At 48.5% G+C, this 71350-nt stretch overlaps 1 protein-coding gene across 3 annotated transcripts; it reads right to left on the bottom strand.

The window, feature by feature from the left end:
- Nucleotides 1-12484: 12484 nt before the first annotated feature.
- On the bottom strand, nucleotides 12485-64576 carry Gan (gigaxonin). Of its 3 annotated transcripts, XR_005283347.1 has the most exons (12): nucleotides 64395-64576; nucleotides 40419-40533; nucleotides 36648-36998; nucleotides 31315-31532; nucleotides 31000-31121; nucleotides 28605-28717; nucleotides 27730-27879; nucleotides 26454-26590; nucleotides 25676-25804; nucleotides 18891-19000; nucleotides 17677-18806; nucleotides 12485-16874 (listed from the first exon to the last, which is right to left on the bottom strand). XR_005283347.1 is itself a non-coding variant. In XM_038312980.1 (11 exons), the coding sequence occupies exons 1-11, from the start codon at nucleotides 64559-64561 to the stop codon at nucleotides 18625-18627; spliced, it is 1794 nt and encodes a 597-aa protein (XP_038168908.1). In that variant the 5' UTR covers nucleotides 64562-64576; the 3' UTR covers nucleotides 17128-18624. The 3 variants fall into 3 exon arrangements, 2 of the variants coding, with proteins under 2 accessions (XP_038168908.1, XP_038168909.1); XM_038312980.1 differs by lacking the exon at nucleotides 12485-16874 and having other exon boundaries at nucleotides 17128-18806; XM_038312981.1 differs by lacking the exons at nucleotides 12485-16874; nucleotides 40419-40533 and having other exon boundaries at nucleotides 17128-18806; nucleotides 64395-64478.
- Nucleotides 64577-71350: the final 6774 nt, after the last annotated feature.

Here is a 71350-nt window from a genome sequence, read left to right as displayed (position 1 = left end):
GGGGTTTGGGGTGCAGCTCAATGGTAGAGCACCATGAGAGGTTAGTTCTTGACTGAGAGACACAGCCTCTCTGCAGCATCCTTCAGAGAAGATGGCCCAGGGTAAAGCATTGATGACCCGAGTTCTATCTTTGGGACAACTCTAGCAAACACATGCCCTTTCCTTTAGAATAATATTTGTTTTGTGGTCCACTCTGGCTTCCAGATCTTTTTCTTTGTCCATGCTTGCACAAGCCTACTCAGACGCAAGGACTCAACCCCCAGCTGCTATCTCTTAGCACGGGACAATTGGCTTTGTGACCTTCTGGCTGGGTCTTCTCAACTATAAAACCTAGATCACGGTGACGGCACTAACTGTCGAAGGAGCGCGTGAAAAGTCAAGGAACTAATATTTGTATGTATGACATTTGCAGAGCCTGGCACAGATAAATCTCCAAAAACCTGAGGGTGCTCAGTAGCTGTGGGTGTAGGATATCCATCCCAGGACTCTTTAGAGAACGCCGACACGTGGGAGACAGCCCGGAGGTCTGATTTAATTGGTCGCAGGTGGAGCCCAAGCACGGGTACTTCCCAGGTGATTCCAAGGTAAGAGAAGTCCAGGTCACAACCTGACTGGCGTCCTGTTCTCTTAGCGGGGAGGGAACAGTGGGTAGCGCCCAGCAGGTGCCAGAAAGCCTGAGCTCTTGACTGACTCAGCAGTGAGTGCCTGCCTCTCCTCACCTGGGTGGGGTGGGGGGGAGGCAGAGTAGGCATCACCCACTCAGAGCAAGGCCAGCAGGCTGGTATAAAGCCACGTTTTGTCCACGGAGAGTCCCTAGTTCTAGTGAAGTTACCGCAGCTCTCCCTCTCTTCGCCTGGGGCTGTGGAAGTTCTGCTCTGGAAGGGATCCACCCAGATTCTTCCTAGTCACACCTCAGCTGCTGGCTTCCCAGTGGGGGCTAGAGAACCTCAGGTCTCACGCAGAAGGGTGTGGCGGCAAGGGGAGGCTTCTGGGCTCCAGCTGGAAGCTTGGGTCCACGCCTGCCCTCGGTCCCTTAAGTCTCTTTCCCAGGAAGGATGCTAAGTGGCCGCTTTGGCCTTTCACTGGCCTTGTTCACAGAGACCTTGCCGGTTTGGGGTCTAATGAGTAGATGGCTGCTTTGAGTGTGAACAGCGACCATCCAGCACAGTGTCAGTGGCTGTGATGGTGACTGCCCTGGAGAGATGGCATTGACTGGCCTAGGTCCTTCCTGAGTCAGACTTCTTTGCTAAAACTCTCACGGCTGGACCACAGACAGAGCAGGCGCCTGGTGAATAATCCCACCTCCTTTAGAAGGGTCCCACTTGGATTCTGTCTGTAGATCCAGGGCTGAACATCTTCATATCAACCTCTTCAGGCCCCAGGGCTGAGGACCCCAGCATGGGAACCATGCCAGACAAGCCTGCGCAAGGATTCACGTTTCTTGGGTCCCTGTATACAAGAGGAGCAGAAGGAAGCACACACAGGAAGTGCACGAAGGTGATCTCACAGGATCACCAGAATCCCCCGTGCGACATCCTCTTTTGCTGCTTGCATGCTAAAAAGGAATGTAGCTAGGGAGAGGATGACACATACCGAAACTGCCTCCCTAGGTAACATGATAGCGGACGAGACCACGGCTAGGAAGCCAGTGTTCCCTCCCTGAGGGCCTGGCTCACACACAGCCTCTACTTTGGTGTCCCGCGACAGAGGGCCGGAACCGCAAACGCTGGTTGACTTTGTTTATTTGAGACAGGGTCTCACTAGGCAAAAGCCGCTGTCCTGGAACTCACTCTGTAGACCAGGCTGGCCTGGAACTCACAGAGGCGTCTACATGCCTCTGCCTCCTGAGTGCGAGTGCTGGGATTAAAGGCCTGCGCCACCGCCCTTGGCAGCTTGGACATTCTCTAGTCTTTTATCAAGTACCTACTGGGTGTCATTTGAAGTCCTGGCAACAGGACACGGCCCACAGCTGCTGGAGCTGATGTTCCGGGGAACGAGTGGGACTAGGCGGGTGGGGAAGAGAACACAAATGACCAAACAGAGATAACAAGGGATACGTGTTGCTGCACGGCCAGAATCTTCATTTGTTCCCTTCTAATCTTGCTTGGGGGCGCTGCTCAGCTGAGTGGTTCTTCTGTGGTTTCTCTTGTTTGCGGTCCCCCAAGGCCTCAGGGGTAGCCCGGTGGCTTCACTGAGGCTTGAGGGTCGTTGGTGACCTTGTTCACTGTGGTTGGTGTGGCTGTCAGCTGGACTCTCTATGTGCTGACTTGACTTGTGATCCAATGGTCTAACCTATAGAATCCTCATGGTCTAGCCTGTAGGTTTCCTCACAGGGTAGCCTGAGGGTTTCAGGAGGGTCAAGGAAAAGACGCAAGGCCATTTCAGGAACAGGAAACTAGCATGACGTCACTGCCACATCCTATGGAATGAGATAAAATGAGCAAGGGACCAACCCAGAATCAGGAAAATGAGCTCCCAGTAACCACATAATGGGAGCTGGCAGGGGTCAGAAACTGGACTTCCAGACTTTAGTTTCAATAGTGTTAGACTCTTCTTTATTAGTTATTATTATTTTTTTTTTTTTTTTTGGTTTTTCGAGACAGGGTTTCTCTGCAGCTTTTTTAGAGCCTGTCCTGGAACTAGCTCTTGTAGACCAGGCTGGCCTCGAACTCACAGAGATCCACCTGCCTCTGCCTCCCGAGTGCTGGGATTAAAGGCGTGCGCCACCACCGCCTGGCCTAGTTATTATTTTTTTAAAACAGTGTCTTACATAGCCAAGGCTGGTCTTGGATTTACTACCTGGTTAAAGATAACCTTGAACTCTGGATCTCCCTGCCTCTACTTCCCAAGTCATAAGTAAGTCTTTAAAAGCACTCTGAGCTACTTGAAACAGCAGGTGTAGCAGGGGGCAGAAGGTGTACCCCTTCCAGCAGCTTTGGGCAACCAAGAGCCATGGCCACGCTTTCTGGCCACTTCACTGTCCCCACTACCTCTCCTAGCCACAGCTGCTAAGAGCATCCCACGGGATATACACATATCCGCCCTTACTGTGAGAGCCCAGGCTGGGATTCTGGGCTCCTCTTCCCACACCTACTTCAGGAGTGGGTAGCAGGGAGAAGGTGGGACGTTCCCCACCTGCACTTCAGGCTGGGAATTGCTGGGAGAGAGCGGGCTGGTCTGACTAGGGCAACTAGGATTGGCTGTGGGGTGCGGGTGGGAGCGGAATGTTCACCAGCCAGCAGGCTTCTGGGGTGGTGGTGGTGGTGTGTGTGAGTGTGTGTGTTTGTGTATTAGGAGTTGACATCAGGTATCCTCCCCAATCACTTTTTACTTTTTGTTGTTTTTGTTTGTGTGTATGTGTTTATTTTGAGACAGGGTCTCACTATGCAGTTCTGGCTGGCCTGGAACTTGCTAGGTAGACCAAGATGGGCTCAAACTCATGGGAGATCTACTTGCCTCTGCCTCCAGAGTGCTGGGATCACCAGCCTGTGTCAACATGCCCAGCTACTTTGTTTTTTAGAGATAGGGTCTCTCACTGAACCTGGAGCTCTCGATCAGCAGGTTTTACTGGTTGGTCAGCAAGCCCCAGGAAACCTTTCATCTCTGCCTCCTCAATACTGAGAGTACAGGTTACTGCCTGGCTTTCTGATGCTGGCCATGTGGCATCAGAAAAGAGCCCACTTCCCCAGCTGCTGCTTGGTTAAGACAGTCTGACCAAGCAGCCCGGGAAAACTTCAAACTCAAGGCCCTTCCTCCTAAGTGCTGGAATGACAGACATATGCTGCCATACTCAGCTGCCCTGAGTGTGGGTGTTGGGGTTTGCCACTTGTAATCTCATCTGTCTGGTCACTTTAAGAGACAAGCCCCCCCCCCACTCCTCTCCCCACAGGTAGATCTTCCTTTCCTTTGCTGATTCTCTCCCAAAGAGGTAGCTGCTGCCCTGGCTCCCCCTCCTCTGTCTGCTCTTCCCCCTTCTCCTCTTCCCTTCCATAACCCACTAAATAAATATCCAACCTCACTCTGCATGGCATGCCTATCTGTCTTGGTCTCTCACTCACCATGCAGCTCCTTGCCTGGGACCTGGCTGCTTTTGTGGCCCGCCTTGGTCTCTGGACCTGCTGCCCGTTGCAGCCACTTGGGGTTTTACACCCATGACATAGTGGTTTCCTTTTTTGTTTGTTGTTTGTTTTGAGACAGGGTCTCTCTATTATGCACTGGCTGGAACTCACTCTGTAGACCAGACTGGTCTTGAACGCACAGAGATCGGCCTGCCTCTGCCTCCCCAGTGCTGGGAGTAAAGCCGTGTGCCACCACCGCCCAGCTATGTCATAGCGTTTCAGCATCTCTTTCAAGTGAAGGGTCAGCAATGAACATACCACAATTTGCCCTGATGATGCTTGCATATTTGCATTCCTCCCTCCTTCCTTTGACAGGCTCTCACTGTCAGGTCCAAAGGAAACTGGATAAACGGCTATCTCTGGTGCCTATCAGCATACCAAAGCATGCTGGCCCCCTAGGCTCCCTCAGTATCAGGACTGCCTGTGGCTCTGCTCAGCTCTTCTCCCCACACCCCTGCTCTAAACTTCTCCAGCTCACGGGCTTCTTATTCCCACAGAACCCTGTCATTTTGGATCCATTCTCTCTTTTGTCATCCTCTCTTGGCCCCTCTCACTTGGTCTCCGCTGTTCTTCTCTTTATCTTCCTCTCTCACCTCCAACCCCTTCTCTCATGGCCAAGTCCATTCTGCTGGCCCCATTCAACTTACTCCTTCCCCTGCTCTGGACTCTTCCAGACGCTGCTGGCTGTACCCTCCCTCATATCTACAATACAAACTCCCCCCCCCCCCCCTTCAACCATATCTCGGTGAGGTCATGTCTTCAGTTTATGCGCTCACTAAGTAGCCAAGGTTAGCCTTGAACTCTCAGTGGTGATCCAGCCTCTCAGTGCTGAGATTACATGGCAGTCTCCACACCCAGGTTCTTTTCCTTTCCCCCCTTTTCTTCCTTTCATAAGAATTTTCTTATATAGCTCAGGCCTGGCCTTAAACATCTGACCCTTCTGCCCCTGCCCCTCCGGTCCCCACTAGTGCAGGGATCACAGTGTGGCCACCACGATGCTGTTTTCTTTCTTTTACCTGCTTTTATTTCTCTTAGGTTCATACACATAGGCATGGAACTGCTGAGGGTCAATGTGATTAACTTAAAGATTTAAATTTTGTATATGTTAATGCATCCGCTTATATGTGTATGCAGGCATACGTGTGCCTGTATGTGTGTGTGCGCACGCGCCCATGTGTGCGTGCACGTGTCTTTGTAAGGCAGAAGGGCTGAAGCGGATCTCCTAGAGCTGGAGTTATGGGCAGTTGTGAGCTGTCTGATTCCAGTGCTGAGAGCTGGACTCTGGTCCTCGGCAAAAACAGCAAGTGCTCTTAACCGCTGAGCCCCACCTGCAGTTCCCACATGGCAACGGTTAAATTGAGCAATAACTACCCATTTCCCTGCTGTGGCTGTGCCATTTCACACCAGTCGGACAAAAGGTTCCTGTTTTGATACATTCTCATCAACTTGTTCCCTTTATTTAAGAAAAACAAAAAACAAAAAACAAAAAAAAAAAAAGAGAGAGAGAGAGAGCGAGCCAGGGCAGTGATGGGTCACGCCTTTAGTCCCAGCTCTCAGGAGTCAGAGGCAAGCAGACCTCAGAGTTTGAGGCCAGCCTGGTCTACAGAGTGAGTTCCAGGACAGCCAGGGCTACACAGAGAAATCCTGTCTCAAAAAACAACCCCCATTCAAAAAAAAAAAAAAATGAAAAGAAGAAAAAAATTAAGAAAATGTCTCTTGTATCCCCAGTCTGGCCTTGAAATCCCTACACATCTGGGGTTGAGCTTGAACCCACAAGTGTTGGGATTACTTATGTGTGGGCTGCCAGCCCAGTTTTCCGTTTTTTCTGGGGTTGGGGATTGAAGCCAGGACTTCGTGCATGCTTGACAAGCGCTCTACACACGCAGCCACATCCTCAACCCTCTTTTACTTAGAGTAAGAAGTTTGTTTGTTTTGTTTTGTTTGAGACAGGGTTTCTCTGTAGTCCTGGCTGTCCTGGAACTCTCTCTGCAGACCAGAGGCTGGCCTTGAGCTCACAGAGATTCGCCTGTCTCTGCCTTCCCAGTACTGGAGTAAAGGTGTGCGCCACCACTGCCTGGCTTCAGGCTTGGATATTTTTTATTGTTGTTGTTAAGAGCCTCTGCTATAGGGTAACTCTCTGTGGCCATGTTAGACAGCATGTAATGAATCCTTTGGGCTCCATGTCTACCACCCACGTGAGCCACGGCAAAAGGCAGGCCTCCTTTGAAGACTGGTCCATGCTGTGTCTACAATGCCAACTCATGGAATCCACTCCAAAAAATAAAATGAGGGGCTATGGAGTGGGCTTAGTTGGAAAAGGGCTTGTCTTGCAAGGATGAAGACCTGCATTTGAACCTCAGGACAGACATTAAAACAAATAAGCCCGAGTAGGACAGTGGTGGGGTACATCTTTGAGCCTAGCATTTGGGAGGCAGAGGCAGGCAGATCTCTATGATTTACAGTCCAGCTTGGTCTACAGAGCAAGTTCCAGATCAGCCAAGGCCACACAGAGAAAATGTTAGGATTCAGGCATTATGCTGGCCCCTGTTACCTGGCAGGATGCACTCAGGCAATACCTTAGCCAGCCCAGGGCCCTATGGATATTAGGTCACTACATAAGTCTCTACCCTGCCATTCCCATGCTCTTCTGTGAACATCTTACTTAAGCGCTTCACTAAAGCCACTAGTGCAGGGTTACCTCCACAGGCCTGGTTTGTAGGCTTTCACTTCAAGCTCTCTAAGAGTGTTACCGATATATTCAAACACAGTATTTTTTTTAATTATTTATTTATCATTACACAGTGTTCAGTCTGCATGCCAGAATAGGGAACCAGATCAAATTACAAATGGTTGTGAGCCACCATATGGTTGCTGGGAATTGAACTCAGGACCTCTGGAAAAGCAGCCAGTGCTCTTAACCTCTGAGCCATCTCTCCAGCCCCCCCAAACACAGTATTTTTAAATATCTATATTTTCTGTTCTTTGGAGCAGGATGTTCTATATCTGGGTGCTTTCTGGCCTTGACCAAATGGCGTGAATTGTGGGGACTCTGAGTCATGACACCAATGTAATGGTTCTGTACAAAGAGGGACTTTGGCACGGGTGAGAGCCCATGGTGGGTGAGGGATTGACAAACAGGCCATATAGAGCTTGGGTGAGGAGCTTATTGAGAGAAGGGGAAAGGGGAGAGGAGAAGAGAAAGAGGAGAGAGGGAGGGAGGAAGAGAGAAAGGAGGGGACAAACAGTGGAAAGAGTGGGAACGGGTGGGGTTTGTCTCTTAAAGGGACCTTTTGCATCTGTGCATAGACTACTTCGCGACTAGTGACTAGCAGACGTAGGACCCTGGGCTGGCCAGGGTATTGCCTGAGTGCATCCTGCCAGGTGACAGGGGCCAGTATAATGCCTGAATCCTAACAGAAACCCTGTCTCAAAAAACAACAAAATAAAACAAACAAGAACCCCAAACCAATCAACCAAAACTGAAGGGTATGGTGGTATGCACTTGTAGGGACTCTGGACACACTGGCTAGCCGGCCTAGCCGACTTGCTGAATTCCAGACCAATAAAACTTAGTCTCTTAAAATTAAATAAAAAAAAGGCAGAAAGTGTTTAAAAACAAAAGACACCTAAGTTTGACCTCTGGCCTCTGCATACATGTACAAACACACACATATGCACGCACACACAAAAACAAAGTGATTCAAATGTCTTCCCCATCAAATTATTTTATTAGGTTAATGAAACAGCTTGAAGACAATTCATTTTGTTCAGCACTCTTCTAGAAAATAGTTCAAGTTGTACACGAACTTCCAATACATAAAACATAACTACTTGACCATACACAAATTTCAAGCTCAAAATACAACGTTCTGTTTTCTTACCATTATAAAACCCAGTCAATACAAACTACGTAAAAAAGATAAAACACTTTCACTGATCCTTGGTACAAGAGAACAGCACAATGGCAATATTTCCCCAGGCCACAAGTCTAGTCCTGGGGATGAGGGACCCAACCCCACAGTTACCGACAATATCTAAACCCCGTAAACAAAGTGCTGCTACTTAATTTAAGAAAGTTACCACATCCTTCTGCATCAGTGTTGCTTGTAAACCATAAAGTAACTTTGTAAGAAAGGTTACAAATTAAAAAAAAAAAAAAAGACTCTGACTTTGCTATAGACACCAGCAAAACAATAGAAAATCAGTCACTCCACCAAACAGATACATTTGGCCCACAAGGCAGCAGACAGGGACATTGCAAGGAAGTTCAAAAGTTTTCTACTCTCCTACTAAATCTGGACAGTTCTGTAAGGTGCAACTTTCTGGCCCCTCAAATATTTTACACTTTTTCAGAGAGTGACTCGCATTGTGTTTGTGTGTGCCCATTGCAAATGCCCCGTTCTCAGTGGGAGCACTGTGTGGTGAGCACTCAGCTTTACCACACTCAGTTCAGCCTGACCTGAGCGTGGTCTTCCTGGGAACTTCACCGGATAGTTAAAGCTGCAGGATTTAAATGAAAAGCCGTTCTATAGGTACCATGCCAAGAAACCCAGCGATGTTAATGAGACAGGCTTGCTTTGGCAGGATGGATTTGGGGATGGGGTTTTTGAGACCTGGCAGTCTATGGTCTTTATGGGGTTGTTCTTATGGAGAAGTGTCAGAGAACAAACCAGCTGGGAACCCGCTCTTGGCAAGGGTGACTACAAGGGTGACCACTGCACAACAGTGTTCCACACAACACTGACAGAGCAAGGGAGTACACGGCAGGCCACTCTGCTGAAGCCGGGCCCCAGGAAGGCTGGTCCCGAGCCTGGAGACAGAATGTCTTATCTAAGTCAATTACACTCTTTTCAACGGGGTTTCCTTGATAGTTTTCTGCCCTAGCAGAAGACAGACACTCAGTGATGGAACACCTACAAACTGCCATGTTCATCGTGTGTTGTGGGCAGGCCTTATTCACATATAAAAACAAATGCCCCATCACTGCGGAATGAGGTCTGCCTGGGCTGTGTCTGCAGTCTGGGTACTGACAAGGAGTGAATGCCTGGCGATCTCCACGGCGGCAGTTCTCAACCTGGGTCTCGACCCGTCTGGGGGTCACACATCAGACATTCACATTCCAATTCATAACGGTAGAGAAATCACAGTCATGAAGTAGCAATGAAGTCAGTGAAGTAATTTTACAGTTGGGGGTCACAACATGAGGAACTGGATTAAGGGGTCGCAGCGTTAGGAAGGTTGAGACCCACTGCTCTTTGGGCTTGAGGAGGGAGGGCCTGGGCCTGTGGGCAAGAACTATGGGACCCACTGTGAAGTATGCTCAGCACTTCCTCCAAAGCCACCATCTTTGTTTACGGCTCTCACAATTTAAAGATGGGACAACGTGGTCAAAGCAAGTACCACTGTGTATCGCCATGCCACTGTTAACATGAGGTTTAGGGGAGAGGGAAGACAGACAGCAGCTGGGTTCTGAGTGGGTTCAAAATGGAAAGACCCCACAGACAGAAAAAGCCACTGACTACTGAACTAAGCAAGCTTTGCTAAACAGTTTGTGCTTTCTTTTCTATTTATTTATTTAGCTAGTTGTTACTTTTTTTTTTGTTGTTTTTTTTTTGAGCAGGTTTTCTCTGTGTAGTCCTGGCTGGCCTGGAACTCATTCTGTAGACCAGGCTGGCCTCAAACTCACAGAGATCCACCTGCCTCCACCTCCTGAGTGCTGGGATTATAGGCGTGTGCCACTCCTGGCTTCTTTTCAATTCTTTTCCACGGAAGGCCACTCGGTACAGTTCCCAACATAAAGTTCTTCAGCCCATGGATTTAGATGCCCTCTACATGATGAAGCTGGACCCTAAGGCGTCATCTAGAAGCAGGTGCTACATGATAGACAGGGTGCTTAGGCTTAGGTGCTTTAAAATCTGACGGTACTTCTCCCTGGGTACCAGTTTCCACTGTTTATTATTGTGCCTTTTAAATTTTTTTTCATATTTTATTTATTTATTTATTTTTCAAGACAGGGTTTCTCTGTGTAACAGTCCTAGCTGTCCTGGGACTCGCTCTGTAGACCAGGCTGGCCTCAAACTCACAGAGATCCACCTGCCTCTTCCTCCCAAGTGCTAGGATTAAAGGCATGCTCCATCACCACCTGGCTTATTGGCTTTTTTTTTTTTTTTTTTTTTACAAAGCCTAACAGTCAAGTACAGTAGGCTCTTCTAAGTTACAATTCATGACCACCATAATCCTCATCACCCTGGCCATCAACATTACATACACATTTTCTTGAGTTTCTTTTGAAGCAAATACTCTTGTGATGAGAACATGAAAAAGCGGTCCCTTTCTCAGTGCAAACAAGCTATTCCCACTTTGGACTCTAGTCACCGCTTGGGATATTCAAGTCAGAGTTAAACAAGACGGGAGGAGATAGAAGCCTGGCCTGCTCTTGGGAGCATGCCACGGGATGCAGGAAGGAATCCCATAGCCGTTTTCAGGGCCAAGTAAGGAGGGAGGTGTCAGACAGCCTCTGAGAGGCCATCCAGGCTCTGAGTACATCTCGATGGACAATCTGGGACCACACGATGCTGTGACTGAGGCTAGATGCTGAGGTAGTGTGTGTGGCCCGGTGCTGGCCCCTGACTCAGAGAGAGTCCTTGGTGGCCTCAGGGCAGGTGTGGAAGGCTCCTGTTCATCTCCAGGTGCTTGAGGCTGGAGATGGGTTGGGGCTATGCTGGGTGCTGGCCCAGGAAGCTGCTGGGACTGGCTGGCAGGAGGAAAGTGCCAGCACAAAGGTATGGTCAGGGACCAAGAAGGCACGCCTTCTGGCTAGGCTGCTGACCCCATGCTCCGTGGTCCAGGGAGCAGCAAGAGTTACAGCTCTATTTCCTTTTTCTAACTGTTCCTATACATTTCCTTATTAATATGTATATTGAGTGAGTGTGTGTGTGTGTGTGTGTGTGTGTGTGTGTGCCAGAAGACAACTTGCAGGAATCAGTTCTCTCTACCACATGGGTCCCGGGAATGAAACTCAGGTCATCAGGCTTTCCCTGTGGAGCCACCTTGCTAGCCCCCTTTTCTTTTCTTCTTGTGTCACAATTCGAGCGACTAGAAAGCCCCAGGAGAGTGTGATGACAGTGCTCTGGTAAAGAGAACCAGCGTCCTCCTAGACAGAAGTCCTCAGACTGCTAGAGGTCACTGCGCAGGCTGTGGGAAGGACCCTGTTCTCAGACTCCTTCGGGCATCTAGATGGCCATCAGGGGCCAATAAAACAGCCCAGCACACCGACGATGGGGAGGGGAGCTGGGGGCTGCTCCCTTGTGACCACAGGGTTCCCATTTCTAGGTGAATGGCTGAGGGTCCTATGGCAGGCTTCCACCAGAGAGGAGACAGAATAGGAACATAAGAATGGGGTCCCTAGCAATGCTTTACAAGAGGTAATGAAGAACCATGCCAGCTCCCAGGGAAAGTTGGCTGAGTTCACCAAGCACCTCCCCGGGCAGCCAGCCCAACTTGGGAGGCAATGGCTGTCATTTACCAGCTTAAGACAGAGTAGGCAGCAAAGAGCTGAAAACAAAATGTGTGTCAACCAAAAATCATGGTTCTGGTGGACATTATGGCTTAGAGAAATCCCTGGAAATAAAAGACTATTATAGAAAGTTGGACCATGAGCACCCTGGTGAAGGGACTGCCATGGTGTGGTGGCCAATGGCCACAGTCAAGGGACCAAAGTGCTGATGAATGGAATAGAGGGGAAGGACATGAGGCAAGCGTAGAAGGGACACAAGGCTGTTTCACACAACCCTCTGACAGACTCTCTTTTTACTAAATAAACAGCCCCCAGAAGCCCTGGCTTGCAGGAGCTCTGGATGCCAGGCAGAGCATCACACCGACTCCTGCCCTCAGCGGGCCCTGGCAGAGTACACAGAAGCCATCAGTTGGTACTGCAGAAGGCACCCTGCTACTGCAAAGCTGTTCTATCTCATGAGTCTAAGGATGACAGAAGAGCAATCCTAGCATTGGGAGACGGAGGCAGGAGGCTTAAGACCTTGTCTCAAAACACTCAAGAAAAAATAAATTAAATAAATAAGCAAGGTGATGAGATTCTGTAATTCTGCCTACTGGCCTGAAATGTTCTGGAAGGTGCACACCTCCTCTCTAAGCCTAGCATCAGGCAGAGCCTAAGGGCCTTTACAAAGCCTGGTCACTGCTAAGTGGCTCGGTGGTCCCAGGCTGCTGTACCCCACTCTGCATGCTTGCCTACATCCTCCAGGCTGAAGGCTTCACCACAGACACAGGGGAGCATTTTTTTTTTTTTTTTTTTTTTTGGTTTTTCGAGACAGGGTTTCCCTGTAGTTTCTAGAGTCTGTCCCGGAACTAGCTCTTGTAGACCAGGCTGGCCTTGAACTCAGAGATCCGCCTGCCTCTGCCTCCAGAGTGCTGGAATTAAAGGTGTGCGCAACCACCGCCTGGCTGAAGCTTAGGTTTGAGACTGCAATCAGAGATGTAGAAAATACCCAGTTTATTTGGTCAATCTAGATGATAAATTTGATATTCTGGTGAAAAGTAAATTCCACCTTAGTAAAGGATTTTAAGGAATCTTAGAGGACTCGATTAGGCAAGCTCTCAAGAGGGTGACTGACCATATATATATATATATATTTTTTTTTTGAGACAGGATTTTTCTATGTAGTCCTAACTGTTCTGGCGCTTGTTATGTAGAGCAGGCTGTTCTCAAATTCTCAGAGATCTACCTGCCTCTGCCTCCCAAGTGCTGGGATTAAAGGCTTAGGGCACTACACTTGCATGAGGTTTAAAAATGTACCGGGCTCTGAAGGGAGGGTTGGAGGCCAGGGAGAGAGCTCTGAGGGGAGCACTCAGGAGAACAGAGAGCTGAGGAGAGGGCTGGGCTCTGTTGACTACCCAGGTCTTCTATTTAGTAGGCCAGGTCCAACTGTGGCCTGAGAAGTGGCCATTCCTATAAGAATGAATCCTGGAAGACTGTCTCCAATTGCTGAGCTCCCCCAGTGACGTCATTCTGACCTGGGGACCAGGAGAGAACAGAGGCTGGGACAAGTGAGAGCCTGTTACTGGGTGTGGAGAAGGGACGTGCAGGGTGAAGTGCAGGAGAGTCCCCTACGAGTGTGACAGATGAGTCATAGTTTTAAGGAAAACATGATTCAAGGTAGTTGGGTCAACCCTGACCGTGAACCTGGAAAACATCTGTTTCATTCTGACATCTGGTGCTCCCAGGACTGAAGGAAGAAGAGAATGTAGTGAGGAGCCAGCAAAAGGCGGAATCGGCAGCACCCTGCAAGAAACATCACAGCAGCCTCAAGCATCTAAGCTCCAAACACCGTGTCAAATCGCAGACGCGCGCTCTCCTCTGATCCTAACAAGGACAGAAACGCCACAGCGCCGCTGTGCGACCATGCCGCTTCTCTGCTACAAGAAAACATCGCCTTTAAATGACTCAAGTTCAAGTTGAGTTTCAAGTCGTCCCCTCGCAGAAGCCCCAGAAGAATTCCCACTCCTCCAGGTTTAAAGTGCCTATTTAAAAAGTACGAAAATGGAAACTACGCCTGAGAGGACTGACCTCCTCAAGGCTGCTCACTGCTTGCTTCCAGGCGCTTGTTACAGGACAGAACAAATCCAATGCCACACCATGAGGTAGCAGACAAGAGGTTTGTTTTTCCCCAGAAACACAAAGAATGGGAATGATTGCAAGTATTCCCATCCAATTCAACAGGAAATGCCATAAAGTAAGCTATGGAGACTTCCCTGGTGCAGCTTGAAGAAATTCAGCACCAGGGTCTAAGGGAGTGAGTTCACCAGGCAGGAGGCAGAGCCGCTCATAGCTGCAGAATACGTGGAAGAGCCTACACTCTTCAACTCCACCCAGACTTCACTGGCAGCGAGAGGGAGACACCCACCGTCTGAGTCAATGGACTCACTCTCGTCCCTACCCCAGAACTGTATGTGCACATCAAAATGAGCTAGAAGGAGCCTTTGGGGATTACTCAGAAGGCAGAAAGACCCCTCCGCTTGCCAAAGCAGTCCCTCCCTCCCTGACTGAGTGGGGACAATCAATGAAATGTTAGCTTTAGTCTTTATGAATAAACTGGGCCTTGTTTCCAGAAGACACTCAGGAACGAGCGAGTCTTTCAACAGCCAACTGACAGGGAGAGGAAAAGGTTTTCCAGTTTCTCCAGCCAGAATGTTGGTCTGGGGGCTGAGCCCATACTACAAATGATGTTCATCTTAGGAGTAGAAACACCTGCATGCCAAGGAAGCTCAAGCTCTTGCTGAGTTGGCTGGATTACCCTTGGTAACCCCAGGGCCTGGCTTCTGCGCACACTTGAATGTTCACCCCTACCCACCTCAGACATGGAGAAGATTTTAAACCCATGTCAGATGCAGCCAATCAACCTGACATTCACATGATGAGCATTATGAGGCGTGCTGGGCACAGGTGCACCGTCCTGCGGAAGCACTTGGGGACGCAGGCACGTGCGAGCAGTGCACGAGGCACTTGGAGTTTCCACAGGAGGCCAGCCCACCTGTGTACACAGCTTCTCACTTAAAGCCCAGCAGAACTGAAGAGCGCTTTCTCTGCTTAGGGAAAAGCATCCCATTGAAGGCCAGGGTGCTGTGACTCAATGCCTACTTGCAAACCCCGGACCAATTCACACAGGTAGGGTTCTTGCTCAAGCTCCAGCGAATTTGCAAGACAGAGAGGGAGGGCTGTGTCCCCTCTGCCTCCTTTGTAAGGTTCCCAGAAACGCAAGCACAATTCTTGGGAGGCTCAGGGCAGGCGCCATCACGCCTCTCCAATCCCTGGCTTTCTAGATGCTCTTTTGGCTAAGGGGAAGTGATGGCAAGAAGGAAGCCTTGCTCTACTCTTATCAGTGGCATTTCTCAGGTAGTTCTCAAGCCTCTAAGCGCACATGGTAAAAGTCACCTCACCGCTTTCCAGAGCATCCGACCACAGGAGGACTGTGTAACCAGGAAAGCCTCCCCACTATAAGAGCACTGTGGTGCCAGTCATATTCCTTGGAGGACTTCTGGGATCCCTGGCGTCCTGTAAGAATCTGAGGCACCATGGCAAGGACAGCCCTTCCTTCACCACTTCCATGAAGAGACCGTGTTTCCGAGACACCTCTGAGGGGTGGCTTCTCCCCACTTATAAAGGGTATGGTGACACTGCCAAGCCACCGCAGAACAGAGTAGCCTCAGCAGCCGTGAGATGTAACAGAACACTCGCTTCAGCACAAACAAGACTCAGACACAGCCCCCACAGGCTTTTGGTTGGAAAGCCCAACCAGAGCCATGACTCCTCAGAGCAACCACATAGCACACTCGGCCCCTTAGACCAGCCCTTCCTAGGACCAACTGCTAGCTGGTAAATCCACGTTTTCGCTCCTGCTAAGGAAAAGATTCAAAGCTAATAAAATTGACTGTCCACAAACAGGTTCTGCATTTACACACGGCACGTGTTTGACACAGCCGCGTAACTGAAGGTCGACAGACTCAAGGTTTATCTGAAGCACCAGGAGACGGTAGCATAGATAGCTCGTGACTACGATTCAAAAGTAAACATATACAGACAGACGCATCAAGTCATGTGGCACAGCACGCACGCACATTCGCTCATCTCACGCTTTCTCATCGCACAGAACATAAACACTCTTCACATAAAAAACACTTCATTTTAAATTAAGCACTTAAATCTTTGAAAAATCTATGTTTAGATATGTTAGAGAAATAAACAAACATACTTTAGACTCTAGCCTAGGAGGGTGTCTGGATTACACGACTGTAGCCCAAGACCGTCCAGTGAAAAGAAACTTCCCCCAAGATGTTTGTGTTTCAGATTTTAAGATCTAGCCTCCGTTGCCAAATGCAACATCTACCCGGTCAAAGTGCCTCACCAAGACGGGAAGGACCACTCATGCAGACCTGACCAAGACACAGGTGCAGTAGTGAGACACAACTTGCACGACAGGGGCTACAAGCTACTGCTCGACACTAAAGGAGAGTGGTTACCAAGAGGTACGGTTGACTTTGAAACATCATAGTAAAATTAAATACAGCCCTGCTTTTCAACAGGATAGTCTCTCTCTCTCTCTCTCTCTCTCTCTCTCTCTCTCTCTCTCTCTCTGTCTCTCTCTCTCACACACACACACACACACACACACACACCTAAAAATAACAGTTTGGCACTTAGCAGCTTTTGTTATTGCATCCCATATTAAGTTGCAAATTTATTTTATAAAACAGTAATTTCTGCAGCCATAGTGTCAATGAACTGAATTGAAAAACCTGTTTGTTTGTTTGCTTGTTTTTTTAAGTGAACTGACCAAGTCAACAGGCACTAGTGACATCACCATTGGACCCATGACTCTAAACAAGGAACTGTCTCCTTGGAGAGGCCTGAAGCACACTGAGAATTTTAAACTTCAGGAGTTTAAACAAACAAACAACACAACACAACAAAAACCAAAACAGAGCAGTTACCACAGCTGTCGTGCACCGCTTTCTCTCTGCTCTGGCAGGCCATGGCTCTGTCCTGTGCAGGTATTTCACCAAAGTCAACTCGCCCTTCTGGCAATTTCTCTCCTCTGAAGCCTCCATCTCAGGAAGAGTAGAAAGTGCTCTTTCTGCCATGGCTTCCTCGATGGAAAGCAGCATGGCTGATATGCGGCACAATCCACTGACTGACAGTAAATCTGACTGGATGGGATGGCGTGGATGTGTGGCACATCTGGCCTAGAGCGAAGGATAAAAACTTAGGCCTTCTCTTGCCAAGTTGCTTCTGGCCACAGCTGAGTCAAGAAGCCACTCCCAGCCCTTTTTACGCCCACCCTCTGGGTTCTTCTCCCCAGCTTTTTATAATGCCAATCACTCAAGACAGGTATAGGAAAATCCCTGCAGAGAGGCCATGCCTTTTCAGGTCCACAGGCGGGGGCGGGGGTGGGGGTGGGGGTGGGGGTGGGGGGGGGAGAGGGGACACGACAGAGGATTAATGTTTCATATGCATTTTAATTGCATATAAACATCTCACGTAGAAAGTTTCTAGAAGAAATTCCTGTTCTCCAATTTATAACCAAAGGATGTACTTATACATTTAGCAATCACTAAGATACAATGTTGCCTCTTCTAGCCAAGAAAGAAAGTTGTAGAAAACAATTAGAAATGAGGAACTCTGTATCAAGATGACTAGAAGTCTGATATTGCATACAACTCACACTATCAAGTAATGGAGTGCACTCCAGTCCCTGATTTCACACCAAGGTGGCATAATCTGAATGGAAAACAGTATCTTATGAGATAAATTCCACCAACTAGAGATTGTTTTTTTTAACTAATGGGAAATGGGAAGGAGGGTGGAAGTGGCAATGAGTGATGGGAAAGGAGGGAAAAAGGAAGAGGGCACTAATGGGAACAGAATGAAATTAAGTTGAGGTAGTTTATTCTACCAGCCAAACATTACTGGGAGTGAAAGTCTTCTAAAACTACCAGAGAACGGCTTTGGGGGCAGCCTGTTACAAAGATGAGATTGCAAACACACCTGCATTCGAAGATAAGTTTGTAACGTCTAAGCAGCAGTAAACAGGACTTCGTGTGCTTTCCGACAGGGTAGAAGGTTTGATTCCTATGGACATCACCTGGACAGCTTTGTGTTTTTAGTATTTCATTTATTTTTAGTTGCAGCGACCTCTGTCATTTGCTCGACTCTGAAGTCTCCTCTGCATTACCAGCCTGGAGTTTGCTTTTCCAGGTAGAAAGAAAGAATGGTACACGCTCCCTCCCAAGCTCACAGCGGCCCCAGAACTCTCTCAGAATGCGGGGTCTTTTATAGCGAGAGATTCCTTTAAGCTCATTCGGGGCTGCGGACTTGAGCTCTTTGGGCAACTGAATCTTCACTAAGAAAGATTGTTGTCCGAGAGGAGTTTTATCTTAGTCTCAGTTAATCAGAATATAGTTCTTAAAGAATCTTAAGACAGAGCACTAGTAATAAATGGGAACTACCTGGCACAAACCTCAGTTTACTGAGTGTGGCTAGGCATTCTACCCCTCCACACCATACAAGGACAGCCTGTGTGCTGGGTATGTTGGCTTGCATATATGGGTTCTGCTGTTTGTCTACCACAGCCACACGCACTGGGACACAGTCAGTTAGGTAAGAGTTCCCTTTCGGAAATACGCACCTTAGGGCTTTAACTCTGATATTTCACATGACACCAACCCCCCACTCCCTCCTTTTGACATTCACTAGCCTCCACGGTTTACAGACGCATCGGGCTGGAGGAACTGATTCCTCCCGGGTAGTTTTTCAACAGTTACATGGTCTCCAAACAAGAGCAAAAGCCCAAGTTTCTAAGCATTAAAAAACCACCAAAGAGTAACCATACTGATGCCCAGCACACAGCAAGATGGAGCTGCTTCTCTGCGCTTGCTGACGACCAGCCACATGATGCGCTTGGGGCAGGATCTCGCTTTTGGCTCCTCTTCCTCTTCAAGGGGAATGGACCCGGATGCGGAACAAGCCTTGCTGCAGCTGCAGACGGAAGAGCTTGCAGTTGGCGATGCGCAAAGCTGCGCAGCCTGTGCGCCGAAGGTCGGACGGCAGGAGTGGCTTCGTGTGGTGCCAGGTGCCCGTGCTTCTCTTAAACTCACGCACGTAGTCATAGTTGGTGCCTAGACCCAGAGAGGGAGCAGAGCTGAGCTGGTGCACCTGAGCCCCTGGAAGCAGCTCCCGAGAAACCCCCGCAGCTTTCTTACCTGTGTCAAGGTCTCCGATAACATAAATACTGGCTCCTATGGGGACAGCGCCGTACACAAAGGATGAACTGGCAGGAATGCATAGGTTCTGATCGTTAAGGTAGATCCACCTGGAAGCAAGGCCAACAGACACAACTCAGGAAATCAAAAGAACAAATGGGGACAGTGCAACTTGGCAAGACACCAGCACACTGTGCACTGCCACTCTTGACCCCCACTCCACTTGCAAGAACCGTGGCTGTGGTTATTGTTGAGACAGACAACAGAGGCTCCGACAGTGACTGCCACAGAGTAGGACTGCCTCTGCCCAGCACCACAGCTCCCGGACTCATTCATGTGTGGCTTACTCACATACTATTGCTTCCCCCCTTTTAAAATTTTAATTGTGTGTGTATGTCTGTGCGTAGGTATGTGCATATGAGTGCAGTGCCCATGGAGGGCAGAGGACAAAATCAAACCTCCGGAACTGCAGTTACAGGCAGCTGTGAGCCCCTCTGATGTGGGTGCTGGGAACTGAATCCCAGCCCTTTGCAAGAGCAGCAGGTGGCCTTCACCACTGAGCATCTCTCTCTCCAGCCCAGGGATATGCTTAGTGTTAAAGTTCCAGCATACTTGCTAGCACTCATCTGGATGCCTTCTGGTTTAGGCTGCTGTAACGACAACGTCAGGGACATTAGGTGAGCCTGAGCTTTGTTTGGTTCTGGTTTTTGGTGGACTTTCAGAACGGCTGGATTCTGAGGAAAGGGCATGTGGCATGTGGTGAGAAAATATCCCTCTTACTCAAGATACAATGCTGCTCTGTCTTCTAGTTAGCGAGGCCTGGGAATCCCAGCTGTTCATGCTCACTGGGTCTTGGTGCCCTCAGTCCTTTGAAGACTGAGCCACTATAACAACAAGAATTCCCTTAAGTCTAACTGTGCTGGGGATTTTGGCACACGTTTACTGGATACTTTTATGCACCTTCTTTTGCAAAACTTTGCTCATTTTAGAAAACACACACAAATAAAAATAAGATAAGCCCTTAAAAAAAGCTTTCTAGGAAAAAAAACCTGATTAACCTTCAAGTGTCAAAAGTCAGGAAAGACAGGGGCTATCACAGGCTAAGGGGCAGCAAGGAAACACAGCACCTGTTGGAAACTGCAATCCAGGTTGAAGTGAGGCAAGGGCCATGTTAGCAGAGAGCAGGTGACATTGCAGGCAGTCTGTACTTCAGGCTGGCCCTGCACATCTTTGACACTAGGATTCTGGTCAACGGGGACACTAGCATTAGAAGGCAAACGGATGGCTTATGGGAATACCCTGACTTTATGAGACTAGACCTAAAATGGCTGCAGGGGCTGGAGAGATAGCTCAGGGGTTGAGAGCATTTGTTGCTTTTACAGAGAATTCAATTCAGTTTCCAGCACCCACATGGTGGCTCACAGCCATCTGAAATTCCATTTCTAGGGAATCTGGTGCCCTCTGCTGACCTCCACAGGCACACAATGGTATATACAGGCAAAACACTCAAACAGAAATACATATAAAAATTACTGCAAACAGATATGGCTCAGTCTGTTGCCTTAGTTTGATCCTTGGGATCCACATTGTAGAATCAACTCCTGCAAAGGTTGCTCTCTGACCTTCATATGAGATAGATAAAATCTAGGCTTTGCCATGCAGTAACATTCACTCAGGAAACCGTGGCCCATTTCCCACTAATAGCTTAGAGGCATGCCAAATCATAGCCACCACCTAAGCAGCCCTGAGGCCTCACTGTCGAGGATGGCGCATGCACTTCAGTGGTCACTTTGGCCTCTCCGCTCTGGACAGCAGCGAAGAGCCTGTGTAGCAAGGGAGTGAACTCTGATGTCAAACCACCACAGGCACATCTCACTTCGACTTCAGTGAACTCTTCCCTGGCTCTTAGGAAACAGCTTCCTTATTTTGATTCCAAGAAACAAGGAAATAAGACTAGTTACCCAAGATTATAAAACAAAGCTAAGCCACCACCACATTGCCCTGCCCTTCCCATCTCACCTTCCCTCTTCCTTTCCCCTTCTCTGAGACAGGGCCCTGGCTGGTCTCCAACATCTAAGCTGCCAAGGATGACCTTAACATCTGATCCTTCCACCTCATGGGTTCTGGATAATAGGCTGAGTTATGGGGTACAAAGGATGGGCCCTAGAGCTCCATCATGCTCTCTTCTGAGCCACATCCCCAGTCTATGATCAGTTGGTTTGCTGGGGCTAAGAATACGGACTTTGGCCTCACACATGTTAAGCATCTACCTACTGATCCGTATCCTAGCCCAATGCCTGCTGTTCTCAGAGTCCTTCTCATCCCTTGTCGTTGCTGCCAATAATGTCAATAATTATAGACATTGTTGCATTTTCTCTGTTTAGATTACAATGTGGTTTCTGCCTCCAGGCTGGACCATGACTGAAAGTGTTGAGGTCAGGAGCAGGGTTCACGCCAGGCGGTGGTCTCAGCATTTGGGAGGCAGAGACAGGCAGATCTCTGTGAGTTTGAGGCCAGCCTGGTCTACAGAGTGAGTTCCAGAACTGGCTCCATAGCTACTGGGAAGCCCTATCTGGGAAAAACTAAAACAAAACAAAGAAACAAACAAAAGAACAGGGTTCACTCCCTACTTGCTACCCCACAAGTCTTACGAGGCAGCTGAAGAGCTCCCTTCTTCCCAACCATGAGGTGCTCAGCAAGGGCAGGCAGTGTGGTTTTCTGCACAATGTCAGGATGACCAATTTTCATACATGGCTGAGTCAGCCCTGAGACCACACTGCGCAGGTTAACTGCTGGCCCTGCCTTCTAAGACCAAGACAGAAAAACTTCTCTGTTGAGCCGTGCAAACAGGATGAAGAGGAAACATCAGCTAGCTCGCAGCTGCAGATCAAGGATGGGAAGGAAGACACACCACATCTGGACAGCAATGGCAACCAGCCCAGTCACCCAGCAGAGCTGGGGACACTGCACACATTTTCCTTCCCCACTCTCCCTCCTAAGTTTGCAGTATGTATCGATGTTAGCTTGAACTGAAACTTCTCCTGTTTCAGCCTTCTGGGTACTAAGACTACAGTGTATTCCACCATGCCCAGCCTTTTCTACCTTTTCTAAGTGAATTGATGGAGGATAGGTTTCACACGCCTATTTTTTTCTACCAGTTCCTCTTGGATACAGTGGGTTTCTTGTCTTTGGAGGGCAGAAGAAATCCAGGGATTGAGTTAGTCCTTCCTGCCACATGATCCCCTGTCCAAGGGTCACCAGCATCTGCCCAGGTGTCAAGCATTCCTTTTCTATTGTACACTCAAACAATAAAGGGTAGCACTGGCAACACAACTTCAAAGTTAACACAAGGACCATGTGTCAAGGCAGGAAACTCAGGCAGAGGTGAAAGGACAGGACTCGGGAAAGGAAGACACCACAAGAGAGGCCTCAGCCTCAGGACACAGAGGACACTCAGAGGACAGCAGTGTCTGCTTCCCCTCACAGAAGCCTGGGAAGGGGGAATGCGTGTACACACTGCTCTCAGGGGAGGAAGAGTCCATGGCGGGGGCAGCAGGGGAGAAGGTGGGTGCCCAAGAGACCCCCTGTCAAGGTGAAAGATGAAATGTGGCAGTGGTCTGAGAGTGGGAGAACTGGGGGTACCCCGTCAGAGTGTGGGCACAACTGGGAAGAGGGCACAGAGACAAATACCACAGGGCCACAGGACCGTCCAGATAGAGAAGTCCCTGCTCTCTAGGTGTCATGTGTCATTGCCATGACTCAGGAGTAACTTGCGGCCTTATTTATTTATTTATTTATTTATTTATTTAAATTCAGAAACCACAGAAAATAGTAAGATATGGCATTTTCCCAGAAAAGCTTTAACCTAAAAATAGGGAACAAAGACAGGAAAGACAAGAGGCTCCTTACAATTGGAATGGTCTCCATACTGACAGAGACCGCACATCTGGCAGGAGCTCCCACGGCTGCGAGGAGAGCATACCCGGGAATGCTCCCCACGGCTGGGTGCTATTTTTCTGCCAGGATTTACGGGAACAGAGTCAGGCCAATAGGGTGGGTGCATCGGAGAGCCCTGCAGCCAGAAGTCTGAGCTGCTCAGGTTCCAGGTCTGCTGCATGCTCACCTCCCTGTGCTCTGGTGTCGTCACATGTGACACGGGACAGGGCAGTGCCTGGGCCTCAGAGAGGAACAGAGGAGCCCGGCAGAGCCGTGCAGCATCTGGTGTTGCTCTTGCTCAGTGTTTCACAAATGTGCAAACGTCCTGCACGTCACTGACAAGGTCTAGCAGCTGCTTTCTGTTTATAAACTGACGCTGGGGAGCCTGGGAACACAGGCTGGAGATGTATGTGTTTTATTTGAAAATTTTTTCCCCCCACAAGACACAGTTTCTCTGTGTAACAACAGCCCTGGCTGTCCTGGAATTCACTCTGTAGACCAGGCTGGCCTTAAACTCACAGAGATCCGCCTGCCTCTGCCTCCCGAGTGCTGGGGTTAAAGGCGTGTGCCACCATGGCCTGGTGAAAAAAATATTTTAGGATGAAAGGTTGGTGGTTTGAAGGCAAATGGCCCCCCAAAGGGGGTGGCACTCTTAGGGGGTGTGGCTTTGTTGGAGTAGGTGTGGCCGTGTTGGAGGGAGTGTGTCACTCTGGAGGCGGGCTTTGAGGTCTCATATATATGCTCAAGCCACACCCAGTGTCTCAGACACTTCCCACTGCCTGCAAGATGTAGTACCATGTCCCACTATGATAATGGACTGAACCTCTGAACTATAAGTGAGCCCCCTCGATTAAATGTTTTCTTTCTAAGAGTTGCTGTGGTCATGGTGTCTCTTCACAGCAATAGAAACCCTAATTGAGACAAAGGGTTTTACTTATTTCTTGTGTGGATGTGGATGTATTCATATGTGACGGTGCACTTGCACATATGTGTAGGACTATGTCAGGCCTGGCTTTCATGTGGGTGCTGGGGATAGAATGAGATCCACATGTTTGAGCAGCGAGTGCTTTCCCAGCTGACCCATTTCTCCCCCACCCCCTTCTAAATACAGACACGGGGCTAGGGAGGCAGACAGTGGTCAGAAGTACTGACTGCTCTTTCAGAAGACCTGGGTTCAGTTCCCAGCACCCACATCTGGTGCTCATAACTCCAGCTCCTGGGGATCTCACACCCTCTTTTGACCTTCCTGAGTGTGTGCATATGCACACACACACACACACACACACAAATAATAAAAATAAATTTAAAGCCAGGTATGGAGGCAGAGGCAGACAGATCTCTGTGAGTTCAAGGCAAGCCTGGATTATACAGAGTTCAGGTTAGTCAGGGCTACAGAGTGAGACCTTCAAGAAAGAAGATAAAAAAGAAAAAGGAAAAAAAAAAGGAAGGAAGAGAAGACAAATAGAAACAAGGAGCACTGGTTCTACTCATAGGGCTGCAGTTTGGAACTAAGAGCAGGTAGTCAAGTTTACCAACAACAAAGATGCAGCGGGTAACTGGCAGGAATGTCAGGGTTCTAGAACGCAGCATGTCCCGGGACAGCCAGGAAGCTTTACAGTCAGATTTGAGTTCCACCCAAGGCAACAGACAAAATGAAGAACGAACGTCAGCAAACGACTGCAGACAAGTTGCAGCTCACAGTGACTACGCACTGAGTCAGCCGTCATGAAGAGAGGGTTGTGTCAGTGTTTATCCAAAGCCAAACATGCTGCTACTGCCTGCTAATCAAGCGGGACAGACTGTCTCACACTCATCTGGGGGAGAGATTAATACACTATTTCCTACTGAGGCAGCAGGCCCCCACAGTAGTGTGTATCAAAGAAGAAATGTAGCAAGCCACTGATATCCTCTGCCCACCCCCACAGAGCAAACACCGTCTAAACGGCTTAGTTTTCTGTCTAGTAAATTCCCCTGACAGTCTACCCCGAGGAGTGGGAAGCAAAAGCATCTCTGAAAATATCCTGGAGGGAAAGCGTGGCAGACCGGGCGACGTTTATATGCGTGTCTAACGCCTGGTATCTGCTCATTCTTCACCCAATCTCAAAGGCAGGAAATGAGATAACATTTATCTTATGGCTCCCCCCTCTGGTAACATGAACATGCCTGAAGCACGTAAGATCAGCCATGACCTTCTGTGGGGATCTGAACCGTCACGCAGTGAGAACACTACCTCGTGCTTATGAGGGGAAAGTGTGTGAGAGGAGGGGACAGCACCTACCACAGAAGCATACCATGGCCTGCCAGGCATTTTAAAAAATGTTTTTCTTAAGCTGGACATGGTGGCACACGCCTTTAATCCCAGCACTTGGGAGGCAGAGGCAGGCGGATCTCTGTGAGTTCGAGGCCAGCCTGGTCTACAGAGCTAGGGCCAGGACAAGCTTCAAAGCTACACAGAGAAACCCTGCCTCAAAAAAAAAAAAAAAAAAAAAAGACTGGCCATTTCCACTACTCTCTCTCTGCTTCCAATTTTCAGATCAAGATGTGAGCTCTCAGCTGTTGCTACTGCCACGCCCTTCTTCCCCACCATGAATGCTAGCCCTCTGGAGCTGTAAGCCCCAGTAAATGTACTCTTTTAGAAGCCGACTTGGCCATCATGTCTTATGACTGCAATAGAAAAGCAACGAAGGCACCCTCAACTTCTGAAGTCACTGAAAAAATATCCAGTACACACTGGACATACTCCCTAAACAGAGAAGTCAGAGAAGTCACATCCCTGAAAGCACCGAGGGCCTCGAGACTGCCCGATTCACAGAGGGAAAGGCCCAGGCGGAAGCCTCAACACTGCGTACCTCTTAAACTCGTCGTGATAGAACTCAGACTTGCAGGTGACCATCTCACTGCCCTGGATGTCCTCTCGACTTCTGACGCCTCCGAATACATACAGCTCCATGGCAACACCGCAGGCCACTGCTCCAAACCTGTCGGGCCACAGACACAGGTGCGGGCTTAGAGCTCAGGTCCTCAGCCCCAAGTCCTCTACTACTCGTTCTTCTGTCTGCCGGTCTCTTTGAGACAGGGTCCCATTAAGTACTCAGGATAGGCTGGAACTCATCATGTAGACCATACCAGCCTTGAACTCACAGCAATCCTCTTGCCTCAGCAGTCTCCCAAGTGCTGGGATGACAGGCAGGTACCACCATGCCCAAGCAACCCAACTGCTTTTGTCTTCACGTGTTTAGGCACATGTGTGTGTGCATGTGGAGGCCCTAAGGCCAACATCAGTAGTAATTTCTGGATTCCTTACTCATTAAGGCAAGATTTCTCAACTGAACCCAGAGTTTGCTAACTTGGGTTAGCTGGACTTGAGAAAGCCAGCTTTCTCAGGAACGCTTGTCTCTGCCTTTCCAATGCCAGGACTGCTTACCTGGCACTTACTCAGGTTCTGGGGATCTGAACCCTGGTCCCAACACCATGCAGCACACCACACACTCTAACACTGAGCTCCCTTCCCAGTCTCTATTGCTTGTTGTAATGGCACATGGGCCTTCTGTTTTAGGAGATGCCATACTCTGAGGCCTCAGCTACATCAACAGTGGCACACTGAGGGGCACACACACTCTGTCTCACCTCCTCTCTTTCAGTGGACATATGGCAGTCCACTGCTGGGTCCGTGGATCGTAACACTCCACAGACTCAAACAGTTTTCCATATGATCCTCCACCCATGGCATAGATTTTCTTTTTCATAGCTGCATAGCAGCCAATCTGAAAGAAAGAAGAAAACCAATGGCAGGGAGAGATATCATTTGTCATTGGAACTGGATGATCAGACAGCAACTGACGCAGAGAGCATGGTCACATACGTAGAACAAGTGCTGACTCCTAACAGCAAACAATGACACCTCCTCACATGACCCCACAGGGCTTGGGAGGTAGAGAGAGCTGGAGGCACGAACTGGAAATCCCCAGAGAAGGAGTCTTCATCCATCTTCAGCAAAGAAGCAGTAACTATACTTTACTTTTTGTGGGGCCATGCCAGGCCGGTTTCTGCCACAAAACTGGACCCCAGCCCCTGATCTTATAAAATATTTTTTCCCCTGGCTATCTTCTTCCACCGTGTGGAGCTTGGCAGCACGTGCCTTTACCCACTGAGCCATCCTGATGTCCCCATCATCTATCTGACTTTTCACAGGAGCTTTGAAAACCAGGATGTAGGCAGTGCACAGCACTGCTTGGTGTGCACAAGCCACAAGTTCCATCCATGCCACACTGGCTGAGATGGGAGTAGAAGGGGCTTTCCAGCATCCGTCTCCTTTCACCAGTATTCGAGTTCCCGAGAGTTAAGATTCTTGGAACAATAAGCTGCTCAGTCGCTGTCACAATGGTCTCACTGGACGGGTACACAGTAAGAGAAGACAGGGTATCCATGACCCGAACCAAAGTCGCAGCCAGACGGCTTGGTGGACAGCTCTGCCTGTGACCTGAGTCTAAGTGAGGGAGGCTCACGGGAGGAAGCCACTGTAGTTTTTTACGTGTAGAGAGCATGAGGAATGCAGGAGAGATCAGGCTATCCACAAAGTATTTTCTAGAGACCCTGCAAGCCAGCACTGCTGCTCGGAGGTAGACTAACACTCGCACGGGCTCTTTCCACTTGGGACGCGTGACTGTAACATGAAGGCAAGCTGCCAGCAGAGCTGTCTAGAGTTCTCAAGCCTTGACCCTCTCGGCATTGCTCAAAGGCATTCTTAAGAATGAAGACGTGTGCTGGGGACTGGCGTAGCACAAGAGCACTATGTGAGTCCCTGGGCATGAGCCTCCCCACTGCAGCAACCATCCCCAGGAAGAGACACTGACTTTGAAGTCAGCTTGCAAAGACGCCAGCTACCGCAGCCCGTTGCACTCACCTTTCTAACCATGGTCAAGTCAGGCTGCTTTGTCCAGGTTTTTGAATAAATATCGTAACACTCCATGGAAATCAACTCCCGGTCGCCGTCCTCCCCTCCGAGGATGTACAGCATCCCGTCTATCTCCACGATCCCAAAGTTGTGTCTTGCCTGGAAAGACATCACAAGCCTTTGTAGGAGAAAGTGGATGCTCAACGTTTGCTGAATGTCATAGGCACTGTCTTATTCCAGCATCCCAGCAGAGAAGAGCCTTTGATACTCTTTCTCCTCGGAACTATTATGTGTGGCTTCCTCAGCACAACAGACAGAGCCAGTTACTCCTCAGGACCAGGGACCAAAGATACAGGCTCAGAGGTTCTGTGCTTAACCTACAGAACTCAGAAGAATGCCTGCCTCCCAGGATAACTAAATTCGTGGCATTGATTCTGAGCACTTATGGGCAGGCAGGTTTCCGAGGAGACTGTGACAGATGACAAAAGCCAGGTACTGTGGACTATTGGTGGCCAGGACTGGCCCTAGTGGAGAACAGGGCATGCCAGAGTATCAGGAACTACAGAAGCCAGAAGTGCTTATCATTTGCCCGCAGCCCAAACAGAACATAACAACTTCCTGGCTTGTGGAGTCTCTGTAGGAACACGAAAAACCAGCGTGTGCAGAGGTGGGGAACAAGAGAGGAAGGAAGCTGGGACAAGCAATAGGGAGGTGGCAAGCAGGCCACAAGGAGGCGGGGAAGGAAAAGCCAGGAGAGGCAATGAGGGAAAGCAGGGATCCAGGCATCAGGAAACTAGGCTGGTTCTTCTTTCTGTACACTAGAACCCACACCAATAAAGGTGCCATGTAGAAAAGAAACACCTTGGAGACAAACCACACCGTACCTCATTCATGGGTGGGAGAGGAGTCCATGTGTTGGCATCTGGGTCGTACTTCTCTCCCGAGCTCAGTGTCTGCTTATTTTCATCTTGGCCCCCCAACACAAACAAAAATCCTTCTGAAGAAAGCACAGGGGACACACAGGACACCTTCAGCAAGTGCTATGGTGCATTTAGAACTCCCCTCCCCCGACAGTCTTCTTGTTCCCTGGTGACAGATCCAAACTTATTAGTCACTCTGGCCATCTACTTTACTCATACTGTCTTTGTTTGTTTGTGTTTTTCGACACAGGGTTTCTCTGTGTAGCTCTGGATGTCCTAGAACTCGCTCTGTAGGCCAGGCTGGCCTCAAACTCACAGAGATCCACCTGCCTCTGCCTCCCAAGTGCTGGGATTAAAGGCGTGCGCCACCACCGCCTGGCTCAACTTTCCTTTTTAAAATTACATTTGACATTTTTTCCCCGTCTCCCGAAAAGGTAGCTTCTCCTCTCGTCTCCTCCCCTTTCCTCTCTCTGTTTCTCTCTGTGTGTGTGTGTCTCTCTCTCTGTCTCTCTCTCTGCCTGTCTCTCCTCTTCCCCTTTCCCTCCATAACCCACTGAATAAACTATACCCAAACCCTCAGAAAAAATTACATTTGACACTGTACACACTCTCTCTCGTGAGTGTGGCTCTCAGCCTCATCAAAGAGGCTGCTGTCTGGAGGCTAGAGCAGTGAATACCACTGGCCAGACTGCAGGAAGTAAATGACCATAGGGTGCTTGACCTTAACTGGGACATCACAACACAAGCCCTGCATCTAAGGCTCAGGGGACATCATGGAAGAGAGGGTGGGGGACAGATGGGCCAGGACAGCTGCTGCGAGACAGTGTCTTCTAGACAGGAAGGGAAGCTGCACCAGTGAACTCTCAACAGCTGGGTTGCCTGCACAAGACCACAACCATCCACAGCCAACACAGAGGGGAAAATCTCATAAGGCTCCGCGTGCTTCTAGAGGCAGCTAGATAGGTTTCCCAATCCTAAGTGGTCAACCCTAGACACATGCACATACAGATAACACTGATTCAGGAGATCACACACACATAGGTATATGTGTGTGTGTATGTACATATATATATATATATATATATATATATATATATATATATTACAAAAGATCATTAATTTGAGATGGCATCATGGTAGAACACAGAAGAGCTGACGTGAGAAGAGGAAAGGATAGGAACAGTATAATGTACTCATGAATGGTATTCTCAAAAAACTGAAATTAAAACAGTTTTAAGTGCATGTGTGCATGTGTGTATGTACGTGCATGTGCACATGCCACAGATCACATATGAAGGTGAGAGAACAACTTGCAGGAGTTGTTTCTTTCCTTCCACTGTGTGAGCCCCAGGGATTGAACTCAGGTCATCAGTGGTGGCAAGTGCCTTTTCCCACCTTGTCCAGCCTGACTGATTTAAACGTCCTGATTGTCTAGAAAGCTTCAAGCTTGAACTCAATTTTGGAAACACAGTATTTTCCTGCGACTATCAGAAACAAATGTCAAACCTCTTCTGAAGAAAGAGGACACTTTCATCCAAGCCCAGACTACCTGACATGTTGCAAGGCATTAAGTATTCCTATGAATAAGAGCATCCAGCAAAGCTCTCAGGCACATAAGAAAACATGGTCCCATGGAGTGAGAGCAGAAGCAAGCACTGGCAACGGGGTCGCCAAGACTCGACTGGATAACTAGAGAAGGCAAAGCAGCAACCCTTGCCACAACCAGAAAACATAACTACTAAAATGAGTGTACACTGAACAAAGATTCACAGAGAACAGAAACAGAACAGCCCCATGGATGGACCAATAGATTCTCAAAGCTGAAAAGTCACAGAAGATAAATCAAAAGCCACCATCAACCCAGCAACAGAGAGATAGACGCCAGAAGCCGACGCGAGCAAGCAGAGGATGGAGGCAAGACTTCTAAGAGCAGAGGCAGCACAGGCAGGAGTTCGAATGGATGAAGACAAAAAGGGAAGATGAAATGGCTTAGCAGGAAAAAGAGCTTGCTGCAAAGGCTGATAACCTGCGTTTGATCCCTGGAACGCATGTCACCACACCAGGTGGTGATGTAGCCTAAAGCCCGGCCACACTACTATAGAGCCACACTCCCACTCCCTATCTTTTTTTTTTTTTTTTTTTTTTGGAGACAATATACAACTATATATCCCTACTAACCTAAATTTGTTAGGTAGACCTGGCTGGTCTCAGACTCAGAGATCCTCCCGCCTCTGTCTCCCAAGTTCTGTGATTAAAGGTGTGTGGCACCACACCAGGCAAAACTGCGTCTGCACATCTGCATAAGCCGGAAACGACACACTCCTTGGTCAGGGCTCTGCTAGAGCTAAGCGGAGCATACCTGCCGAGAGAACGCCATGGTTAATTCTGGGCATGCTCAGAGGGGCCAGTTCGATCCACAGCTGCCGATTAGGGTCGTAGAGAGGGCACATACATCGCATGGCGGCCGTGGGTTTCCGTGAACTAAGGAAATACACAATTGATGTTTTACACTTCTGTAAACCCCCACTGTCAATGTCAGAGGTCAACACACAGTTAACCATATCAGAAAGCCAATTACTGTCACATTTTGGCCCAGAATATTACCTTGCATTTCTTGTGTGTTGTAAACTCCCCTCCCCCCACACCCTTCTCCCAAGGCCCCGCCCACACTCACACTCTTTCCTCGCCGCCAATGGTCACTATGCACTCTGAGTAGCCCCTTGGCTTGAAGCTGGCCAGCATGGCCTCCCCCTGCTGCGGCTGGCTGAGCGGGATGTTGCTGCACTCCTTGACGATTTCTCGTACCAAGGGCTCATTCAGCATCTGCTCCCGCAGGTAGCCAGAGTCCAACCCTGAGACCCACAGCGCTGACATGACATCCTTCATGTGAACCTGCAGAGGGAGGAGGAGCAACAGGAGAGGGATGACGCGGGTACCCGAGACACACCTGACTCTCAGCAGATGGCACCCGCTAAGTCTACTGGCAGACACCGGCACCCCTTGTAGTGCCTGAATATGCACACCAGCCCGCTCCTTTCCTCTTCTTAAAAAAAAGATTTAATTTTTATTATTTTATGTGTATGCGTGTTTTGCCTGCATGTGTGTCTGTGCACCACATACAGGCTGGTGCTCACAGAGGTGGTGAGCCTCCATGGGGGACTGGGAATTAAACCTGGGAGCTTTGCAAACACAAGTGCTCTTAACCACGGAGCCAACTCTCCAGTCTTGAAGATTTTATTTTTATTCGTGCGTGTGTTCCTGTGGGCTAGAAGAGGACATCCAGCTCTCTGCAGTTAGTTACTGGCTGCTGTGAGTTGTTCAATGTGGCTGCTGGGAACTCAAGTTGGGTCCACCTCTGCAAAAGCAGCAAGTGTTCATAATTGCTGAGCCATTTCTCCAGCTCCCCCCTTTAAATAAAGCTTTATTATTTTATTTTTAATTACGTGTGTTGTATAGGTGTCTACAGAACACAAGAATCACTGGAGCTGGAGTTACAGGTGGTTGTGAGCCGCCTGATAGATGCGCGTCCTGAGGATCCAACGCTGGTCCTCCGCGAGAGCAGCATTCCTTCCTAACTGATCAGCCATCTCTCTGGCCACCCCCACCCCTTTTCTTTCTTTTGAGACAGTGTCTTGCTATGCAATCTAGGCTGGCCTCAAGCCCACCATCCCCCTCAAGACTCCAAGTCCTGGGGTTACGGGTGTGTGCCACTCTGCTCTTCTCTCCTTTTTAATTTTTCTTGCTGCCCACAGTCTCTGGTAATAAAGGTTTAATACAAAAAAAAAAATGTATTTGTATTGCAAAGTTCCAAAAAGTTTCCACATACTGAAGTGTCCCACGCCAGTGGGTTCCTGAGTGAGAGTGTCCACACTGCTTTATCTCACTGTCTGGACGGACGGTGACTAAGCCACTCACGGAAACACCAGAATGATCATAATGAGCACTGTATGGTAAACAGTAATATTGTAAGAAAATCAGCAAAGCCAAAGGTAAAAAAAAAATCCCCAGAATTGTATAATAACTCATGCAATGATCATGGTTCAAAACTACCTGACAGCTTTGGGTATTTTTAGGTCTCTGACACTTGGGTATGCTCTGGGTGATTTTGGCCAGACTTGATCCAGTACCTCCTCTGTGTTTAAGGGAACACTCTTGAGTAACTTAAAACATACTTTCCCATGCTGAGAGGTCAGATTAGTCAAAGCTCAGAGAACTGCCCTGCTCCCAGGTAACCTGTCAACCTGAGCACCGGGAGCAAGAGGACTACCCAGCACAAGTCAAGGAGGATTAGTGCCTCCTAGTGGCCTCTGTGAGTATCTCCCTTCATCAAGTACCTACCATGGAGCAGAACGCTAGGTGCCTACTTGCAGCTAAGACCTCAAGCGTGGTTGTACACCCTCACAGGCTTACAAAATTTAAGAACTACGAGATAATCACTCAGAACTGAGTCAGTCATTGCCAAGAACAATGAACGGTGTAATGATGCACCCCAAAGTCTACTCTCTGAAACCAGCCCGACACATTTCTTATTTTGACACAAGCAACTGGTGAGAAGAATTGACAAGCTCGATTCCCTGTTGGATCCCAGTGGGGACCCACAGGCTGATGCTCTCTAGGACCCTCCCCCAACTTCTCCATTCAATTTTTGTTGTTATTTGCTTGTTTATTACTTTTCAGACAGAATCTTACATAGCTCTGGTTGTCCTGAAGCTTGTTATGTTGATCAGGATGACCTACAATAGAGGTTCACCTGTTTCTGCCTCCTGAGTGCTGAGATTAAAGGTGTGTGGTGTTCGGCCTCCCTGATTAACTTTAATTACAATTTCTTTCTTTCTTTTTCTTTTTTTAAAATTAAATTTATTTTACATACCAACCAAAGCTTTCCCTCTTCCCTCTCTTCCCATTCTGGCCCCCTCTGCCCCCCCATCTACTCCTCCTGTTTCTGTTCAGAAAAGGGCAGGCCTCCCATGTGTATCAACCAAGCATGGCATATCAAGTTGTCATCAGACTAAGCACCTCCCCTTGTATTTAGGCTGGGCAAGGCAACCCAGTATGAGGAGTAGGTTCCCAGGAGCCAGCCAAAGCATTAGGGACAGTCCCTGCATCCATTTTCAGGGTCCCACAGTAGAACAAGGTACACAACTGTCACATATATGTAGAGGACTACAATTTAAATTTAGTTGTGTGTGTTTGTGTGTGTGTGTGTGTGTGTGTGTGTGTGAGAGAGAGAGAGAGAGAGAGAGAGAGAGAATATATATATATATAGGTGATATATAGGTGCACGCATGCCATGGAGGATGTGCAGAGATCAGAGGACCACGTTCAGTTGTTAGTTCTCCCTTCTACCTTGCTTAAGAGGTCTCTCTTGTTTCTGCTGTGCTGTGTACTCCAGGCTGGCTGGTATATGAGCTTCTAGGTGAGTCTCCTGTTGGTACCTCCCATCTCACTGTAGGGGCGCTGGGGTTACAGATGTGCACTGCTGCATCCTGCTATCAATCTACCTACCTACCTATCTATCTATCTATCTATCTATCTAATCTATCTATCCATCCATCCATCCATCCATCTATCTAGTTTTTCAGGACAGGGTTTCTCTTTGTTGCCCTGGCCATCCTGGAACTCATTCTGTAGACCAGGCTGACCTTGAACTCAGACATTTACCTGCCTCTGCCACCCCCCACCACCACCCGAGTGCTGAGATTAAGGGCGTGTGCCACTACCACCCGGCACTGGTCCTGCTTTTTAACACAGGTTCCAGGGAATGAATTCAGGGTGACAGGTTTGAGCTGGAAGCCGTCTTCCCAGAGTGCCACACACTCCCTGCATGGTGTCAGTCAGTCCAGGGAAAGCCTCAGAAGAGCTCTTTTGCCAGACTCCATGTTCCACTCCTCCCTGCCGATGCAGTGCCTTGTGAGGTGGCCTGACTTCCCATAGCAAAGGTTCAGCCGCAGCTCAGAAAACTCCAGCTTCAACTACATTTCACCATTAAAGCAATGTACAACGGAGAGTATGGCTTTAGAGGCGCCCAGCATACTGTGAAGTACACGGGCGCAAATGTGATGACCCAAGTCTCCTGGGGATATTAGGTTAAATTATGTGAAAGCACTTCACTGTTCATGTTGTGTTTTGTTTTGTTTTCTGAGACAGGGTTTCACTATGTAGCCCTGTTTGGCCTGAACTCACATGGAGACCAGACTGGCTTTGAACGCAAGAGATAATGTCCATCTCTGTCTCCAAAGGGCTGGAATTAAAGTATCCGCCCATACCCAGATAAGCATCCCTTTATTTTTATTTTTCCTCCTAATCAGCTCTGAGGCCATCTGACTCTAGTTGACAAGTTAGTCCCTTACCGGGCACCCTAGCTGCCTTGAGTAGAGACCGTCAGCTAAGCAGCCAGTTAGGCCTTCTTTATGCCCTGCTCTAAATATTCTACAGATGCCTTTGGGAGGCAACAGAGCTGCCTGCTGCTGAAGAAAGGGCGCTGCATGCTGCATGGCCACCTCAGCTGCCTGCTGCTGAAGCACAAGTCTGCCTCCAGCAATCTCTGTCTTGGCCACAGCATTCTGACAGCCTGCACTGGACCCTTGTCCACCACAAGCCTCACTAACTGCCAGCAGCCATTTTCACTCAGGCCAGAGGGGGAGCACTTCCTGGTGGCCAGCCTGAGGTTAGTGGGAACAGTCCTTCATTGGTATGGAGGTCTACAGTGAGTAGCACAAATACAGTCACCTCCTTGCTGGCAATCCTGAAGGACGGCTGTAATTACTCCAAACACCGCTGCTATACTCCCTTCCGGGCTACACAGGCAAACTCTGAATGCTAGTTGGGTGCTGCCCTCCTGTGCTGTCCCCTCGTGTTATTACCCCTCCCCCCACACACAAAGGTTATCCTTCCGTGGCCCTTCATTCCTGCCTTTGATCTTAATTGTTAGCCTGGGATGAACTGTGGCACAGAGAGGAGGGAATGGAAGAAAACAAAGTGGGGACAGCAATGCAGGGACAGCAGCCGTAAGACAGCTGAAGGGTCCATAACGCGACCAGGACTGGGCGCAGGAGATAATGAGGGCTGTAAAGAGCTAAAAAAGAGAAACTCTTAGCCGAGTTACTGGAAGAGTTCCAGAGAACTGCTAAGATGTAAACTCTGAGGGCCTCAGAGACCCTAGGCCTGAGAACCAGAACGCTCGCCTCTGTGGGAACTGAGGGTCAACACCTGAGGCCCTCAGAAGCTGTAACAGCTCTAGGAAGGAACCCTGCTGCCCACTGCGGCTAGAAACCTAGGATGATGAAGTTGTCAAATGCCAGGACCACTGGTAATCAAAGCCCAGAGCGGTAAGCTTCCAACCCGAGCATCTCCAGGCTCCAGTGTAAGTCAGCCTGAATACCCTGGACAAACGGGACCCTGGCTCTCAGCGCTGGGAGTGGGAGCCTTTGGGTCTGCCCAGTACCTTGGCCTTGGGCACTCGAGGACCTGGGACTGCCAGCTATGGAGTGTTTTTCCTTGCCGTCTGGGAAAAGCAAAGGATCGCAGCCAGATGCCTGCAGATGGCCTGAGAGACTGACAGCTTCAGCAATAGAAGGAAGATGTTTCCCAGATATCCTTTCGTCACAGCTTGGTTGAGCCTTCCAAGACGGAGAAGACAAAACTACTACAATTTGTGTTAACAATAAACAAAGGGCTGACTCAGTAAAGGGCTTGCCCTCCAAGCGTGTTGACCTGAGCCTGATCTCCAGGCCATGTCAAAATGCTGGGCACGGGGAAGTGCACCATGGCTGGATCCAGGGCTGGGCAGGCAGAGGCAGAGGAGGATCTCTGGGGCTTGCTGGCTAGCCAGTCCATCCTAATCGATGAGTTCCAAGTTAATGAGAGACCCTCAAAGAGCTAGATAGTGTTCCTACGGGACACCGTCATGGTTGGCCTCTGCCTTCACATGCATCCCTCCCATCACACAAAGTAAATAAACACATTAATGCAAAGGGACCCCGCGGCCATGTCCCGAGTGGCAGGCACCTTTCTCATCTCTGTGTCATGTGCTATCCACCGAATCACCGCCTCAAACACGTATTTTTCATTGCCAACATTCAGTTTCTCGAGAGAGATCACTTCTTTGAGCTTCTGTGGACTCAGCTCCAGGAACTCCTCCGTGTTGCTGACATCTCGGAAGTGAGTCTCCAGGTACTCCGTGGCCAGGTAATGCACGTGGTGCAGGCAATAGTGCAGTGCGAAGTCACGGATGCCGATGCAGTTCTCCGCGGCAATGCAGCCCTCCAGAAACTCACAGCACAAGGCTTTAAGGTCCGTCAGCAGCAGCAGGTCGGCGGCCTGTACAACATCCTGGATTGTATCTTCATTTAGCCTGATCTGTAAGAGGACCATAAAGATTTTATATCTGAATGCAGACATAAAACCCAAACCACCAACTTAGCTCTGGTTCACAGGAAATTCCCAATTTTTTCTCTTATCTTTAAAGGTTTATTTTTTTTTTTTTGTTTTTTTTGTTTTTCGAGACAGGGTTTCCCTGTAGTTTCTCGAGCCTGTCCTGGAATTAGCTCTTGTAGACCAGGCTGGCCTCGAACTCAGAGATCCGCCTGCCTCTGCCTCCCGGGTGCTGGGATTAAAGGCGTGCGCCACCGCCGCCCGGCTAAAGGTTTATTTTTAATTATGTGTATGTGCAGATGAGTGTAGATCCCACTGGAGCTGAGTTATAGGCAGTTGTGAGATGCCAGGAACTGAACTCAGGTCCTCTGCGAGAGTAGGAAACGCTCTTAACAACAACATCATTTCTCCTCGAGGCAGCGAAGGGCCTTCTCTCACAGCAGAAGTGTCTGACTTTTAGCCTGTTCACCTGCCCAGGCCTTTCCCTCCTGTGCCAGCATGATCTACCCTCCTCCTGTTGAGGGAGCTCATATTTGCAACTCACACAAAAACTTGACTGAGCATTTAGGAACAGTGCTGCTATTAGTGGAAATTGGAGTTATCTCCAGATAATCAAAATTTCTGTCTGCCAAGTGGGTGCAAGTCTCAAAGTGGGGGACTGTGTATCTCCTTGGCAGCCTGTACTCAACACTGAAGCACATGGGCCTCAAACTTCCATCTAGAACAAGTCCCCACTGTACAGGTTACCCTCCCTCTGAGTCTTTAGTTTTCTCTAGTGTCTTGACCGATGCTTCTCTCTCCCTGTCTCACGCTTCCCCATGCAACCATAAAATGCCATACCACAACTAAGCTCCCCCAGGCTTTGCTGCTTCAGAAATGAGAGTTCAGGGACCAGCAAGAAACCTTTAACCACATCCTATGCATTTTCATACTACAGATTTAAAAACGTGTTCTTACCAATTGCCTCAGAAACTGAGCACAACTGTAGGAAGAATATTCTAAGTGAGGAAAATCTCCCATGCTGGGGACATCACTAACCTTTTCTTCTTCTTTATCTTTGTTGTTGTTGTTGTTTTGGTTTTGTTTGTTTGTACGTGTGCTGGCTAGTTTTAAGTCAACTTAACACAAGCCAGAGTCATCAGAGAGGAGGGAGCCTAAATGAGGAAATGCTTTCATAGGATCAGGCTACAGGCAAGCCTGTAGGGCTTTTTCTTAACTAGTGATTGATTGGGAGGTGGGCTACCCCTGGGCTGGTGGTCCTGGGTTCTGTAAGAAAGCAGGCTGAGCAAGCCATAGAGATGAAGCTAGCAAACAGCACCTTTCTGTGGCCTCTGCATCAGCTCTGGCCTCCAGGTCCCTGCCCTGACTTCCTTCAGTGATGAACTGTGATGTGGCAGTGTGAGGTGAACAAGCCCTTTCCTCCCCTGCTGCTTTGGTCATGGCGTTCATCACAGCAGTAGCAACCCTGACTAAGACAGTGCGTGTGTACTTTAGATCTCTGTGTGTGGGCATGCGAGCCGGGACACCCGCGGAGGTCAGAGGACCTTTCAGGAACAGACGGTCTCTTTTTACCATGCAGGTCCTTCAGAATGAACTAGGTGATGGTGAACAGGTTTGGCAGCAGAGCTTTTACTCACCGAGACATCTCTCCAACCCTCCTCCCATCTCTAATTCTCTCTCTCTCTCTCTCTCTCTCTCTCTCTCTCTCTCTCTCTCTCTCTCTCTCTCTCTCTCTCTCTCTTTTTCTTTGCTCTGCTTGGGATGGAACCCAGGGCCCTCATGCATTCCAGGCAAGAGCTCTACCCCACTCAGCCACATCCCCAGCCCCAAGAATATTAAATTCAGCCAGAAGACGGGGAACAACCTCAGATACAAACCAATGAAGAAACACTACATCACATCTCAATGAAACCAAACAGCTAATTTAGAAGTCTGTCATAGCTTAAGTTGCCACCTGGATCCTAAGATTTAAACTCGGATGAATGTTGGCAGCCAACCTGCAGACAGCCCCGGACAGCCCCGGACAGCAGCCTGCATAGAGCACACCCTCGGTGGCCCGGCACCTGCTGTGCTCATAACTGCAAGTCAGCCCCGGCTGGGCAGACGCTTCCAGGATCTCAGCTTCACTCATTTCCATCTTCACACACATGTGCACCCACTGCCTTCGGTTTAGGAAGAGTTTCTCTGAACTGTGTTTCCCCAATGCTACAAAATCACACCACACGCTTCTAGTCGGGGACTAGAATCCCTGACTCTGTGGGCAGAACAAACACACTTAGAAAAGACATTTAGAATGCTTGGAAAACTACTGGGAAAAACAGACCCTCCAGAAAAGGGGAAGTGGGGAAACAGCAGCGGCGGAGGGGAGGAAGGTTCATGGAGAGGGTAAGATGTGAGAAACGGGGAAGCACGCTTTCACACACCGAAGTGGACAACACACTACCCTGGCCAAAATACCAAGGAATCCCCTTTTCTGTTTCTTTGTTTTGGAGACAGGGTTTCTCTGTAGCTCTGGCTGTCCTGGAACTCGCACTGTAGACCAGGCTGGCCTCGAACTCAGAGATCCGCCTGCCTCTGTCTCCCAAGTGCTGGGATTAAAAGCGTGCTTTTTTTTTTTTTAATTTATCTTTATTTGCTTATTTGTGTATGGGGTTGGGGGTGTATGTGTGTTTGTACACGGAGGCCAGGAGATCTCCTGGACCTGGAGTTCCAGGTGGCTGTGAGCCATCTGCTGCAGGTGCTGGGACTGGAAGAGCCGTGAGCTCTGAGGTTTCTCTGTAGCCCTGCTAAGCACTGAAAGAGGTCTATGATAGAACTTAAGTTACAGAAAGAGGACGGAGTTGGGAAAGCAAGAAGAAAGCAATCTAGGCGCTGACCATTCCTTGCCTGCGTGTTCACATCTCTGAAGCAAGGTGGCACAAAGAGTAGAAGGAATGCAGGGAGCCAGGGCAGGGGTGGGGTGAAAGGCAGCCACCAGCGAAGACCATAAGGGTGGCTTTCACTGGGAGGCGCCTTTCATGGGAAATTTCCACCCACAGGAAATTCTGTTTCTACAGAACAAAGTCCCAGTGCCCAGAGAAGCCCCTGTTTCCATGTAGACAGAGACGGTCCTGACAGGGTGGACATTGTGCAAGATCAGACTCAAGATGTGGTGGCAAGAGTCAGTGGTGAGGGGTGCACATGTTCTTCGAATCTCAGCCTGGAGGGCGGCTCTCAGAAGAGCATAAACTGGGGCCTGGTGTACGATCTATTGCTCCTTCAGGGACAGAGTCTGGAAGAACACGTATTTGGGGCCATCGCCAGGAAGACGCCAACAGATGCCCCCGATGGCAGAAGATGGTGTGCAAGTACCACTCTGAAAGCTGAGAAACCTCTGCTGGGCCTGTACCCTGGGTCCCACCATACCTGCCCACTGAAGATGTAATCCAGGATCTCTCTCATAACCATTACCGATATCCCTTCAAGTTCAATCTTGTAAGTGGAGCCGTCATCTTTGGGAGGATTATAGTTTAACTTTGTCCTAAGAAAGGGAAAACAACGTAAAATTCCTATGAACCAACAGAAACAGCTTGAAACGTTCATGCACTAAACACTGTACCATAACATGGACTGAGCAGCAAGAACACCTCCACCTGAGGAGTTTAGCTTCAGATCAATATACACAGCTTTAGCTAAAAAACACTGGCCCAAGTATGCGCAGGTTACTTAATCTGTGCAGGGGTTTACTTTAATGATGAGCATGTGTGTCCACACGAGTACAGGCGCTCACGGAGGCCAGAGGCATCAGATCATCCTGGAGTTACGGGTAGTTCCGAGACAACTGATGTGGGTGCCAGAAACTGAGGTCTTCTGCAAGAGCAGAAAGCCAGCGATACACAGTGAGACCCTGTCTTTAATAAAAAAAGAAGGTGTGATGGCTCTGTGGTTAGGAGCACCCAGGTTTGATTCCCAGCATCCACATGACAGCTCATAACGATCTGTAACTCCAGTCCCAGGTGAGTGAACTCTCTTCTGGTCTCAGTGGGTACTGCATGCATGTGACACACAGACACACTTTCAGGAAAACGTGTATATACATAAAAGTACATCAAATCTCAAAAAAAAAGACAGAAAAAGTTAGAAAAAAAGGAAAGCTACATTAAGAAAATTAGGAGATTAACCCAGAAGGTTGAACATTTAAGAATAGGTCTATCTCCAAGTCAAAGAAAATAATACCTAGTAAGTACTCATGAGTAGAGAAAGACAGACCAATCCAAGCTGTATCGGCATGCTGCCTAAGGATGCTGGAACAGGAATAGAGTCCTAGAAGCTCTTAGAAAGAAGACAGGTCACAAAGGAAGGAGTGGAGATCAGAGTGGCTTCCTACTTCACAAATAGGAAGATGTAATACCAGGGAGAAAGCTTCAAGATTCTGACGGGAAAAAATTTCCAACTAAGATTTTTGACAACCAACGAACTGTTTAAACATGAGGAAAATCCAGGTATGGCGGCACAAACTTCAAATCCCAGCAGCTGAGAGTCAGGGGCAGGTGTATCATTTTAAGTTCTAAGTTAGGGAACATAGTGAGACCTTGTGTGAAAATATACAAACAACAAAAGAAAAAAAAAACAAGACAACAAAAAATAAAACAACCCAAAGAGATTTTTTAAAAATCCAGGATAGAAACCGGGTGGTGGTGGCTCACGCCTTTAATCCCAGCACTCAGGAGGCAGAGGCAGGCAGATCTCTGCGAGTTCGAGGCCAGCCTGGTCTACAAGAGCTAGTTCCAGGACAGTCAGCAAAGATACACAAAGAAACCCTGTTTCAAAAACCAACAAAACAAGACAATCCAGGATAGAGAGCCGGGCAGTGGTGGTGTCTGTCTACCTTTAATCCCAGCACTCAGGAGGCAGAGGCAGTCAGATCTCTGAGTTCGAGGCCAGCTTGGTCTACAGAGCGGGTTCCAGACAGCTAGGGAAACGCTACACAGTGAAAACTCGTCTCAAAACAAAACTGCAGGACAGAATACAGGCATTTTCAGGCACACAGAGTCACCAAACAGCTTACCAACATTTCTGAGAATGTGGTTGGGAAATGTGTCCCAACCAACCACAGAAGTCAACCCAGAAAGAAGATACCACACACGACGCAGACATGATTCTGTCACTGTGCTGGTGGTGTTGCCACACAGCCCAGGAAAGGGAAGGAAGCAAAGGTTGATGGTGATGAGCAACCCCTGGATCACAGCCGGCTACCAGGACAGGAGGCCCCTGCAGATCTTCAGGAAGATGGACGGTATGACTCTCAACTATCCATAAAGCAGGCATTTAAACACTTTGTTTTCTCTGGCATTGAAATCCCTATTTACTGACTCTAAGTCTGAGCTAAGGATTTACCGGGCCTCCACTTGTGGTGCCACAGGGTCTATCTGTACGCCTGGTACTAAAAAATGAAGCCCCAGGCAATCTTCAGACAAAAGATGGTATGGATAGTACTAAGCCTCCCAGATGCACATGTGCAAGCATGTCTCCTAGCAACCTTTCACCTGGGATGTCATGGCTACTGACATCTGTCAGAGTCACTGTGCTGGTGACATTGTCACTCCGTTTCCAATTCACCCTCTGTGAAAGTGGGCCTGGGTCTCTTAAAGCATTTTTCTTCTTCCACTGGAGTAATGGTGAGCTTTTCAGAAGAAGCCGGTGGAAACAAATCAACTAGACAAAAGTAGAAACAAGACTGCAGGACAAGAGAGCTGTGCTTCCTGGTTCTGGGGTGTCACTGGGGAGTCTTTCCTGGCCTCTGGTTCTTGCTCTGCCAGGCTATCCAGGGGCCACGGTCAGTCACTTCCTTAGATTAGCTTTCTCAGACACCAGTGTGGCTTTCCTGCCTTGCAGTGAGCCATAGGCATGTCTTGTGCAAGGTCAGCCCAGAGGCTGTGGCTGCTGCTCAGATCTGTTACTCCTGTATTTTAAGGTTTCCTTTTCGACTAGCCAACCCATGGCTACCCCAATCTCCTGTTACAGTGAATGATTCTTATGTTAAACTTTCTTTTTTTCAGGACCAGGGAGACAGCTCAGCAAATAAAGGAGTCTGACGATGTGGTGGACAGACAGAAATGACTTCTGCAAATTGTTCTCTAATCTCCACACGTGCTGGGGCACACCGCTCACCCATTCCACCCCTCCCAAAATAAATGAAATGAAAAAAATTAGTAAAGCCCAGAGACTATGAACCTGGTGGGGCATGCCTTTTGGTTTGTTTGTTTTTACTTTTGGAGACAGGGTTTCTCAGAAGCTACAAACCAGTCCTGGAACTCGCACTGTAGACCAGGCTGGCCTCAAACTCACAGAGATCCACCTGCTTCTGCCTCCTTCCTGAGTGCTGGTATTAAAGGCTGTGCCACCATTGCCCAGAGGGGCATGCCTTTAATCCCAACACTTGGCAGTCAGAGGCAGGCATAGCTCTGAGTTTAAGGTTAGCCTGGTTTATAGAGTGAGTTTCAGGACAGCCAAGAATACACAGAAATCCTGTCTCAAAAAAAACCATAAAAAATCCCAAACAAAACAAAACAAAACAACAACAACAACAAAAAAAACCCAGAGCATTTAATGCTCTTGCAAATGACCTGGGTTTAGTTCCCAGCACCCACATGGCCGCTCAGAACAATCTAATCTATTAATTTCTACTTCAGGGGAACCGATAGCCTCTTTTGGTGTCTTTGGGTACAAGGCACACAAACACTATTCACATACATACATGAAAGCAAGGCACTCAAATATAAATAGGTACTTATATATAAAATAAAAGTAAATAAACCTTAAAGACCAAACAACAACAACAAAAAACCCTCCCAAACTTTCTTGTTCAAATTCCTGAGCTGTTTCTCTGGCCTGGATTGATACACAGAAGGCTATTAAAGACATGCTTAGCTAGGGTGGATTTCTCTCGCCTTAACGTCCAAACACGGCCTGGCTGTGCTGTGTTTCACGACACTGCAGGATGAGGGAGCTGAGCTACTAGGGCAACGGCCCTGCAAACTTTTCACCATTGCTCTTATGACAATCTACTTAAAATAACTGTACTGTTGCATGTTTTTCCAACAAGAGGGGAGGGGATCCTTTGTTTTTGGTTTTTGGTTTTTTTTGTTTGTTTGTTTGTTTTGTTTTTTCGAGACAGGGTTTCCCTGTAGTTTCTAGAGCCTGTCCTGGAACTAGCTCTTGTAGACCAGGCTGGCCTCGAACTCAGAGATCCGCCTGCCTCTGCCTCCCAAGAGCTGGGATTAAAGGCGTGCGCCACCACCGCCCGGCCGAGGGGATCCATTTTAAATTGTGTCATGTTCTCTGAACAGGTGGTAGGACAGAGATGACTGAGAGGAGAGAGAAATGACCAGCTTAATATATGAACTATGTCACTCCAGGCTTTTAAAAAATGGAGTCATTTTCAGAACCCATGAAAATTTAATTTTATACTCTACACATCTAGAGACTAAGTAACAAAACTAATATTAATTTAAATTCACGTGTTCCTGTCTTCCATCTCCCCCCACCACAACACCACCTGAGCAGACCTAATTGCTACCCCAAGTGACCAGTCCCCAGGGCCAGCTGCTCTACAGTCACACATTTGTAGATCCTCCCCCTGGGACAGGCAAGACACATGAATGTCCCCTTCACTGTGAAAGACCTAAGTTCAAGTTCTAGTATGTACATATGTGTATGTGTGCCTGTGTGTGTGTGTGTGTGCCCCACGTCCTCTTGACAGGACCTCAAGTATTTCTAGCTGGCCTCAAACTCAAAGAAAACAATACACTTCTGATCCTCCTGCCTCCGCCAGCTGAGCGCTGGAATCACAGGTGTGCATCATCACACCCACCTGGCTTAGGTGGTGCCGCCACCCAGGGCTTCGTGCATGCTAGGCCGACACTCTGCCAACTGAGCCACATCCTAGCTCTTCTGCTGAGCTCCCAGGCCCAAGGAAAGACTTCTTATCACTGTACTCCAACCAGAAAACCCAGAAGGTTTGGAAAGAAAATGATGCTCTTTAGTGTCCCCCTAAAACTCATTTGTTGAAGGGTCAGTCCCCCCTGCAAACAGAATCCAGGGCCTTTGGGAGGTCACTGGATCTTAAGGGCTCTATCTCATGGGTAGCCCATGCAGTGTGGACTTGGATTTATGGGTTTGGAGGAGCTTTTCTTCAGCTTTGCCCGAACAAGCATTTCTTCTATAACATTCAGCTTTAGTAGACTTAAAGCAACTGAGCTAAGCAACCATAGACCGAAAACATGAGCTCAAACACCCCTTTCCTCCTTTAGGTTGATTTTCTAGGGTACTTTATCACAGCAATTGAGATGTAACCAACATAATATTCAACAATTATCTGTAAACATTCTAAACTGTTAGTTGCTATTAAACAGCCAATGTACTGCCACAAAAAAAGATCGCCTGATGATTTCAGGCACAACAGAGCTGAGGGAGAATCTAATAACGCGATCTGTTGTCCTCTTCTGCACACATGTGGCACACATACATACATACATGAAGGCAATACACACAGAGAAGAGCTCTGGAAGGAGGTTCAACGGGACAGTGACAAACGGCAACTCTACAGGGCTTGTCTTCTCTGCTGATGCAGACACTCATGCCCTTCAGGAAGGGAATGCAATGTCCACGGAGTCGGGGCACTGTGGTTTGGGGTGATTCATGGCATGAGTCACACGGCTGCAATGTTCCTGTCACCTGGAACTCTGCGGCTATGAAGCAGGCCTTCTGAGGAGCCCGGAGACAGCCTGAGCCAGCACTTTTGCTCCAAACTAGTCATTTGTTCTTTGGACAATGTGTTTTACAGGTGACACTCCCTCACAGACTCCTTTTTCTGTTTTTGTGAGCTTCCAGAAGCCACATGAAATGATTTAGGGCAGTGAAAGCCCTGGATATGACACCGTACTGGCAAGCATGTGTATCGACACAAAATCCACACCCACCAGAGGGAACCCAATGTGAGCCACAGTCTGGGTTACCATGTAGTGTCAACGTAGGTGCGCAAAATTTAACAGACATGCCATTCTAGTGGGGATGTGGGGGTACTGGGCAGGGGACTGTGCATATGTAGGCTCGGGGGAGTTGCAGCGTTCCTGTTCCTTCCTCTCAATTCTGTTGCGAGCTTACAATAGCCCTAAGACATATGGTTTAGTTTAAAAAAAATTTTTTTTAGTTGTGTCTGAGCATAGCTTTGTGCACGAGTGCAGTGCCCACCGAAGCCAGAAGAGGGCACCAGATTCCCTGGAGCTGGAGTTACAGATTGTGAGCTGCCGGATCCAGGAGCTGGGAACTCAGGTCCTAAGGAATAGAACAACACACTCTTAACTCTTCAGTCCCTAAAGGCTGTTATTTGTTTTGTTTTTTCAAAGGTCTTTTCTGTTTCCACCTGAGGCAGTATCATTTGCTGCTAACACTTCAATCAGCAGATGGTACCCTCTGGCAGACTTTGGATGGCACAATCTCCAGCAGGAGCATTGCAGCTACCTCCCAGCTCCTCCCAGACACAGGAGGAAAGAATTCACACTGAGGTCCCAAGACTGACAGAGCTCTCAGAGGGAGGCCTAAGCAAGGGGGGCTGTGCCCTGGGAGCTAGAGACCCAAGCAAGCTTCATGCACAGTCCCACCACATCTAGGTGAACCATGGGATCTTCTTAGTGTGTTTTCTGTAGCAAAGCCACAAAAGGGAAGTGAGAACAAGCGACAGAAGTTGGGGGGAGCTGCCCATGCGGTATTAAAGAGAAGGAGGGATAGAAATGGCACCAGGCTGCTGGACTCGGAATGTCATTTTTATAAAACATTTATGTGTATGTGTGTGGGTAAGTGCATGTACATATAGGTGCTTGTGGGGTACAGAAGAGGGGTTGGGTCCCCTAGAACTGGAGTTACAGGCAGCTCTGAGTCACTAGACATGGGTGGTTGTACCTGAATTCAGATACTGGAAGAGCAGCAAGTGCTCTTAACCACTGCACTGTCTCTGCAGCTTCAAATGCATTTCAGAGGGTGACATCTCAACAGCGTGTATGCTACCCTTCACTCTGATTCTCCTCCAGCCATTTCTTCTTTGTACCCAAGAATATGGTGCTTATTTACTTTCAATTTTTTTTTCTCATACAGATCCTGAAGTTCCCTGGTCTGACCTCCCAGAATCTTCTAGAGAGCTGCTATAGACAATCAGATATCTAGGTCTCATCCTAGACCGACTAGGTCAGCCTCAGATTGCATAATAAATGTAAGACATCCCCTGGCTCATCTGGCCTGTTCCTGCTGCCTGGAATGCTTCTAGGGCCTCTCCCCCACATCTCCATGCTCTGGTCCCCCCCACCTGCAAAACCGCCCTCACCTCCTCGTCCCTGCACAGCCGCCCTCACCTCCTCTTCCCTGTTCGTGTTCGTCTTCACGGGACTGATCCTCTCCTAATGAACTGCACCTGATTCACACCAACTGCCATGAAAACAGACTGCAGCTCGCCTGTGATGTTAACAAAGTCAACTGCACAGGACCTAAGATGATTTAGATTAGGTTAGCCCCCAGGCATGCCTATGAGGGGTCATCTAGACTCGGTTCACTGAGGTCGGAAGACCCTAGTTCTGGGTGGCGCTGTTCCAGTCTGCGCCCTGGATGGCATCAAAGCAGAACGTGAGCTGAGCACCAGCACCCACCTTCTCTGCTCGCAGCTGCGGATGCAATGGGACCAGCGGCCCCAAGCTCCTACCACCCTGCCCTTTCGGCCACAATTGACCATAACGGTCAAACCATGAGCCCACAGAAACCTTTCTTCCCTTAAGCTGCTCTGCCAGCAACAGAAAACGACCTAACACACTGCCCTACCCCACACCAATACTCATGGTCCTCGGCACATAAGAACTTGACATTGAGCACACAACCAGAGTGGGAACTGATGGGTTCCAATCCCACACAACCCGTCACTGAAATGAAATGACCCCAGCTGTTTGGACAGGGTGTGAGTGGCTAGCACAGCAGCTGTTTGGACAGGGTGTGAGTGGCTAGCACAGCAGCTGAGAGCACTCACCATCACTTGCACAGGAGAGGATGTTTGTCCTCAGCAGGCCAGAGGCACTGCAAAGTCTAAGGTACAAACACCCGCCCTCAGCTGGCTGGTGCCCTCGCATGGCAGCTGCACTGGAAGGCTGGTTGAGAAGGAGGCTTTTATTTGTGAGTCAGCTAGCTGAACCTCATCGTCCTGCGCCTCCATATCCCATGCTCACCATCACTATGGCTGCTGGGAAACCCAAGCTTACAAAGCGGTATGGACTCCAAAAGGCTTCTAGAGCCTGGGCCTCAGCTCAGGTGCTGTGGTCCCACCTGCCGACACCCTCCCCAGGCTGTGGCACAGGCAAAAGGGTGCTTCTTGCTCTCCTCGGGGAGCCTGGCCTCAACTGTGCAGAAGGAAACTGCACTGGCTGTGCTCTGTGCCACAGGAGAAAGTAAGGGTTTGCCTCTGAGAGCCATGTGGCTTGAAGGAAAATGGAGTTTACATTAGGGAGGCCATGCTTTCTGAACAGAGACTGGGAAGTCATGGGAAGTCAGCATGTATTATAACTTAACAGAGGGTTGGGGTAGGGGCTGCCGGTAAAGTGTAGACCGTGGAACATGGGGACCTGTGTCTGGATCCTCAGCACCTATAAGAAGCCACGTGTGGGTGGTCTCGCATCTGTGGCCCTAGTGCTGGCCGGGGTGGAGACAGGCAGATTTCTGAAGCTCGCTGAATGCTCAATCTACTAACAGGTGGGGCTGAGAGACTTTGTCTTTAAAAAAAAAAAATTAACGTTTTTAACATCCTTTTTTTAAATTTTTTTTGAAAGATTTATTTATTATGTATACAGCATTCTGCAAGCCTGTATGCCAGAAAAGGGCACTAGATCTCATTATAGGTACCTAGGAGGCACTATGTGGTTGCTGGGAATTGAACTCACGACCTCTGGAAGAATAGCTAGTGCTCTTAACCTCTGAGCCATGTCTCCAGACCTCTTAACTTATTTTTGACAATGCCATATACATATGCAATGTATCTTTAAAATTTTATTTATGTTAAGTGTACTGGTGTTTTGCCTGCCTGCTGCCCATGGAGACCAGAAGAGGGTGCAGGATCCCCTAGAACTGGAGATGGTTGTGAGTTGCCATATGGGTGCTGGACATCAAACCTGGGTACTTTGAAGTTCATGCTCTTAACAGCAGAGACAGCTCTCCAGTCTATATAATGTATCATGATCGATTCCACCCTCAAATCCCTCTGGACCCCACAAAACATGCTCCTCCCACCTTCATGACCTTTCTAAATAAAACAGTAACCCACTGGGTTGAATCAGTGCTGCCTGCAAAAGCACAGGCAACCCACCAGGGGCCACATCCCTGATATTCATGACTCCCCTTCCCCCAGCAAACACCAATTGCCAATGGCTCTTCAGCTTGGGTGAAGCCGCCCCCATCTAATCTGGCATTATTGGCAGGCTTGGTCCTGTGCAGGTCCCCATAGCCGCTGTGAGTCCATGAGTGCGTCAGTCTGTTTAGTCCTGAAGAGAGCATCTCATAGCATGCTCCTCCAAATCCTCCGGCACAGACTCTTTCTGCCATGGTCCCTGAGTCTTATGGGGGTAGATACAGATGGAGAGATCCTGTCTAAAAAGGTAGGATGGAGGGCTGGAGAGATGGCTCAGTGGTTAAGAGCTTTGCCTGCTCTTCCAAAGGTCCTGAGTTCAATTCCCAGCAACCACATGTGCTCACAACCATCTGTAATGAGATTTGGTGCCCTCTTCTGGCCTGCAAGGACACATGCAGGCAGAACACTGAATACATAATAAATAATCTTAAAAAAAAAGTAGGGTGGATTATACACGACCTATAGGAGCATGTGCACACATAAGCTACATATACATACAGGACAGCTATGGAAACATCTACAGTGTATAAAGGAGTTTGGGGATCGAGGAGTAGCAAGCAGCACACATGGCATCACAGGAACAATGGGGATGAAGATTCACAGAGACAATGACTTCCAAGCAGAAAGAGCCACCCCCGCAGAGAAAGACACAGCCTATGACCCCAACAGTACAAACTATTTGGCCTAGTCTTGTGCAACTAACCCTTCCTTGTCCCAGGGAGAATGTGAGGTACTGACAAAACTTTAGAGAGCCTGCTGGTGCTTCCCCCCCTCTAGCAGCCAAGGCAACAGCACAACAAAATCAAATGCCACACATTACTGTCCACAACTCTCTTCTTTCCAGGCTGCTCAAAGTCGGTTCCTCCACTGGATGCTCCCCTTACTAAATGGTACTGTTTCAATCCAGCTGTGTAAGAAAAGGAATTAATAAACACTGGAGGAATAAAGATGTTACAAACTGTAGGTGGATGCTGCAACTGGCAAGGGACAGTGGGTATCATTATCGTTCCCCAGATCTGTTTCCTGGTTACAAAGGAAAAGCTCCATTGGCCAAAAGATGTCTCCAGTTGTGACCCAACTGGGACACCACTGACATCACGGTGTTTTAGATCTGAAACACCCAGTAGGTCACATTCTTATCATGGCTTGTCATCGGGGCAAACCTCTGCCCAAGTCACAGGCCACCCTATGAAGCATCCAAGTCAAAGGAACAGCTGATGACTGCCACATCTGTGACCCTCTCCATCTCTCTTTTAACAGTGCTCTTAAGGACGGATGTATTATGTATGTATGTATGTATGTATGTATGTGTGCTTGTGTGGGTTTATGTACACCACCTGTGCGCAGACACCCACAGAGGCTAAAAGGGGATATTAGGTCATCTGGAACAGGCCACAATGTGCTGTCTGAAGTGGGTGCTGGGAACTGAAGCTGGGTCTTTTGCAGTGAGTGTGGTAGCGAGCCATCTCTTCAGCTCCCTCTTCTTGTCTTTCTAGACTTCAGCTCTGCAGAGCTGGCCAGTTACCTTGTACAGCATCCTTCAAGTCAGGGCTGGCTAGTTTCTATGGTCACACTGTGGTTGTAGGTATGGGGCAGGAATGCTATGGAAATGCTGAAGTGCCCGTATCTACTGGCAAGAACCTGTCTCCTACGGGTCAGTGGGCTACATGGTTTTGAGGATTTTCCTTTCATAGGTAATAAACACATAGGAGATCATTCGGGAAAATATAAAAATCCATTTCTCTCAAATTCTTGCCCAGTGCTCAGTACCTACCAGTGGATCCGCCTGCCACAATGACCACCGTGGCAAGGATGATGTCCCCGCCCCATCTCCATCTCTGGCTACCTTCCTGTCTCCCGAACAACACACACACTGAGCTCTTTGAGCTTGCCTAGCCTGGCTCTGAACTCATGATTCTCTTGCTTCAGCCTCCTTTAATGCTTAGTTTCAAGGTGTTCTATTCCAGGCCTTTGTAAGGGACACATTGCATCTCCTCTCCCATTTGTCAACATATTCATTCATTCATTCATTCACATACGGATGGCTGTTTATTCTAACTATAACTAACTATAATCCAGCACAGTTCCTTGTTGTTCAATCCGCCTTAGCTCAGCCACTGGCCTTTTCTGAGGCTGGCTCTTTTGGGTCCCCTTCCTACTTTCCAGCACAAAACACTTCAGGCTCACAGAGTTTTCCTGCCCTGGCACCAAGCCAACTAGGTCTCTGAAGGCATTAGAGTTTTAAATGTCATCTGATTCCACCCTGGAAGCCTCCCTCTGGCGGCAACAGGGTGGAAGACAGACAGGGACTGTGCGTGGAGGAAGGCAGGCCAGCGGGAGCCGGAACAGCCTGGAGCCAATGGAAGCCGGAGCCTGAGTGGGCAGTTATGGCGTGGAAGAGACAGACTCCAGAGACCAGAGCGCAGAAGTGATGCCTTGGCACTGATGAGATGCTGAGGGAAAGGGGGAGGAGGCCTTTTGCCAACAGCTCTCAACTCTCTCCTGGGGAGCCTGGTAGCACATTAAAGGTAATGGAGGGGACAGTGAGGTGGCTCAGTGGGTAAAGAACTTGTCTGTAAGCCCAATGACCCGACTCCATCCCCAGGAGAGAGCCAACCCCACGGAGTTGTCCCCGACCTCCATACACTTGCTGGATGTGTACCACCTCACCATATAAATACCCAATAATAATGAAGCAGTGGAAGATTCAACGAAAATGGAAATAAGGGTCTGGGGAGATGGCCCAGTGGATAAAAGGACTTGTTCTTCCACTAAGAGGACCTGAGTTCAAATTCCCAGCACCCACATGAAAGCTGGACATCCACGTGCTGTAAGCTCAATGCCTGAGGTCACCGCCAGGTGGGCCTAGGACCTGGCTGGCGGGCTAATCCAGCCACAACGGTGAGCTTCAGGGTGAGGTCCTGTCTCAGAAGACATGAAGCCAGCAACAGATGACAGTGCTGCCACACTCTTCTAGCTCCTGTGTGTGTGTGCGCAGGTGTGCCCCGCCCCACACACCATATATAAAAGGGACAGGGGACAACCTACTTGGAAGGAAAAGTGTGACCACCAGGATTGCAGGTGGCCATGCACGAGGTTAGTGACCGTCAGACTTGGGAGAGGGAGGAGGTCAGCAAGTGTCTTGGCACAGACAGTGCTGTTAGAGACGGTGACTGCAGTATCGGGGCAGGAAGGGGAAAGCTGGAAAGCTGACTGCGGGGGACACACACAAAAGACGTCACTGGAGCATAGAGAGACCAGCTGTCAAGAAAATGACGGACTGTGATAAACAGGCCAAGAAAGAGAAATGTATTGGTTTTCTGTTGTGGAATAATGTTTTTGTACACTGTGCCTTCTGGTTGGCTTAATAGAGAGCTGAATGGCCAATAGCTAGGCAGGAAGAGATTAGGTGGCACTTCTAGACAGACAGAGAGAGAGGAGAAGATATGAATCTAGGCATGGGAGAGATGCCAGGCGACAGAAACAGGAGGTGCGAGACGGAAGAGAGGGAAAAAGTCACGTGGCAAAACAGAGATGAATATACATGGGTCATTTTAAGTTATAGGAGCTAGTGGGACAAGGATATGCTACACGCCAAGCTTTCATAATTAATAATTAGTCTCCATGTCATTTTTTATGAGCTGGCGGCCCAAAGAAAAATCTGTCTATAGTTTCCACTGGATCTGGAGATTGATTTCAAAGAACGGGTTTAGTGGAGCCACGAGGTGCAAGTGACCAGAGCGACAACAAAATGGTGGTGGGGACACAGCCTGACTAGGGAGTCGGGCCAGGCAACCTCAGAGGAGACGCATCGGAGTGACACGGGGTCGCGTGCTTTCCACTGAGGCAGGCACGCGAAGACGGAGGCACGCTTCCCTGCAGGGAAAGAAAGCCAGAGAAGGAAACAGAACAGGAGGGTGAAGAAACAGAGTTTCCTGTAAGTGAAGGAGGAGGGTGTCCAGCCCCACAGCAGAAGACGATAAGCATCACACAAAATGTACTTTCCACACAAGCAGAAGGACGGGAGCTTGGATTCACAGAACCCATGTAAAAAGCTAAGTTTGGGGAGGCAAGTACCTGACACCCCAGCTCTAGGAAGGTGGAGACAAGAGGCTCCCTGGAACTCCCTGGAAGCCATTCTAGCTGAACTGGGGAGCTCCAGGTTCAGTCAGAGACCTGGTCTCAAAAATAAGGTGCAAAGAAGCAGAGAAAAACATTCAAGTCAACTTCTGGCCTTTCTGCATGGCACATCTGCTTGTGTGTGTACACCCACACACCTCAAATAAAGAAGTCAAGGAAGGGAGGGAGGGAGGGAAGGAGAAGGGAGGAGGTAGAGAGCGATCGAGGAAGGCACCTGACCTCACCGCTGGCCTCCATACTCATCCTGACACATGTGCAGCACTGCACCTGGGGACATGTACACACACACAGATACAGAGAACTGTGCTTACGTTTCTGTCCGAACAAGATGGTGTAGTCTTTACCAGAAAAAAGTAAAAAAAAAAAAAAAAATTTAATTAATTAAAAAATAAACAAAATACGGTGTAGTCTCTCGTCCACCCAGAACAAAGGTCCTCAAGATTAGTTCACCTACACCACAGGATACAAAGCAAAGGGAGCTGACATATTTTCTGACTGCTTTATAGGGTCACTATACAGGAACATCAACTGAGAGCATGGGAAACGACCATACGGAGAGCTGCAGGATATAACAACAGACAGCACTGGCAAGCGATGAGCTGGCTGGCTGCGGTAGCTCATCCCTGCAAGAGGAAAGAAGCAGGACTGCTGTGGTTCAAGGCCGTCCTGGCTGTGGTGTGAGACTCTGGCTCACACACACAAACTGCCCAGCATGGCTATGGGCATTTTTATTGAGATCGAAAGATCTGACGTGACGTGAGTTCACTCACTCTCAGAAATGAACTGAGCTGGACTCTTACGACAGTTTCCATTTTTTGCATGGGAAATAAATTTCCTCAATTTAAGCCCAGTTTTTGTCATTTCCAAAGTCAGGCAGGAACATTTACATTTTCAAAAGCAAAGCGGGAAAACATATGTTAAAATTTCAAGATGAAGCCGGGCGGTGGTGGCGCACGCCTTTAATCCCAGCACTCGGGAGGCAGAGGCAGGCAGATCTCTGTGAGTTCGAGAGCAGCCTGGTCTACAAGAGCTAGTTCCAGGACAGGCTCTAAAGCTGCAGAGAAACCCTGTCTCGAAAAAAAAAAAAAAAAAAATTTCAAGATGAACTCAAAGGCAGAATAGTGATCCAGCACCTTTTGAAGCAAATTCTCCTAGAATGAAACAAGCCAGATTCCCTGCCCTGGTCACACCCCGACCTTTTGAAAACACACAAGAGAGACAGATTCATGCAGAGATGTGTCAACACTTCCAGATTTTCTACTTGGGAATTAATTTCTTTTAGATGCCATTGAAAAGTGGCTCCTTCAATGATCTTGCGACTTCATGCATAAGGTCACGTCAAAGGCACAACCCTTCGTTGTGGCTACTGTGTATGTCCTTTTATGTAGTTCTGGAGGCCAATAGGCTGAAGACAGGTGTCAGGACGCTTAGGTTCCTCCTGGCTTTATCCATGCAGACGTACTTCTCCTTATGTAGTGGAGACAGAAGCAGGGTGGGGGTCGGGAGAGATTCAGTGAGGAGATTCTCTTCCTCATTAAAAAAAGTTCATCGGGTTCTTCTTTGCCACAGTATACAAATGGCACTAAATACCACAGACACCCCACATCTCTTTCCAACCAGAGCGGCGAGGAGGAAGAGGGGGAGGAGGAAGAGAATTTGTGGCTTTTCAAATACAGCAAACCTCCTGAACAAACACAAAGGGGCAGTAGGAGTTCCAAGAATTCATCCTTTCACAGAGGTTCGGACCAGAGTGCTACACGAGCTCTAAGGGGCCGTCTGTTTTGCCTTCGTAAAGGAGACAGTCTGAGCAGGACAAACAGCAGCTCCAGCCTCACACCCTCGGAGGAGGCTCCAGGATCGGCTTCCACTTAGCAGCATTGTGCTCCAGCTTCAAGTTACTTCCATGCTTCTGGCAGCTCCTTAATTGTAACCCGCTGCTCTAACTGTCTCCAAACAACTTGAAGCTGCACATGGCTTTCCAAAGTGTTGTCATGGGAATGAATGCTTCTCCACAAGTCCCCAGCCTGGCTAGAACAAGGGCTCTCTCACTGCAGCGAGTTTCTGAATAGAGCGCTCTCCTCTCCCAGGCCTCTTGCACCAGAGCAACAGCACAACACAGGACCCCCCTCATCAGTTACTCTTGGGGGTACGGTGGCTGCTCTGCCCGTCTCCCTCCACACTAACACATGCTCGGCCATGAAGTGACACGCTTGGTCAAAGGTTTCATCTTACAGGGCAGTGCACACAGCATGCTGAAGCCCAGCACCAGCACTCTCCGCCCGCTCCTGTCTAACCCTCACGCACAGAAGATCCACTTACGCCTCTAGCGCCTCTAGTCTGGATGACAACATGATGGGCCTTCAAAGCAGCCACGCCACTGTGTCTGTTCCCTTCCGCTTTTCTGTGGGTGCCGGGATCTGAACTCAGGTCCTCATGTTTGACATCTGAAGCAGGTCTTGAAGGATCGACATGAACTTAGCTGCTCCAAAGTAGCAGGAGGTCCAGGAGGGCAGAGACCAGTCGCAGTGGACAGAGCCACATATGCATGAAAGCGACTATGATGGTGGTGACTAACTGCCCTCGCCTCCCCCCCCCTTCTGCCCACAAGGGGACGGAAGGAAGCATCTGACTTCCTGCTCTTGGGCCCCAGTGCAGGTGGAGACGGCAGTAGACATCTCCATGCCAATAATATGGATTGGAAGTTTTATGTAGGGGACAGACTTGGACCTCGGCCCAACCAAAACAGGAGCTAGCTGTTGAGGAGGCAGGTAGAAGCGCATAGTGATGAGCCACATACACTGGAGGCTGCTGCTTACGGTCAGGAGGGTGTACTGACATACCTATAACCCTGACACACAGAGATGGTGGCCACATACCACTGGAGGCTGCTGCTTACGGTCAGGAGGGTGTACTGACATACCTGTAACCCTGACACACAGAGATGGTGGCCAAAGGATCCTAAGGTTGAGGCTATTCTGGGCTACAGAGCTCAGATCCTACCTCAAGACAAATGAGTACGGGCTGGAAAGATGGCTCAGCAGTTGAGAATGTTAGTTGTTCTCCCAGAGAACAGCACTAAGTTGTTAGCAATACCAGGTTGGGTGGCTCACAACCACCTGTAACCCAGCTCCAGGGGCTCCAAAGTGGCCCCCCCCCAAAGATATTTGAAAATAAATCTTTAAAAACTACGACAAAAGCTGTCTTGTCCTGTATCAGCTCTCCTGTAGGAAAAGCTAGAGCACAGCAATGTTCCCTTTACCAAGAGAGGAAACCATGCGGCGCGTCTGGGGTCCTTCTGCCCCCGATGCTGTCCGGAAGTACTAGCTGGACCCCAGTCTGCAGAGGACACGGCAGACACAGTATCAGTGGCTCTTCTCAGGATTCTCATTGCTGTTTGAAATCCTGCCCTTAGACTTCCGACCTCACTTGTCACTAGGCCCGGGTAAGAAGGTTAGAGTGCAGTGCAGAGACTGAACACCACGAACAACTCAAGAGACAGAGGTCTGGGACTACATTAGGCCCCACAGGATAGACTATACTCAACTCTTCAGACGCACAGGCAGCTGGTCATGATGAATGGGAAGATGACTGGAAAAACCAGGTTTCAAAATGTATCAATGTGTTAGTGTTGAATCCTCTTTCAGGTTGTTCCTAGAGACAGGGAAACGCTTCTTGGTAAAGGACTAGGAACAATATGGCACAGTGGAGTCGGCCTCCGTCAATATGCAGACTCCAAGAAGGGAAACAAAAGATGGCGCCCCTCAGTGCTTCTTAATCAGCAGATTTTTTAAAACCAGTCTATCTGTCTCCCACTTAGGATGCACACTGCCAGCAAAGCTGGTTTCACTGAGTGTTCACGTTGTGTGCAGCTCTGTGGAACGCAGGGGTTTGAGAAGGTGAGAGTTCCACTCCGGGTGCCTTCCTCTGGCTCTAGATAGCTTCGATGAGTCATCACGTTGTTTAAGAGAGTCTCTTACACAGAGCCTGTAGCTCACCATTTCAACTAGAATGGCTCATCAGCCAGCCCAGAGCATCCACTGACTCCCGCACTGGGGCCCCCGAACACGTGCTGCCATACCCACATCTTAGTGGGTGCTGGGAATTTGACACCAGGTCCTCAGGCTCGCACAGCAAACACTCTCAGCCGCCGCGCCACCTCCCAAGCCTTGGGGCTCGTTCACTCGCTTCCTTCCTTCCCTCCTTTCCTCTCTTTTTCAGGAAGGCTCTATCTTTTTACACAACGACACATTCACTGTGCCAAAACCTTACTTCACCTATGTATTCTTTTCCTGACATATCTGAGAAGGAAGCCGATGCCTTTTCTCCTATGACGGAAGACGGAGCGTGGCAAGCGAGGAGCACAGCCTAACTTTCCCTCGGTCTAACCAGCAGAGGAAAGGAAGATGTCTGGACTTTTGAATTTTCATACACAGAAGATATTCTGGGGATAGGACCCAAGACTAGCAAAACACTTCATGTAATTTTATGTTATTTTTTATTTTGTGGATGTACCCTAACACTTACCAACAAAATTCATGCAATTTTATATCACTCTACGTTTAACCCTGACCTATATGACGTGAAGTCAGGGATCAGGCTCTGGAAAGTTCAGATTTTTCAGCCTGGACGTTTCCCACTTCACCCTGTGACAACCTGGGACTTTTGTCATCACTGACTCCCACGGGATACAGGAGTGGCAAACATCATCAGCCCATCACCGTGTGGTTTAGTCGTTTGCAGTAGGGCTCTGGAAGACAGCCCAACTCTGTTCTGCAAGCGTGAGGTCAAGGGCGCTGCTGGAGGATGTGCAGCCTTCACCTCTGTGAGGACAGGCCTGCCACCCCACCTGAGCCTTTGATCCCCTGCCTTCTTCAGGCTTCTGTGGCTTAGGAGGCAAAGAAGTCATGGGAAGCACTTAGTTTTCCGGCTGTAACCAGAGCCTGCCATTTGTCACAGACCACGGCCCCCGCATCTCCACCCTTAACCCAGAATCCTAACTTGCAAATTATTCATTTATATTATAGCTTCAGTACACAAAATGATAGCCTTTCTCCTCTGGAAAGATGAGGCAGCTTTCTGAGACTTGCTGCCTGCTACTCAAACCAAATGCCTCCTCATTTGTCTTAATTATGCTTCCTTTATGGAGTATAAAGAGGTTGAAGGTCCCTCTTTGACAGCACGAGAAGAACAGATTAGCACATCACATAATAGGTAGCGTGGTTCTGACTCCCAAGGCTCCAGAGTTCCTATGAGGAAAAGCAATTTACTGAATCTCAACTATAAAATCAGAGTTACTGTAAGGATGACGAAGGAGACTGATGGGAAAATCCAGAACATAAGCAAAGGTCAAAAGTGTCAGGGTAACAGAGGATGGATCAATCAGACAAACAGTACCAACTACAGCTGAGCTGTACCACTAACTCCAAATGGCACCTCACACCGGACAGCAACACTTCCCTCTATGTTCCAGCCACAGTCTAGCGAGAACTGTATTGATTTATTTCTGCATTTGAAACCGTCCTCTCTAATCAGGGCCTTCATGACCACATTGTGGCAATCGCTGTCGCACACAAACACGTACCTTTAGCCGAAGGGATGAAGCCTAAAGACAGGACCAGTTGACAAGTACTTATTGCCACAGAAGCCAGACCCAGGATACTCTGGTGATCTGCAGGGGGTGCGAAGGGGGTCACAACTAAAATAGTTTCTTGAAAAACTCATATATGAATGGGTTTTAACCAAATAAGATGAAGAAAGAGCACTGAAATGTTTAATTACATTTATTCATTTATCTATATATGTGTATGCAAGCTCTTGTTCATGTAACAGAGTATGTGTGTCAAGATCAGAGGCCAACTTTTAGGGGTTGGTTCTTCCCTTCTACCATGTGTGGGTCTCAGGGATCAAACTCAAGTCACCAGGCTGGCGACAAGAGCCTCTCCCTGCTGCGCATGTAGAACACTTGACTCCAAGAGCTTCAGACTTCTTTCAAGCAGTTGCTAGGAAAGCCTTATAGTAGGCAGATAAAAACACACAAGACCTAGATCCATTAAAAGATAAAAGACTCATCCCCCACCTCCCAGATCCTGACAAGAGATGGGTAGGGTACCATGAGCCTTAAGGAGTGGTGCAGACTCAGACAGACCGCAGAACCCAGCCTACTAGAAGAATCCTAAGACATTCAGTAGGCGACCCTGGTTCCTCAGAACCCTCCTGGCAATCATTCAGAAGCTGCTACAAACTCAGAGTGCTGGGAAAAGATGGAAACGTCAAAGAAATCAAAAGACTGTTTGGAGAGCTTCACTCTGCAATGCCTTTGGTTCACAGCAAGGACCTTAGTGGGTGTGGCTGCCTGGGTGGCTCAGCTTCAGCATCAAGGAAACAAAGATGGGTTAAAGGTTACTTAGTTATTTGTGTAAGTGAATCAAGAAAAAGGGCTTTGGGAACTAACCACATGCTCTGTATATAATGAACAACACTAGGGAGAGTCCTTTGATCCCAGCCCCGGTGAACTTTCAGTCATCCCTAAAGTGGATGTTGACAGTTTCTATGCCACTATGAAACTTGGCTCCCCTCTAAAGCTCAGGCTAACTTCCTTCAGTATTTTCCTCCACACCATTTAACCATAAGTCAAATCTTAGATCTAGATGTCAAAGCAGGACTGCCAATAATTAGGCCTGGAATGTACCCAAGCTAACAGTATGATATAAATGCTCCTTACGGCACAATGCTACTGGCTGCATTAATATACAACACCAGACAAAGTCCTGCAGCGCAGGGCAAGGGAAGCACTTCAGCATCAATGTACATATAACAACATACACAAAAACTAGAGACTATCCCTCCACCACGCACGTGCAAAGCAAACGAGCCACACGCTTCCACATTACATGGAATTTGGCCTCGTGTGACACAGTCAACTTCACCCCACATATAAAGAAACCGGGTCCTACCAAAGTTCTGATGGCCAGACTTCTCACTCCACCCTCACTAGACCAACCAGAAAGCAAACAAACAAAGCCATTTCCATTGCTGACTGACTCATCAGAGGATTTAAAAAAAAAAAAAAATCGTGGTAACTCTGTGCTCTCCAGGACCGAATGCTTAAGAGTATCGTAACAGGTCCCCAGAAATGTGCACGTTCTGGAAGGCGCACAGGACCTTCCAGGACTTGGATCCTGTACAGAGCCACTTCAATGTCACTTCACAAGCACAGAGTCATTTTCAAATCCCTGTCACCTGCATCGTCTCCAAGCACAGCTAAAGGGGGGCAGACAGAGCTTCCATCAGGTCACCAACACGGGGCGGGATTCAGAAGAGCCTCAGAAAGCAAGGCAAGCTCTGCAGTATTCCAAAGAAATGCCCTATAACCCAAGGGGCTATTCCCTGGGGGAAGGCAGAGTTGCTAAGGCAGAAAAGATGGGGGGAGCATCATGTCTATGAGTGTAGTCTTGTCCTTTTCTAAGGCTCTTAGCTGCACTGAGGTATAGTTTCCCCAACAAGCCAGAAGCAAATGCCAGCCAGCGATGGCACTGGGAAAACAGCCTGCTAGAATATAAATGCTTATATTCATTTAGTTTCAACTGAGTCTCTAAGGTGCCATTTCCATTTGCAGAGCTGAGTGATAAATCACGGGAGAACATGCCCATCTCCTCTGAGCGTCGTGATGTCAAACTTCAGGACACATTCTACGCAGGCCCAACTCAGACCTCTTTCCGCTCATTAGAAGGAATTTGTTGCTGAAACTGAGTTTTCTGACTTTTTTACTTAAAATATTTCTAATGTTGCATGGTTGGAATGGCTACTTACTGGAAAGAAAAATAAACGTTAAACCAAGGAAAAGCACATGAAAAGATGAAACCTGTACATTATGTAGCAAGACTTTTGGTAGTAAGTAGAGACTATATGTCTATCAAGTTGCCTTCATTCCTAGGAGTGGCAAAGTTAATCTGGCTTCTTAAACCACCCAACTTTAGACCTCCTGTGAAGTTTTTTTCTACCTAAGGTAAGAACAGTGAACAAATTCATACTTTTAGATTCGCAGATTAAAAACATCACAAATTAGACAGGCAGTGTTGTTCATGCCTTTAATCCCAGCACTCTGGCAGCGGGGAAAAAAATGGAACTCTATGAGTTCAAGGCCAGCTTGTTCTACTGAGTGAGTTCCAGGGCAGCCAAGGCTACATGGAGAAACCTGCCTTGAAAAACCAAAAAAAAAGAAAGAAAAAACAAACAAACAAACAAATAAAACCACCAAAACAACAAAGCACACACATATCACAAATCTAAATGCTTATATTTTGTTTCACTGTAGTCTCGAAAGTGCCATTTTGACAAAGCTACATTATAAAAGTCCAATAGCATTGGTGTCAAAAGTTATTAAACTAGAGACCTGAAAAGACAGCTCAGTAGTTATGAGCACAGGCTGCTCTTCCAGAGAACACAGGGCCCACAAGGCCCACAACCATCTGTAACTTCAGTTCCAGAGGATTCAATGCCCTCTTTGGCCTCTGCAGGCACTTCACATATATGGTGCATAGACATGCATGCAGGCAAAATACCAATATATGTAAAATAAAAATAAATCTAAAAAAATTAAAATGCAAGATCAAGACACACTGCATGTAAGTATGAAATTATCCAATAAAAATATTGTAAAAATAAACAAAAAACTAAGCTGTATTTTAATTAGTAATTTAGATACTTTGAAATATCCTTGAAACTGATAATCTAAAAATACCACAAAAATCTTCTAGCATTTCAGTAGTCAAATTTAACACAATCTGCCAATAAAGAAAATTCAATATTTATTTATATTAAAAATTGATTTATTGATAAAACGTTAACAATGGGTAATTTAAGCACAACATAATATTAACATAAAATGTTAACCAACTGCAAAATATTGGTTAAAGATGAAACTCAAAATGGGTCAGATTATGAATGACCATGCTTGACAAGCATTTAAATGGTAACATCCTGTCTTTTGGAGCAGTAGGAACAGGAGACTATGCACCATAAACTTAGATTCAAATCCTAGTTCAACCACTCAGTACCAGTAACCCTGATATACCTAACATCCTCTGAGATGGTCCTTTTCTACTTGGAAAGTGATGGCAGACATGAACCACAGATCTATCCTTTATTTGGAAAGTGACTGACAGACAGACATGAACCACAGGAGATCGTTCCTAACCAGGGAACAGACTTGTGTGGAGATGCAGAGTGTCTGAAACTCATTTCTTTGTAGGTGTCTCCGAGATTAAATGACACAAAACCACACTGTGTCCCTCCTTTGTCACGAATGAGCTGGAGTCAAGACCAAGTCATCCCCAACAACTCACAGCTAGGCAGGTTAAGAATTGAAACATGAAGCAGATCTCAAAACGTGGAGCCCAGAGCCCTAGCCAGCCAGCTAATATAACCCTCTGATGGCCAATGAAAGGAAGGTCATCCATCATTCCATGCGTTTACTCTGGCACCAGGCACTAGTTTCTCTGAGAAGGGCTGGGTAAGAAACAAAAGAAAAATCCTTGGCCTGCTTTACATTGTGGCTGAGAAAGATGCATCAAGATGAGCAAAATACAGGTTCTGTTACTGTGGTAAGTACCATGAGGAAAGATGGAGAGAGTAACTGTTACAGGATGTGCAACTTTAGAGGCAGGTGCCACTTAAGGATCTGCAACAATATCGAATCCACTGTAGTTTTCCTAAGCATTTCCCAAACAGGGACTACTTCTGGATCCGGGAAAGGTCTGGCCTGCAGATCTAATTTGATTGATTGTCCTAACCTATGAACTGCCAGCTATGAGCTGTCATATTAACAAAGACATCTGACCCCTTAGTCCACAAAGAGCACAATGTTACAAGGCAAGGCTAGGATAGAAGAAGCCAGAAGTTTCAAGGGCACTCGGATTGCTTTTAAGTTCCAATGTCTCCAAAAGCCAAAGATTAAAGTACAGCGTATGTGCTGAGTTCCGCTGGGACAGAGCTCTCAGAATGGCATACACATAATTTTCCTTTTTCTGACTTGCCAATTCTAGTGACATTGTCTACCATTAGTCTATATTTAACCAGCTTACTGGGCACTTTCTCCAGCTTTTAGCTCGCCCGCCTCCCGGTATTAAAAGAGCAACCCACTTTGCCTGAAGGAAAGTTGCTAAAGAAAAGACAGCAGCCTCCTTGCAAATTCTGACCCGATGCTATAAGCTGGGTCTGAACCTTTTCATTACCCTGGTAAATCAGGCTAAGGTTTGTGTCGCTGAAGTTTTACAGTGCTCTCTTGGTGATTACAATCTCTGGGTCCTAGACTACAACTGTATCCAAAGAATCTCGGTGGGTCTTTCCAAATTCTCAACAGTTTAACCTGTTTGTAACAAGGGAGTGGCAAACTGACAGTTGGGCTTTGAGGGTGGGGGTGGGGGTGGGTCCCACCGAGATTTTACAGGGTTCTCTTTCGGCCCACACCGCGGGTGTTTGGCTTCCCCGCGCAGAACCCGGCCCCTCCCACTGTGCGGTGACTGGGAGGGAAACTTCTGCGGGGCTCGGCGGGCCGGGCGGGGCCTGTCGGGGCGAAGGAGCAGCTCTTCCCGGAGCAGCCCCGCCCTGTTCGCGGCTGCGGGTCCCAAGACAGCCTGTACACCGCGTTTGGGGTTTTGCAGACCTCCTGGGGTTCCGGGGCCTAGGCGATCTGGTTGGGGAGGGGGCCTCCGGGAAAGGCCCATGGGGGCCCCCGAGAGGCGCGGCGGCGGAACCACGGGATCCGCGGGCGGCCAGGCCAGAGGGAGGGAGGGATGCGGAGGCGATGGGCGGCGGCACCCGCTCACCTGATGTACGGGCTGGCCGCCGCCAGGATGTTCTTCTGCACCGGGATCTCCTCGCCGTCGAGGACCAGGTGTGCGTCGCAGAAGCGCGCCTCCTCCCGGAACGAACTGAGCGCCCGCAGCAGGCGCGCGGCGTGCTGAGGGTCGGACACAGCGCTGCCCTCGGCCATCGCGCCTCCTGCTCCTCCGCCGCCGCCCGGCCCGCCCGCCCGCCGGCCCGCCCGAATCCCGCGCGCGTCCCCGCCGTCCACTCCGCGCGTCCGCCCGACCGGACTCAGTGTAGCGCTGGAGTCAGAGCTGGAAGCCCAGCAACGCGCCTGCGCCATCGGCGGCGCGTGCGGTCGGTGCCTTTAAGGATCCGCGACGTTGCATCATCTCTCCGCGACGCCTCCCCCGGATTCCGCCCCATCTCGCAGCAGCCAATCAGAAGCCTTCTTCCTCCGGGGCTGGGCTCTGAGCCGCGGACGCACTCAGGGTGGATGGAGTTTGGGCTGCGTTTGGGAGGAAGGGTTTAGCGGGTCGGCGGAAGCGAATACGAATACGAATCCGAGTCTCGGTTATCCGAGTACTATCATTGTTGACGGAGTTGAGATGCAGAGTGAAGCCGAGGACTTACTCCGTTGACGTCCGTTATTCCTGGGCAGAGCGCGGAGTCTGCAGGAAGCATTCATTGAAGATGTCGCGGGTGAAGCGAGAGAAGCGCTTCAAGTTTTGCAAGGCTGTGGCAAGGACGTTGTTTTCCTCCTGCAGGGTCTGCGGTTGGGTACCAGAAAGAATGGAAGGGTTTTAAATGGGGCTGTAGGAGTAAGGTTTATGGACGTCATTAAGAGGCTGGGTGGAGTGTAAGATACGGGTGCCCCAGGCCAATCCATGCTAAGATTAGATGGTGGTCTGAATCAGGGGTTCTGTGCACACACACGCGCATGTACAAGATTGCAAATGTGAAGGGGGTGTGTGTGTCTAGTTAACTGCATGGATTCCCACCTTTCAGGAAAAGTAAAGTCTGAAAGGCTGGGAGGTATCAAGGCCAGATATTCAAATGGTGGAGCCAGGATTTCCATACAGGCAGATCAATCAAGGCTGTGACAGTAAGCAACTCTGGGTGAGCTCACCCTCAAGAGCAAGCCTCATACATACTGCCTTAACTTTCCCTGGACGTTGCTGAAAATGCTCGGGAGTGGAGGAAGTAGCAGTTATCTTGTGCAAACATTAAGTGCCCAAGCTTCCAGGAAAATATATATATATATATATATATATATATATACTGTTTGTTTTTATTTTTGTTTTTCGAGACAGGGTTTCTCTTGTAGCTCTGGCTGTCCTGGAACTCACTTTGTAGACCAGGCTGGCCTTGAACTTGCAGAGATCCTTCTGCCTCTGCCTCCCAAGTGCTGGGGTTAAAGGTGTGCACCACCAAGCCCAGCTCAAAAGATTAAGTTTTAGGAGGACTAAGGATCAGAACATTTGGGCAGCGTTCCAGGTAAGGTAAGATGGGGCTCTCACTTCCCCCACAGAGCCTCTCTTAGTTCAAAGGCCCCAGGAAAGTCTTGAGTGAGGTCTTCACCCTGGAAGCAGACAAGGCTTTGGAGTCACTGACAGGAATCAGTATAACCTGTACTCCCAGGGCAGGAGACCAGCTAAGGCAAGGAAGCTACTAGTGGAGACCCACACATTTCCAGTTCCCTTTTCAAACACAGCTCAGGATCTGTGGGAGCAGAAATAAAAATATCCAGAATCTGCCAAAACCAAGGGCTGGGGAAAGCAGAGGCAAATCACAAAGGACCACAAGCTACTCCTGAGTAAAGCTGGAAGGCGGCTGTGGACATGTGTTGTATAATACTACCCTCTATTTTGTGTCTGTTGAGAAAATTTTATAATAAAGTAACGCAAGCTTGTGTTTTCTACAGTACCAGCCCAGTGCTCCTGGGCACAGCCAACATTGCTCTGTAAGACACTTACTGTAATGATCTTTTTAATCTGTATGACTAGCTAACTTCTGTGTATATTGTAGCTTGGCAAGATTGCTAGGTGCTAAGCACTTGGTAGCAGAATACTTGGTGCACCTACTCAGGGTTGGGTGGATAGCAGGTGGTATTTTATTTTTTAACTGATTTTTTTATTGAATACCAAGCATTAAATAAATCTTTCTTGGGTTGTATTTTTGTTCTTGTTCGTATTTTCTCAGTTGGGCTGTTGTCAAAGGTGAACTGTTTGGGTGGGGGAATAGTTCAGTCTACGAAGCCCTTGGAGCCCTTGCCGTGCAAGCGTGAGGACCTAAGCTCTCTGCAGCCATGTGGAAGCCAGTTTGTAATCTGGCTGACTTTATAACCTGTAGCTGGGGTTGGGGAAGGCACTGGACAATGGGCAAGAACATCCCCGGGTTTGCTAGCCAGCCAGTTTAGCCAGAATTGCAATTCCAAGGAGCTCTGTCTCAAAAGTAATGTAGAAAAACGACTGAGGAAAGATACCTGATGTCACTCTGGCCTCTTCAGATGCTTGCGCCCCCCCTCCCCCGCAGTGACGTATATGACTAGGTATTTGATAAGAAGGTATTGCTTGCAAGGGTCATCTCTTCATGTGTCAGGTTCTGAAAGAAACCGCTCTGATAACAGAATGATGGTCAGTTAGCTGAGGACGGGAGCGTTGTCTCCACAGAAGCAGCGGGGAGTGAGTGAAGCTGAAGCAGACTCTTCCTGATAGAGACGAGCTTCCAGTGTTTGCATCAGGAAGAAGGTGTGAGTTGGGCAGAGACTCCTAACAGTCATCCTCAGTCGGGAGGAAGGCGATTGCTGCAAGGTGCACCTGCACAACAGGATACAACACCACCTCCACTGTTTCCAGTCCTCCCCACCACTCCATCTGCTTGCTGAACTCTTGAGTCACCCTCTGAAACCATTCAAACACGGCAATCAAGCCTCCTAGCTTCCCAGGACAAGGCAGGCAAGTGCTGTATTTATCATACTGTGCTTTATGAATTTACTGTGGGGCTGGGATCCAGTTCAGGGCTTTGTGTATGTTAGGCAGCTGCTACACCATTGAGCCCAGCCGTTTTGGACTTCAGCTCGACTTCTGTACTTTGCCCTCTTCCTCTGCTGGGTTGTGAGCACTTCTAAGGAAGGGCCGGTGTTGGATGCCCCTGTGTTCTACTATGCCTGCTGCATAGTAGATGCCCATACTTCAGTTAGCAAATCAGGTAAGAGAATAAGATGAAGGATGCCAAAATGAAGAACACAGCCGCTCAATCCCAGGTGATCGCCACATGGGATTAAGTGCCAGCAGCTCATTCCACTTAGGGGGAACAGCCTCGTGGGTCTGCAGCCAAGATCTGACTTTAATCCCTTCTCAAAGATCATCAGAAAATGGTCACCAGAGAGCTCATGGTCCCCTGATGCTAGGCTGACAGTAAAATATGTCCCGTTGAGTTCCAGTGTCCCAGAAGCATTGAACCTCGTGTTAAGGGGTAGGAGGAGTCCTGGGGATTGGAGGAGCAACTGTCCACCCCAGCGCTCCTGGGAAGGCTTTGCAGTCGTTCTGGATATGGCTCAGACGGAGCTGTCCTGATGTTAACTACGATCACTGAAGTAGTGCATACAATGTTATTGTTTTTCAGCATTCCACAAGTATCAGATAGCAGCTGTTGTGAAACAGGACATCGGCGAGATCCCAGACTGCCCAGCCAGTTTCAGTCTCTGGTGACAACACTTATGATCACAGCCTCCAGAGGAAAGGCTTCCAGTGTGTGTGCGCGTGTGATCCTGTGTGCGTGCATGCGTGTTGTCTACAGACCAAAAAGGCTGTTTGCAAGGTAACAGTAATAGTTGGCGAGTAGACTAGCTTTATAAAGTGTTGGCTACCTGGTCCTCACAGCAGGTCCAAGAATCCTAAAAGCAGACATGTATCTCTCAATAGTTCTCCATTCTCTGCACTCCCCTCCGCTTTTACTTCCTCACCGAACATGTATCATATTTACAGTTGAGAAAAAGAACAATTTCCATTTGCAAAAAAAAAAAATATTAAAAGCTTTCTTCTGTTGAAACTGAGCTCTCAAGAGAAGCATCCCCTTGGGAACTCTGGCTTTTATTTTAAAGTAACTGTTAGCCCAAGACAATAAACACTGTAACGAAAAGACGCAATCAGGAGTTTGAAATCATGGCATCAGATGGACTCACTTTATTGGAGAGAAAATTGAAGTTCAGATGAGTCAAAGGCTCCATCAAGGTCATTCGTGAGACTGAGGGTAGAACAGACTGAGGTCAGATTTCTGCCTTCTAGCCCTGTAAGCTTTTCCATTCTCAAAGGCTGTCCGTTTATAGATACTCATTGGGTTGAGACGGTCTCTTCTGATTCATTTTAAGGTAGTCCTTAGACATTTTATTGGGCAAATCTGTCATTTGTCCAAATCCATAGATAGCTCTTTCTGAAAAGCCCAAGTGCTTCCCAAATCGCTGAGTCAGAGAGCAGGTCAGTATTTATGATGCTCAAGTTGATTCTATGTATTTCCCAGTGCCCAGAGAAGTGTCTCAGAACCCAGGGAGCTAATTAAATTGTAACAAAACTCCGTGAAGGTAGAGGCTGTCCTTGTGCCCCACCCAGGATCCATCACAGTGCCTGACACGCACACTAGCTGCTCCCTACAGATTTGCTAAGTGAATAAATATTAATAGGCATGAGGGATATTTTCCAGTCCCTTCCAGGTAACATCAGGTGCTGTTTCCCACAGTTCTCCACTGACCTCCAAACTGGCTTACTTAATAATAACTGCCTGACTCCCTGTGGTAGCTAATGGCCACCTGCAACGTATGCAGGCCGCAAAGTAAACTCATGAGGGCTGAAGAGATGGCTCAGCGGGTAAGAGCACTGGCTGCTCTTCCAGAGGACCTGGCTTCTGTTCCTAGAACCTACACTGTGGGTCACAATCGTCTGTATAACTCCAGCTCTAGGGGATCTGACACTCTTCTCTAGCCTCCTTAGGCACTGCATGCATTTAAAATTAAAAATTTGATTCCTTAAATCTAATTACAATTCCTCCTAAGTATGTGGTAGTACTCTGATAGTATTTGTTTACACAGTGGCAGAAAATGGGGGTCTTTTTAAGAGGGACTGGGGATGGAACCCAGGATCTTGTGCACACAAAGACAGCCATATACTTGGATCTATGCCCCTAGCCATTGACCTGTATCCCGTACTGTGTTTGGGGCCCTTCATCCCACTCGCCAGTGAACTCCACAAGGTCCGAGGCAGACTGCTCTGCCTCCAGCCATTTCAGCCTCACCCAAACCATTCGATCCTCCACCACCTCATCCTTCCTTGGGAATCCTTCCTTCCTGACAAGGAAGTCAAATAAAGCCACTTCCGGTTTACATAGCCTCCAATGGCTTTCTGTCAGACTTCGGAAGAAGAAGATCCAAAGCCCTTCTCATGCTGAACAGGGCCCTGAGTGAGCTACAGACTATGTCCTATGACCACAACCTCTAATGTCCCTTCTTGGTGTGCACTAGCCACTCCGACCAACTTGCTCCTCCTGGGACGACCCTAACTCATTCCCACTTCAGGGCCTTGGGATCATCCTATTTCTCTGTCAGGGAGTCCACTGATATTTTCATTTTGCTTCTTCATTCTGTTCAGAGCTCAGAGATGATGCCTCCCTCACCTCACTTCCTCTTTCTTTGGATATTTAACCCCTGCCTAAGTTATATACATGTATGTGTGCACTGTGTGTCCTTTCTGGCTATCTGTTCTAAAGGCTTTCACGAGCCTGCACAGGGGTTGTTTGGTTGTTTGTCTTTGTGTCACTAGACCCTAAGACGAAGCTGGAATCAAAGTATGTATCTTAAAAGGCTTCCTTATTGGGTAGACGTTGCTTTTCCTCTCCTGCTCCCTGGCCTAACTCTGCACTCCAAGGATGTGAGTTATTGAGAGTGATTTAGAGGACCCCAAATGGCACTTGTAAACCTTAGACTGCAACAGCCCCAGGCATAGGTTACCTTAGTAACTTCTCTCAAACAAGGTCCTGTGCTAGAACCTTTTTTTTGTCCTAGTCAGGCATGTACCACTTTATAAAAATGGAAACAATGTATAAGAAGTACTCAAATTTTATTCTTTAGCAAGAATTCTAACTACCTGGCTGTGGGGTGTCTGGTAAGTTGGTTTATTCGGCAATATTTACACAGTATAAATAACTCACTGCACTTTGGACATATCTAATGATCTGAACTCATTTGAATCCTCCTTTCCCATTGTATTTCCTCTGGGTCTCAGCTTTGGAGGCTGGGGAAGTTTACATAGTATTGTCTTAACTCTTCCAAAGGAGACCCAAACAGATGCCCTCTCCCCCTATAGGGCACCAATGACTGACCAAAGTAACTATTCCATCAAAGCGGGATGGATTTATTGGGGTTACTTACAGAGCATGAGGGTTAGGTTACTTACAGGGATATGTGTGCCCCCCCCCAAGGCAGCCACAAAGTCTTACCTGAATGTAGATGCAATTTCCCTAAAGCTGCATAAATGACCTGCTTGCTCTCTGCCCCCGCCTCCCCCACTTCAGTGAACTTTTCAGACTCCCTACAGTATCTCATGAAACCACAGGCATCTGGGGCAGAATTGCACACAGCTGGGAAGGGAGCCCAGCAGGGAGTGGCTGAACCTCAGGTGAGACTCCAGTGGCCCTCCCGTGGCGTCCATGGAGGGAATATCAATCGACCAGGGCTTGGTGGCTCCTGGTCACAGCTGCTCTGGTTAGGATGGTGAAGTCTGGAATTCCCAGAGCAGTCGGAGAGGCAGAACTGTTTCTATAAACCTGGGGTAACCGAAGCACTTCCTCGCCTGGCGATGGGGAGGGCACAATGAGATGGTCTGGCACGCGGTAGGCGCTCACATGCGCTGTCACCATTTCTCCTACCACCATTGCCTCTGCTTTTGGTGGGATCTTGCTCAGCTTGGGGATTATCAACCTCTAG

The sequence above is a fragment of the Arvicola amphibius genome, chromosome 15 (genome assembly GCF_903992535.2).
Source record: "Arvicola amphibius chromosome 15, mArvAmp1.2, whole genome shotgun sequence".
NCBI classification, from domain to species: Eukaryota; Metazoa; Chordata; class Mammalia; order Rodentia; family Cricetidae; genus Arvicola; species Arvicola amphibius.
Note: the sequence above shows the minus strand (reverse complement) of the source record. Positions and strands in the feature narration are given on the sequence as shown.

Coding starts and splice junctions, on each gene's coding strand:
- Gan (XM_038312980.1), bottom strand. CDS start 64,561: ATGGCCGAGGGCAGCGCTGTGTCCGACCCTCAGCACGCCGCGCGCCTG. Junction 31,533..36,647: donor ATGACACAGAGATGAGAAAG/GTGCCTGCCACT, acceptor CTCCCTCTGCAG/GTTCACATGAAGGATGTCAT. Junction 18,807..18,890: donor TATCGGAGACCTTGACACAG/GTAAGAAAGCTG, acceptor CTCTGGGTCTAG/GCACCAACTATGACTACGTG.